The sequence below is a fragment of the Chrysochloris asiatica genome, unplaced genomic scaffold (genome assembly GCF_000296735.1).
Source record: "Chrysochloris asiatica unplaced genomic scaffold, ChrAsi1.0 scaffold00050, whole genome shotgun sequence".
NCBI classification, from domain to species: Eukaryota; Metazoa; Chordata; class Mammalia; order Afrosoricida; family Chrysochloridae; genus Chrysochloris; species Chrysochloris asiatica.
Genome location: NW_006408568.1, coordinates 3,270,699 through 3,342,787, shown reverse-complemented (window position 1 = coordinate 3,342,787; position 72,089 = coordinate 3,270,699). Strand labels below are relative to the sequence as shown.

Sequence of the window (72,089 nt, the reverse complement as noted above, 5' to 3'; positions counted from 1 at the left end):
GGCCAGCACCTGGCAGGTGTGTAGGGGGCCCAGGGGGCAGTTTGATGAAGTGGAAACAAAAATGGGCGCTGAGCCTGAATTCAGATCCTGATTTTTGGTAATCGGTTAGCCAAGCATCAACCTCTGTTTCCTTTGCTTTATGATGAGATAATGGTACCACTTTAGGGCTGCTGTGAGAAAGGGCCATGGGCAGCACATGATATGCCTCTTTGCATCTTTAACAGCCTGCCCTGCCCCGTATTGTCCCTGTCTTCTCTTCTATCCAAACCCAAACTAACCCAACCCAATGTCATCAAGCCAATTCTAACTCATAGCAGCCTTGTAAGGGTTTCTAGGTCTACACCTCTTTACAGGAGAAGACAGCCTCGTCTTTCTCCTGAGGAGCAGATGGTGGGTTTGAATGGCTGATTTTGCTGTTACAACAGCCCACATGCCACCTTCTATCCAGAGCCCCTGGAATATTGTGTCACATGTCCTGTGAGGTTTGGAAGAGCAATCCCTTCCTCTGTCACTCCCTTTGGTGAACAGAATGGCCCTGCATGCCAAGACCCCAGATGGATGGCGGGAGGAAGATATAGGGCTGTAGGACTTCGGGAGGGGCTGAGAGTGTGTCATTCCCAAGAATGTCAGGCTTCAGGTCCCAAACCATCTTCCACCCTTGGGCCCAAGCCCCTTGGAGAGGATGCTTCCGGACGCTCTTTGCCCTGTTGGGAGCTGTAGGGCCCACACTCGTGGACTTTTCCTCTCCTGCTGTCTGACCCAGTTTTAGCTAAGAAGAACTAAGAGTTCTCTTGGAAAAGAAAAACAACAAATTGACCTTCTGTCTCCCTCTTGTTGGTTTTTATTTTATTTTCCTTAATACTGAAACAATACCTTGGAGGGGGCTTCTGATTTTTCTAATGGTAAACTGAGACAAAGATAAACTTGTATTTATCCCCCAGTGAGTCAGAAGGAGTACTGGGATGCTGAGCCCAGTCCTGTTAAAAGCGCATTCTCTGGACCCCACTCAGAAGGAGTCAGATTTAGAAGGCCCGCCCGGAATCTTCATGATTCTCAAGCTCTCCTGATATGGTGGCCCACCCACACTTTTGAGTCCCGTATGCTCCTCCTTCCTCTCTCAGGACACAGAGCATCTCTCCTGTCCCAGGCACACCTGCTGCTCTTCTGTGACAACTCATATAGTTGTTACTCACTGCTAAGGCTAGCACTCTGCCTGTCTGCTCCACCCCAGTCCATGCACAGGCCATGGCTAGTGAGGCACCTCTGTGGCAGAGAGGGGTCCACTTGGAGAGCCCTGATGGGTGAGCCAGGCAGAGTCATGGGAGCCAGAGCATGGTGCTCTGGGCTTGGCCCTCCTCTTTCCCCAACCAGGCAGTTAGGTGCTTGGGGTAGCCTCCTGCCAGCCTGGGCCTGTCTCTTCTCTGCTGGGACGTCTGGCTGCCCTCCTTCTCTGGACCTTCTACTTCTGGGCCCACCTCTGCCTCCCCTTGGGTTAGCCACCCAGTCTCTCTTGTCTCTTGAGCTCTCTCATTGCTTCTCCCTGTCTCCTGTCTGATCTCAGCCCGCTGAGATCCCCAGCACCCAGCCTGCCAGCATGGAGCTGGGAAGCAGTGACTAATGTACTTGAAGGTGAGTCATCAGCTAAATATAAAAACCCACTCACATCCCTGGATGCAAAAGATTCCAAGAGGCCCGTGTCCTTCCCACCCAAATCCATCCTTCCTCAGAGGGCTGGGAGAAGTTTATTCGTGAACAAAAAACCAAACAGTGCCGAGAGCCGTGGCTGAACGAGAGCTGTGCCCTTGCGACTCTTTTCCAGGTGTCTGTGCAGTGAGTGCCCCTGGGCTCTGCAGCTACTCAGAAAGACCCCGTGACTCAGGCCCCCATGGAGTTACGAAGGAGGCAAAATGGATCTTCAAGACTTTTCCCTCTTTTCTCTGCCCCCTTTCCTGCCAGGAGACCCCAAACTGCCCATCTTCCTGCAAAAGGCACAATTAGCCTGGTAAATACATCTACAAGAATTGGGTAATGCTTCTTGACTGCATTGTTGATGAAGGGGTTTTAACTATGGGTCCTATTTCTGGACAGGTGTCCTTTCTTGGTAAGAAGCATGGGTGGCACTTGTCATTAAGCACTTGGCTACTAACCAAAAGGTTGCTGGTTCAAACCCATTCAACAGCTGCATGGGAGAAAAACCTGACAACCTGCTGCCATCAAGATTGTGGGGCAGTCCTACTCTGTTATGTGGGGTCAGTGTGTATTAAAATCACCTCAACGGCAGCTAATAACAACAGTCTCTCTGAGTAGCGCTCCATGCCCCTCCCAGGGCTGCCAACTGCTGGGCTTGACTACAATGTGGTCTTTGCTTCCCTTAGAATGTGAATCCTTCGTGGCACTGTAGGACAAGCACTGGACTGTTAACTGCAAGGTCAGTGGTTCAAACCCATCAGTTAATCTGTGAGTGAAAGATGAGGCTTTCTGCTCCCATAAAGATGTATAGTCTGAGAAACCCCATATAGGATTGCTATGAGCCAGAATTGACTCGATGACTGTGAGTTTGCGTTTTTGGGTGGTTATCATACATGTCCTGGTGTGGCATTGTGGGCTAATGCGCCAGAATGCAAAGCTGTTTGAACTGCAAGGTTTGTGGTTCAAGCTCACCAGCTGCTCCTTGAAAAACACATACAGAGTTGCTATGGGTTGGAATTGACTTGACAGCACTTAACAACAACTACAACAAAAGCAATCGTATGTGTAAGGACCCCCAGTAGCACTATGGGTTAGGCCACTAGCCACTCAGTAGGAGAAAGATGAGTCTGTTTGCGCCCAGGGTGATTGTAGCCTCAGAAGCCCCGTACAGGGTCTCTATGAGTCAGAATCAACTTGATGCCAGAGGGTTTGGTTTTTTGGGTGGTTATCGGAAACACGGTTACTATGAGTCGGAATCAACTCAATGGCACTTACAACAACAACAATCATATGTGTTAAGAGCGCTGGCGGCGCTGTGGGTTAGGCATTGGTCCACTTGCCACTCGAGGAGAAAAAGGTAAGGCTGTTTGCTCCTGTACTGATCTCCAGCCTCAGAAACCCTGGACAAAGTCGCTATGAGTTAGAATGGACTCTGTGGCAGTGGGGTTGGTTGGATTTTTAATGTCAGCTCCCATAAAGATTTGCAGTCTCGAAACTCCTAAAAAGCAGTTTGACTCAGTCCTCTAGGGTTACTGTGAGTCAGAATTGACTTGATAGCAGTGGATTATTAATCTTAAGGAGTCCCTGGGTGGAGCAAAAGGCTAAGTGCTAGGCTTGTTGTTGTTAGGTGCCATTGTGTTGGTACCGATCCACAGCGTCCTTATGCACAGCAGAACAAAACACTGTCTGATCCTGGGCCAACCTCATTACTGTTGCCATGCTTGAGTCCATCAATGCTGCCAGTGGGCCAATCCATCTTGTTGGGGGTCTTCTTCTTTTTCTCTGACCCTCCACCTTCCCAAACATGATATCCTTCTCCAGCAACTGGTCCCTCCTGACAATATGTTCAACATATGAGAGATGAAGTTCTGGCTGCACTTCTAACACGGATCTATTGGTTCTTTTGGCAGCCCATGGCACTTTCAATATTCTCCTCCAACACCATAACTCAAAAGCATCAATTCTTCTATGGTCTTCCTTATTCACTGTCCAGCTTTCACATGCATATGAGGTTATTGAAAACACCATGGCTTGGGTCAGGAGCACCTTAGTCCTCAAGCTGACATCTTTGCTCTTCAACACTTTAAAAAAGTCTTGTGGTACAGATTTGTCTAATGCAATACGTCATTTGATTTCTTGACTGCTGCTTCCATGAGTGCTGATAGTTGATCCAAGAAGAATGAAGTCTTTGATAACTTCAATCTTTTCTCCGTTGATACGAATGTTGTTTATTGGTCCAGTGGTGAGGATTTTTGTTTTCTTTACATTGAGATGTAATCCATACTGAAGGCTGTGGTCTTTGACCTTCATCAGTAAATGTTTTAAGTCCTCTTCACTTTCAGCAAGCAAGGTTGTATCATCTGCATATCGCAGGTTGTTAATGAGTCTTCCTCCAATCCTGATGCCACATTTTTCTTCACAGAACCCAGCTTCTCGGATTATTTGTTCAGCATGCAGGTTGAATAAGTATGGTGAAAGAACACAGCCCTGTCACACACCTTTCTTAATTTTAAACCATTCAGTGTTCCCATGCTCTGTTTGAACAACTGAACAGTTAGTGCTAGGGTACTAACTGAAAAATTGGCTGTTGGAATCCACCAGGGGGCATCTCAGAAATAAAGCCTGCTGATTGACTTCTGAAAGGTCACTGCCAATGAAATCCATATGGAACCCAGTTCTACTCCGGAACACATGAAGTCATACTGAGTCAAAATCAACTTGACAACTTGACAGCAACTCGTTTTGGTGTTTATTGTTCTTAAAACATTAGTCTCATTCGTATGTATGAATTATATACACATATTTGTAAGCGTGTGTGTGTTATACATGCAACAAGACCTAAAATGTTTCTCTTACTACGAATTGCCATCAAAACGTGTTTGAATGTTACTGGTTTAGCTTTGAGGTAAAAGTTTAAATTACTGTTTCACATCATGTTTTTAATGACTCGTACCATTGTGCATTTGGACAACTGTCTTCATCTCTCTGAACTTTACTTTTATCTGTCAATTGGAGGCAAGAACAAACCTTTATCTCTGAAGGTTGAGGGAATGAGTTGAAATCATCCCTATAAGATGTGGAACAAAGCGAGAAAAAGCAAGACAAGACCAGCAAGTCAGTTGCTCTGAAGTGTCACTTCAGGGTAGAACTGAGCTCCACAACGGTTTTCATAGCTGTGGTCATTTAGAAACAATTTGCCAGACCTTTCTTCAGTGGCAATTCTGGGTGGGTTTGAACTGTCAACCTTTCAGTTAGTAGCTCAATGCTTAAGCATTTACACTACCCAGAGGCTTACACTATGGTGCCAAACCCCAAACCAAATCTACTACCAATGAGTCAATTGCGAATCATCACGGCCCTGTAGGACAGAGTAGAGCTACTTCTTTGGGGTTCTAAGACTGTAAATCCTTAAGAGTTATAGTTAACCTGATTCCATTCTGTTCTAATTCTTTTGTCAATTATACAACCCACTAAACTGTTTTCATGATCCTGCATAGGTCAGTCTCTGTCCTTTGAAAAACACTGGGCTAACCCTAAACTTCAATTGTACTGTTACACAGGACAGAGTCTGGAAGCTGAGGTTGTATCTCAGGAGCTAACCTCCTCTGACTTTAGACAAGTGTCTTTACCTCTCTGGGTCCCATAATAGAGTTGCATGAGGTGATTGTGGTCATGATTTTAGTGAACACCACAAACCCTTTACTTATCTCTCTCTCTGTCTGGGAAAGAAGAGCTGACAGCCTCCCTTAGCCGTGCACTGTGGGTGTACCTACCTGGGGACACATGTGAAGTAGGGAGAGAAGGTGACCCAGGGACTGACAGGTCTTTTCTCTCATCACGCACAGTATGCTCAATCATTGTAGCATAGATCACAGGCAAAACGCAGTCAAATTTTGTGATTTCTGAAATGAAATGGCATGTTTTCTCATGCAAAATGTTAATTTGATTCCCTTCCCAGTCATTTCCTTTGTTTACTTTTATGTATCTTTTCTTCCTCGGACCTTTGGAAAGGCAGGAGGGGCACCATTTTAGTGGCAGTGTGTGACAGGAAGGATGGACAACAGTGGTGATGGACACTAGGTTTGCACGGGCAGGGCTGGGCTCCTGTCTCTGCTGACCTGGGACTTGCCACCTGCCTCCTTTGGGTGTATATGGGACATGAGGATTTAGACAAGGTCTTAACAAGGCCACATATCCTAGAGTTATGTGTTAATACAATTGAAGCAGGGAGCAGACAGCGTAGATCCTGGGTGATAGTAACTCCAAGAAGCGCGTGAGAATGAGAACCACTTCAATAACTGAAGTAAGCTGTCATTTGTCTCAGTCCTAGTCTCAGCCAAAGTATTCATTGAACTCCAATAAGTTTCAAGCTTTCAAAGAGGCTGCAAGTTATGGGTAAGGCCTTTGATTGACGGCTGCCTACCAGTGTGAAATTTCATAGTATTATGGGAGCAGGTTGGCACCACAGGCATTTCTTATCCTATAGGTAAGCCAATGGGTTTCCTCAGGTCCCACAGTTCATTGGTGACCTAACCCTGAGGGTGGCCATCTCTCCATCTATCATCCACAAGGTCAGACCTAATGCTGAAGACTGGCTGCATTTATTCCATTAGCCCTTTTACTCTCTGACTTGGGGTGAGGGGCATACACAGCAGGTATGCCCTCCCTCAGCTTCTATGGATCCCAGCAGACCCAAGGCCAGGCAAACTCTGTACCTGGCATCCCAGACCACAGCTCCCCAGTTAGGTAATGGCAAATGGAATCTGTAGCTCTTTGGGCTACCGCCCAAGACACTGCTTCAAATGGTGTCATTTGCAGCACTCCTTGAAGGCATAGTAAGTCCTCTTGGATGAGGATGCTTGGGTATTCTACACCCTCTGCACTTTGGCCCTTACCATACCTCTGGTATGAGGGCAGAGTCCCAACCATGGTCTAGAGATTGTGGACACATAGGATAAGAATTCCATTGACCTGTCTCTCAGGTTCTTCTCCCAGCTCCAGAAGCACTAGAACTTACTTGGTTGTCTAATCTGCTACAGAATTCATAGACTACAAGGGATTTGGGAGCATAATTTTGATCCCCTGTCTCAGGGAGAAGACCCAAACCCTCTCAGTGACCCAGGAATTCAAGGCACTGGTCTGACGTGGCCCAGCCTCCCTGCCTCCCTGCCTCCAAGTGGTTGAAGCTGCGCAGGCCCCTGCAGTCTTCTCCCCATTGGCATTTTCTTCCCCGCTGTACTCTGGAGGAGATGGGCCGCCTCACTACCACCGCCACACTTGACGCCATCAATGATGTCACCTGGCCGATCCATCTCATTGGGGGTCTTTCTCTTTTTCTCTGACCCTCCACCTTACCCAGCATGACATCCTTCTCCAGTGACTGTTCTCTCCGGACAATGTGTCCAAAGTATGAGAGACGAAGCTTAGCCATCTTGGCCTCCAAGGAGCACTCTGGCTACACTTCTTCCAAAACAGATCTATTGGTTCTTTTGGCAGTCCATGGCACTTTCAGTATTCTCCTCCAACACCACAACTCAAAGGCATCAATTCTTCTATGATCTTCCTTATTCACTGTCCAGCTTTCGCATCCATATGAGGTTATTGAAAACACCATGGCTTGGGTCAGGCGTACCTTAGTCCTCAAGTTATACTATGGGTGATACAAAATGGTTACTGCACTTGGCTGCTATAACCCCAAGATTGGTGGTTCTAGTACACCTAGAGGCATCTTGGAAGACTGGCATGACAATCTACTTCCTGCAGGTCGTAGGAAACCCTAGTTCTGTTCTGACATGCATCAGTCAGCTTAATGACAACTGCTGTTTTTGTTTTTGTTTTCAAGTTCTCCGCTAGTGTTTACTCATATCTACCCCTGTTTCCCAGAACCATCGCCATAGTGCCAGAGTCAGCTTGCTCTTCCAAGTCCCCGTACCCTCGTGATTAACGGTCCCATAGGGAATGGACAGGAACCCTAAAGCCAGCTCTGTTCAGTGTCAGCTATGTTTCTTGGGCCTAGTGAACCACTCCGACCCTCAGTTACCTCATCTGTAAACTTGGAACCATTATAATCGACGTTCCAGAAATGCCTTGAGGATCAACTGAGAGACCCATCAGGGTTTGTATGAGGGGGCTTCAAAATTTTCATGGAAAAATGGAATAATGATATATTTGAAGCCCCCTCATACAAACACCTAGAATAGTCTGTCCCTGATCGACCTTTGTCTCAAACTTGCACCGGCGTTCCTCTTCTATTGCTTCTACTCCTCAGACCAATTTCTATTCGTTGCCAGTTTTCTGGTCTGGAATGTTTACTGTCTTCACTTTTGAGAGCAGGTTCAGTAAGGAGGAATCTTAGCCTGTCTCCTGAAAAAGGGGGCACTGCCTGGGCTCAGAGCACAGAAAGGCAAAAAGCACTGGTTTGGTGATGCCCACAGCAGGAGTAGCCGCTTCACCCAGCGTCCCAGTTCAAGTTTCAGCCCATTCACCCAGGGAGAAGTGTGTTTTATGCTTGTCTGCATTTAGTGTCTCTGTAATGACCTCTGAATTAGACATATCTTAACAGAGATATTTAGTATTCTGTTCAGCCAAGAAGCCCAAGGTGCCTTTGGCGTCTGGACTGCAGAACTAAGTAGCCTTGGCTGAGTCCACAGGACACATCTGTCCTCTAGTGGCCATAGAGGGAAAAGCAGTCAAGGAGATCAGACCTCAGTTACTGAGGGTGGGAGGAGACAGGGGTGGCATGTGCTTGGTCTCCTGGATACTCAACAGTACCACACAGCACAAAACCCCAAATGCTCAGTAGGTAGGAGTTATCATCTAGACACACTTCATGTATTTATTCCATCAATATTCATCGCATGTCTATTAGGTACCTGGCCTGGTTCTAAGTTGTAGGGACACCGACAGGCAAGTCCATCCACTCATGTGGCTTCTTAACCCTCCCTTTGCTTCAGAGACACAAGAAGTAATTCGGCACTAACTAGACCCAAATTCATTTCAGGATCCTTCACATCTGTTCCATTTAAAAATTGTTCCGGAAATTAAATGAGAAGCAGTGATAAAATAATATAGTAGTAGCGTAGTGGTTACAAATCGGGCTGCTAATCTCATGGTAAGCAGTTCAAAACTACCAGCTGTTCCATGGGAGAAAGATGAGGCTTTCTGCTCCTGTGAAGATTTACAGCCTTGGAAACCCTGTACAGGGTCGCTATGGTCAGAACCGACTCCACGGCACATAACAACAACAACAACAATGGCACTGAACAGATAATTAGTCAGGGTTTGAATCCTGGGCCCTCCGCTTCCTAGTTGTGTGACCTTGGGGCTATCATTTAAACTCTGAACTAGGCCTGCTCCTTTCTCACAGTGTGCCCACATGGTCCCATACCAGAAAACCCTGGTACTATCTGTTCACTGTCATTCCACCTGACCACTTGCTCATTGTTGTTAAGTGCTGTCAAGTCGATTCCAACTCATAGTGACCTTGTGTAGGATCTCCGAAGCTGTAAATCTTTGTGGGAACAGAAAGCCTTATCTTTCTCCTGAGAAGTGGTTGGTGCCTACACCCCAGCAATTCTGCTTCTGCAAAGAGAGTCCAAAAAACTTCTCACAAAGTCTGTGGGGGACATATAGGAAGTTGCTCCCTGTACTGGCATATGTCATGTGGGGTGGTGAGGCCATCTGGGAGTTCACCGATGGAAGAACTGACGAGGGAAATAGGATGGATGTACACACTAAAAATTACAGAACAACAGGATGGTCCTAAAAATTGAGGACTAAGGTAAAAGGAAAGAAGCAAAATTAGATGTACAACATACCACTGTTTGTGTAAATTAAACACACATGTGTTCAAAAGAGGACTAAACAGTACAGAAGAATGCTTATAACAAATGAAAGGATGTAACGCCTTAGAATGTTCACCTGTGAGGATGAGGCATGAGAACAGAGATGAAAAAGAATAAGGAAAGTTATATTCAAGGGCAGTCTGAAGATTTGAGAGGTAATGATTAACCCAAACCTCTACACTGGAGATACAAATAGAAAGAAAAAAGAAAAGGGAGGAGCTGATGGCTGGAAATGGTTTCTGGAGTATGAGTGTCTTCAGGCCAGCGATCTTGCAATCTGATGTGCTCACCGTGCTAACACCAGAGTCCATGCGGCTTAGTTCAACAATGCCACCGCTTTCCTGTGACAGCATACTGTTGTGGTGTGCTGTCAACTCACTTGTGACTTATAAGTGACCCTGTATAGTTTTCAAGAAGTTTGAACTGCCAACCTTACGGTTAGCAGTCCAGTGCTTATCCTATAGCACCAGACCAGGGCTCTATAGCAGTATATGGTGGTAGTGGTTATGTGCCGTGGAGTCGGTTCCGACTCATAGCAACTCTGTACAGGGTTTCCGAGGTTGTAAATCTTTAGGGGAGCAGAAAGCCTCATCTTTCTCCCATGGAACCGCTGGTACTTTAGAACTGCTGATCCTGAGGTTAGCAGCCCAATTCGTAACCACTACGCTACTAGAGCTCCTTATGTTGTTGTTGTTAAGTGCTGTCGAGTCGGTTCTGACCCATAGTGACCCAGTATAGGGTTTCCGAGGAGCAGCTGGTGAGTTTGAACCACTGACCTTGCAGTTCAAACGGCTTTGTAGTCTGGCGCATTAACCCACAGCGCCACACCAGGACTCCTGGCAGTATATAGGGAAGGAGAAATAGAAGAAGACTTTGCCGGTGTTCCTTTTCTGTGCAAGCCACCACTCACATGTGGGAGGCGAGGTCAAGAGGAGTATTGGGTGCCGGTCTCAGACCCCAAGAAGGACCTCATTGATCTCTTGTTCATTCTCCCTTGCCTCACTGGATTACCATCAGCATGTGAATTTCCCAATTAAAAATCACCTCTGGGTAGGTGAGATGCACCCTGATATCCCCAGTTCCCCAGGAACACAGACATCTACACCCTGTTGGCTGTTGGAGACAGTTACATCGGTAGTCCCCAGTGAACACACCTCCCAGTATTCAGGTCCTTGTGTGGGGTCCTCCCTCATACTCACACATACACCGACGCTAGTCTGGGTCATCAGACTTCCCTTGACATATGGGACTTTGACAAGTGCAATGCAATCAGACCTTTGATAAGTGCTTACAAGTTGGGCTTAGACTTCTGGGCCCTTGTGGAATGCTTGTGGCTGACTCTTAGCCCCCATATAAGAGCACCTGTTGCCCTGCTGGAAAGACAACCAAGAAAGAAAGGATGTGCTCTCTGTCTCCAGCTACTGAGGTAATTCCATCAGATGTGTCAGACTCGAGAGTGAAGACGGCGTGATGGACAGTCCTATCTCAACAGAAGCAATGGAAACAGAAGATCTGTCCAGTCGCATCCAGTCTATTCAGAAATCAGGAGGAATAATAAAACATTGTTGCTTTAAGCCAGTAAATTTTGGGTGCTATGTCACACAGCCATGGATGCTGAAACACTGGTATGCGGTACATGCTGAATAAATTCTATCAAGTCAATTCCCTATGATGTACTCCCTTCTTTGGATTATACAAGCAAAAAGCATCTTTGTTCTTTCAAATGCCAGGTCAATGGCACTTTGAAGGCGGCAGCCATGGTTCAGGTGGGTAACTCTCCTCACCTTACACCTGGTGATGCTAAGGGACCATGTGGGCACCTTCCAACTGAGACAAGGCACACTGTAAGAAAGGAGCAGGCCAAGTTCGTAGTTTAAATGATAGCCCCAAGGTCACACAACTAGGAAGTGGAGGGCCCAGGATTCAAACCCTGACCAATTATCTGTACAGTGCCCTTACTAGTATATTATTTTATTACTGCTTCTCATTTCCTGACTAGAAGCCTAGTGGCAGTGTAAAATGGCAGGCCCTCTGTTTCTCTCTCAGCCCTATGCAAAGGACCCTGTGACAACATTCCTTCCTGCACCCCTCACTTGACTTAGGTTTTCAGACTTTTCCCCCGGCTGTCCCAGGCCACCTCTACTTGCTTTGGTATCCGTGTCCTTGTCTCCAGTGTCCTCACCAGAGCTGTAGAATGGCAAATGTACCAAAGCAACTAAGAATAGAATTTAATTCAAAGAGAGGAATTCAACGAAGATGAGCTATTTTACCTCCTCCACTGATTCTTAACAAAGTGTCTTGGTCTTTGTTGTTGTTTTTAGGTGCCATCGAGTTGGTACCGACTCGTAGGGACTTTGTGCACAACAAAACGAAATACTGCCTGATCCTGGGCCAACCTCACAATTGTTGCCACGCTTGAACCCATTGATGCTGCCACTTTACCAATCCATCCCTCTGGGGGTCTTCCTCTTTTTCTCCAGTGACTGGTCTCTCCTGACAATATGTCTGAAGTATGAGAGACAAAGTTTAGCCATCCTGGCCTCCAAGGAGCATTCTGGCTGCACTTCTTCCAACACAGATCTGTTGGTTCTTTTGGCAGCCATGGCACTTTCAATATTTTCCGCCAACACCATAACTCAAACACATCAATTCTTCTACAGTCTTCTTTATTCACTGCCCAGCTTTTGCATGCATATGAAGTTATTGAAAATACTATGGTCTTGGTCTTTTGTTGTTGTTGTTGTGAAGTCCCATTGAGTCGGTGCCGACCCATAGTGACCCTGTATAGGGTTTCCAAGGAGCAGCTAGTGAGTTTGAACTGCCGACCTTGCACTTCAAATGGCTTTGCAGTCTGGCGCACTAACCCACAGTGCCACACCAGGTCTTGGTCTTTAGATGGTGCTAAATAAACAGATAGGGGTGAGTGGGTGACACAATCAGTGCTCAGCTACTAACAAAATGGTTGCTAGTTCAAATCTACCCAGAAGCACCTCAGAAGAAAGGCCTAGTGATCTACTTCTGAAAAATCTCAAGCACTGAGAACCTATGTAGCACAGTTGTTCTCTGACACACATCGGGTCTCTGTGAGTTGGAACCAACTAAATAGATAGGAAAAGGTCAGGAAGCAAGTCATTGGATTTCTACTTGTTATCAGTAAGGACCCATTTATTACTGTACATGTTCAACTCTCATCGCCAGTGGAGTCCATTCTCTGAAAGAGTTAATCTACTGGGACACACTACTTAGTCACACACTCTTTACTTCCCCATTGACAGTAGTAGCTCTGCAAAGTCAGCCTCTTGGTGGACCAATATGAAGTTAACAGTGTTACTGTGATGTAATGGTCCAGTTTTAATCTGGAAACTCTGACACCTTCACAGCTTAGACAAGATCAATTATTCTAGCCACTTAATTCATTTCACAAGGAAAAACATTGAGTCTTAGAAAAATTATCTTCTGTAAGACTTGAGTTAGTGAGAGTCAAGACCGGGAGCAGGCATACAAGACCAGTCATACAGCTGGCCAGCCCTTCCTCCATAGCCCTGCATGAGTTTCCTCCCATCAACACCAGGGAACTTGAGAAAATCAAATCCACACACAGCCCCATATTGATCTTCGAACTTGAACTTCCTCCATCCCAACTAATCTTGGTCATGAGAAATGCTCAGAAACAGTAAACTGGCTGTATTAGTGATGTTCCTTCCAGTTTCAAATCCAAAACAGTAAACAGGACAAGAAAACAAGAATAAAAACATCACATTTCTCAAATAATATCAAAATTTGTCAAATCTAAAAAGCCATAGATTTTAAGATTTGCCATCACTTTAAGTCATATCAAGAATGAAAAATACTACAATCAAAAGTGTGAATCAGTCAATGTTTTTTAAACACAGTCACCAAAAATAATGCAGTACATTTTCAGAGAATTTAAATGTGAAAAAATTGCACAATGGAAAATGACGTGAATAAAAAGAATTAGTTGCCACTGCCAGTAAAAACAAAACAAAAAAAATGAGAGTAAATGAAATAAATAGGGAGATAAGATACGAACAGTCAGAAGCACTCTGATTTATTGATCGTGAAAAGTCAGTACGAGCTAGTTCTCCTTTAGGAATTTTATACAAGAGAATGCTTCCCCTGTTTTCTAGTTGGAGAAACAGAATGTTGTTTCTAGGTGTTATCAAGTCAGTACCAACTCATAGCAATCCTATACACAACAGAACCAAACACTGCTCGGTCCTGTGTCTACGAAGAAATAGGACCAACTATTTAACAGAAATATCTAACATTGTCCGTACAGATTCATGCTATCCCACTTACAAGAGTCACCAAATTAGATTTTGTAAATCATCTGTGGATCTTTCCTCTTTGTAACTCAAAATAACAATTCCTAATTGTTTTTCACGATGTCTTTATTCTTTTGTCCAACTGTCCTTGAGAATGATCATTGTAATAGTAGTAGTTCTGGAAATATTCATAGCAACATTTATATAACACTGTCAAATTTGTGGCAAGTATATGAATCCAAGCTTTCAGATAAGTGATTCATCAGGAGGGTGACAGAATTGGAAGATGAAGGAGTTCTGTCAGTAAATAATACCTGTCTTCAGTTGGGAGGAGCCCTAAGGCACTGTGGGTTAGGTCTTAGGCTGCTGACCAAAAAGCTGGTGTCCCATGGGAGAAAGACGAGGCTGTCTACTCCCATAAAGATTTAAAGTCTCAGAAATCTAATTAGGGGTTGCTACGAGTTGAAATAGGTTGAACAGCAATGGGTTTGTTTTGGAGTATCTCCGCTGGGCATGTTTGAGGTTGTGCTTCTGAAAGAAGCCTGTTTTGCTCCAAGTTGCAATCCCTTGGAATGTCCCAGAAAACTTCCTTTGTGAATTGGAGCAGATCAGGAGAAGAAAGACCTTTCAGAATTCTGAGCTAATTTGATTATCCCCTAATTAGAGAAATGCTAGAAGAATGAATGCATTCTCTTATGAACTGGTTTTGTGAACTACGTGTCTCATGTAACCCCTTGAAGGGCAGACGAAAGAAAACAGGACCCTCAATGTTTAGTTCTGTTCCCAGGACTGGGTGGGTGAACAGGCATGCCTCTGGTCCCCTAAATCCAGCACTTGGCAGCCCCTTCTCACTACACTCCACAACCTGAGTTCAGGGAAGTTTTTGGGTTTTTTTTTTTCCCCCTGTAGATCATTTTTTGTGTTTTTTTTTCAGGTATCATTCATACACCATAACATTTACCCTTTTAAAGTATACAATTCAATGGTTTTTAGTCTATGACCACTTGTGCTATCATTGTTACTATCTACTTCTAGAACATTTGCATCATCCCAAGGAGAAATCCTGTCCCCATTGCCCAATTCCTAGGCAACCACTAATCTATTGTTTGTATAGATTCCATCTAAATGGAATTTGTCCTTTGGTAACTGACTTCTTTCATAATGCTTCCAGGGCTCATACATATTACAGCAGATATCTGAACTTCTTTTCTTTCTTATGGTTGACTACGGTCTCTTGGTTTGGAGGCCAGATTTTATTTATTCATTCATCAGGTGATACACTGGGGAAGGATTTTAGTATGAATCCGAGCTGAATCTGAAACTTATATAGACAATGAGCAACTTTTTTTTTGTTTTTCTTATCAAGAGGCTAAGTGACAAATTAGTGTTTCAGGGCGATATCTGAGGCAGGCTGGGAAAATCAGATGTCTATATGAGGAGATGGAATCTGGACCTTGTGCTACTACAGGGGAGAATCAATGTCACTTAGGAAATTGTGGTGGCAAGAAGCAAGCCTGGATCCTCTATCTTCATCTCTGACCGTGAAGCCATAAAGTCCCAGCTTAAAAGAGCAACTCATCACATGAGTGAGAGCCCTTGGTGGTTTCAACCTTGTTTCATATTTCTTGTGGCAGCTCTGCTGAAAGTCAGCCAAACACACTGCTTCCTGGAACGTGCATAACTGATAATTGGCTCATCTGACAAACCCTGCCATTAATGAAATGAATGATTTAGTTAGCCTTGTTAGTAATGGCTCTCATTGTACAAAGACCTGTTATTGCCTTCCCGAGGCTGGCAGGAATGCTCTGGTGAGGCACCTGTGAGCTATTCGGACAAGGAGCTTTCTCACCCCTGCTTGATTGATGCAGGCTCCCTGGCCCCTGCACACCTTCCAGATACGTCCAGAGCTGGGGGCAGGCAGGGGCAGAGCAAGCACTGAGGCCAGGGCTGAGCTGCAAACTTGGACCTTGCTCTTAGGAGGCGAGGAGTGCTGCAGGACTGTGGTGTAGCATCACTTAGGTACAGGGAGAAGCTCTGCTGATGGACAAATAGCCACGTCTTTGACTGCCTGTGCTGATGCACCCCCACCTCCTCCACCATACACTCCACCTCAGGAGCCCTACCCAAGGCATGCCTGCAGCTTCTTCTCCTCCCAGCACCCCACAGTCAAAGAGCACCTCTTGCGTTGGCTATAATTCCAGGCTTTCCTCAGCACCCCTGGTCTCTACTCCCCACGGCAACCTTGGATACTGCCTCTTTGGTCCTGAAGGTCCAAAAGTACCACTACTGCTTTTCAAAGAAAATAACCTGGGTGGAGACTTGGTCTGCCAGCAGCAGGGCAAGACCCTGGGACTCACGGGCTCAGAGTCAGAGACACAGCCACAGAGGACTAGAGTGGGGAGCAAAGCGATCAGCTGATAAGAAGACAGTGGACAGACGCAAGAACACCCACACTTGCAGATGATACCCACTTGACCTGGCTTCAAGGACTGGATGAGCAGAACTCAACCCGAAGAAGAAAGAATAGGGGAAAAAAAATAGTGTCATCTGATACAACTTGATAAACTTGACCTGCACCTATGAATGCAGTAGCTCAAAAGAGGAAACAAATCCCTACTCCAAGAATTACTCCCACCCCCTCCGCACAAAGAGTAGATAGGGATGGGCAACTTGAACATTGGCTACCCAAAATGGGGGAAGGGATACAAAGGTAAGAAGTGACTGGCTTACAAGCTTTCAAGAGGGAACCTAGATCGACAGGGCGGGGAGGATAGTAGAGTCTCCAGTGAGTAGTATTCAACCTGTCTAGGAAAGGCTGATGAAAAGAAATGCAGATGGGTCTCTTGTGATGCAAGGGTGAATAATTGTTATCAGGACTGATTGTGAGGACTGAAAATGTAAAGGTGGATATTTTATAGCAAGGAGGGGAGAGATTAACCTTTCAGTCTAGGAATGGAGGGCCCTGGGACCATCAATGGAGAAGAGCGGAGACCGGGACCCCACCCAGAGAAGCAGTGAGGCCTGGGATGGAGGCAGAGAGGATGACATGAAGAGATGGAGTGGCTGAGGAGGAAGGAAAGGGGGCTGTGTGCTGAGAACCGAGGGGGGGGGGAGCTGCGGGGTATATCCTTTGGTTGGGTGATGATGCATGGACGGGATGCTAACTATGGCAATGAAACGATGTATGATAGAATGAATGTAAAACTAATGTTCCCCCATGTAAACTATCACACAATAATAATAATAATAATAAAAAATCCTCACCACTGGACCAATAAACAGCATGCTTATCAATGTTGTTCACTGAAGTTGTCAAGGACTTCATTCTTCTTGGATCAACTATCAACACTCACGGAAGCAGCAGTTAAGAGATCTAAAGGATGTATTGCATTAGGCAAATCTGGTGCACAAGAACTTTTTAAAGTGTTAAAGAGCAAAGATATCAGTTTGAGGACTAAAGTGAGGCTGACCCAAGCCCTGGTATTTTCAATAACCTCATATGCATGTGAAAGCTGGACAGTGAATAAGGAATACCATAGAATAATTGACTCATTTGAGTTATGGTGTTGGAGGAGAATATTGAAAGTGCCATGGCTGCCAAAAAGAACAAACAGATCCATGTTAGAAGTGCAGCCAGAGTGCTCCTTGGAGGCCAGGATGGCCAAACTTCATCTCTCATATTTCGAACATATTATCAGGAGGGACCAGTCACTGGAGAAGTATATCATGTTTGGTAGGGTGGAGGGTCAGAGAAAAAGAGGAAGACCCCCAATGAGATGGAATGGCCATGTGGCAGCATCGAAGGACTCAAGCATGGCAACAATAGTGAGTTTGGCCCAGGATTGGGCAGTGTTTCATTTAGATGTTCATAGGGTCACTATGAGTTTGTACCGACTCAATGGCACCTAACAACAAGAACAACAACAATGTTCATGAGAGATATTGGTCTGTAATTTTCTTTCTTAATGATGTCATTCCCTGGTTTTGGTATGAGGGTTATGCTTGCTTCATAAAATGTATTAAGTTTTCTATCCTCCTCTATATTCTGGAATAATTTGAGTAGAATTGGTGACAACTCTTCCCTGAATATCTGGTAGAACTCAGCAGTGAAGCCATCTGGACCTGGACTTCTTTTGGTTGGGAGTTTTTTGATGAGCTGATCAATTTCTTCTATTGTTATGAGTCTGTTTAAGTCTTCAACTTCGCTCTGTGTGAGTTTAGGCAGGTAATGTTTTTCAAAAAAATGTATCCATCTCTTCTAAGTTATCAAATTTGTTGGAGTACAACTCTCATAGTATTCTGTTATTGTCCTGTTGATTTCCTTTTGTTCCATTGTGACATCGCCCATATGGTTTCTAATGCATGTTATTTGTGTCTTCTCCCTCTTTTCTTTTGTTAGGTTTGCCAATGGTTTGTCAATTTTATTAATCCTTTCAAAGAACCAGCTTCTTATTCTGTTAATTCTGTCTATAGTTTTACTCTTTTCTATCTCACTTAATTCTGCTCTGATCTTTGTTATTTCTTTTCTCTTGGTAGTTTCCCTCTGTTGGTCTGTTTCTAGTTGCTGGAGATGTTGTGTTAATATGTTAATTTTGAGTCTTTCTTCTTATTGGATGTGAGCATTTATTGCAATAAATTGTCCTCTCAGCATGGCTTTCACTCTATCCCAAATTTTTTGGTTTGTTGTGTTTTTGTTCTCGTTTGTTTCTTTCTAGGAACTTTCTGAATTCACGTTTAATTTCTTCTGTTATCCAGTCGCTCTTCAGCAAGGTGTCATTCAGTCTCCATGTATTAAACTTTATTTCCTTGGTCTTCTTATTGCTGATTTATAATTTTATGGCACTGTGGTCTGCAAAGATGCTTTGTAGTATTTTGATGTTTGTAAATTTATGGAGGCTTGCTTTGTGACCTAACACATGGTCAATTCTGGAGAATGTTCCATGTGCACTGGAAAAGAATGTGTATTGTGCAGTTGTTGGGTTGAATGCTCTGTACACATCTATGAGGTCCAGTTGGTTGATTGTGCTGTTTAGTTCCTTTGTAGCTTTGCCGAGTTTCTTTCTGGTTGTTCTATTCCTTTTCAAAAGTAGCATATTAAAATTTCCCACTGTAATTGTAGATTTGTCTATTTTTTTCTTCACTTCTAGCAGGGTTTGCTTTATATATCTTGGTGCTCTTTCATTTGGAGCATAGATGTTAATTATGGTTATGCCATCTTGCTCAATTAACCCTTTAATCATGAGATAGTATCTTTCCTTATCTTTTGTGGTGGTTTTTGCCTTAAAGTTTATTTTATCAGAGATTAGTATTGCCACTCCTACTTGTTTTTATTGCTGTTAGCTTGGTGTATTTTTTTCCATCTTTTAACTTTTAGTCTGTTTTTTTGCTTGTGTGTAAGGTGTGTCTCTTGCAGGAAGCTGGACCCTTTTGGGGTGTGCTCCCACCCACCTGAAGGAATCTGGGTTGTGCAGTGAGAGTGCAATTGGGATGAAGAGTAGAGATACATGGAAAATTAAAAGTGAAAGATGTAAAATAAATCACACCTCTTCCTTCAGATGCACTGCTCTGCAGCCCATTTGCTAGTTTTTAAAGTCTAATCTTCTGGGCCCAGAGCACAGATAATGCAGGGCTTACATAGGCACAATGTGTCATCTTGTCAGAGGAAGAGTCTGAGGAGCAGTATTCTAAAGAGGCTGCTTCTAGAAGCTGCCCTAAATCACAGTGGAGTGAGATTTATTATATAGACTACTGGACACTTGCAATCAACAATATGGCTTCCAAAATTTTCTCCCCTCTCTCACCATATCTTATAAAAGCATCCCTGGTGGCACAGTGGCTAAGCATTCAACTTCAACCCCAAAGTCAGTGGCTCCAACCCTCCAGACACTCCAAAGGAGAAAGATGTGGCAGTGTGCTTCTGTAAAGATTGTTGTTGCTGTTTTTAAGTGCCATCAATCTGAAATCTGTACAGTGTTTTTGAGGAGTGACTGGTGGGTTTGAATCACTGACCTAGCAGTTAGCAGTCCAGTGATTATCCTACAGTGCCACACTAGAATTGTCTGTAAAGATTACAGCCTTGGAAATTCCCTGGGCAGTTTTTCTGACTTGATAACAATGGGTTATATTTTATGAATAGGAAAAATCACCTAAGAGAGGTTATTTGGACAAATAACTCTTGTACACATGTCTAATTAGATGCAGGCTGACAGAATAAGGTGGGAAGAATAGGGTTGCTTAGGGCTGGGATTTACAGTGTGCCCAATACCCCTGTAGACTTGTTGGTGAGCAGAGAGCTAGAAGGAGTGTGAGGATTTAGCAGGTTAAGAATCTTGAATTCCCACCCTGTGGGAAAGAGTGGAAGAGGAAGGAGGAAGATGTAAACCTGAGAGAGGAGGGAGTGGCTGGGATGCAGGAAGACCTGAGTGGTGTGGTATGACCCTACACATACCTGCTTCTCTGATGGGGTCACCTCTGAGGGGCCAAGGGGTCAGGGGATGCTGAGGGCTGTGGGCTCTGCCTTCCCAGGGAACTGACCATCTCGGAGTCTCTCCATATTCCTTTTTCAAGGTCTGACATTGCCGTCTGCTCTCTGAGTTCCCTCCTCCCACTCCAGACAACTAGTATTCTCTTTCTCCTCAGGCTGAGAGAATGGCAGGGTGCCCAGCTGGGCGGGATAGCAGCCCCAGTTCCGGTGGGTGTATGTGTGTGTGTAAGAGCTGAGGGTGGGAACCAACAGTTCAGACCACAAAGCGATGAGATTCCATGAGGGCAGTTGACCTGGGAGTCACTTCCAACATTCTGAGCCCTGTGGACCTTCAGCTCAGACCCACTCCCGGCCTGCAGCACCTGAATGAACAATTGAAGAGCACCTCACTGACCACAGGAGTCCAGGACCAAGCACAGGGGTAAGTTGAATTCTGGAGGGACTGGGTGCAGCTGAATTCAATGAGAATCCAGGAATGCTCAGACAAACCCGGGTCCTGCAGAACCAGAGAGAAGAGGCAAAGGGGAAGTTCATTGTGCCGTGGGGAAATGAATCTCATCTCTCTGTCCCCCTTGCTTGCTGCACCATATCCAAATCTCTCCCTTGAGCCCAGCAATCTGGGTTCACTGCCAGGGACTGGAGATCCCACATGGAACAACCAAATGTGAGAGGACTGGAAAAATGTTTTGGTGAATGATGTATCCTCAAAGGTGCATGTTGGGTGGTCCTCCAAGGTCATGTGGTGGAGACTGAGGAAGTCAGGTTTCATAGACCCTCAGGGGTCACCTTGTGACGAAGAGAGAGAATCAGCAGGGTGGACATGGGGTATAGGCAAGATGCAAATCCTGCTTTTACTTACAGGTCCTCACATGGCCAGCACCCTGGGAATACTCTGGGATAAATACACCTGGGCCTTAGAAAATGGAGGTAGGAGATGGTGTCTTCTAATAGGAGCATCCCTCTGTAGATTCAGTCATGCCTTAATGTCAGGCATCGTGGAGGATGGGGATGGTGCTGAACAAAATTTTGAGAGCAGGTGGGCATGGTGGCTAGCTTGGTTGTCATCCCTTCTTCCTTTGCTTTCATAGACCCCAGGACAGACTCGTGGTTCCTGGTACATTCACCACTCCCTGTCACCATCCTCATTATCTTCTACCTTCTCCTGGTGGTGGCAGGCCCTCGCTTCATGTCCCGACGGGAGCCTCTGAGGCTGGGAGGACCTCTCACCGCCTACAACCTAGGGCTGGTGGTTCTCTCACTGTACATATTTTATGAGGTAAGTCTGATGAGAGAAACCTGGAAGTTGTAGGGTGTCTTCCTTTTTGATGTACCCGGTGTGGTGCTCTAGGATAAGAACTTGACTTCTAACCACAATGTAGACAGTTCAAACCCAGCAGCTACTCTTCAGAAACCTTATTACAGGTCCACTAGAAGACTGAACTGACTTGATGGTACTTAACAACAACAAATGAATAACTAACTCCATGATTTTCTTACATAGAAAGCTGAAAAAGTTGATGGGGCATATACAGGAGTTGAGTCTGTTGCATCTTTGACTACTTCTGACTTCCCCTGTTAGACATAACTCTTCATTCAAATAGTAATATAATAATAATCAAACAAGTAGCTTATTTGATTATTCAAACAATAATGATTCTCACTCACGGCGACCCTAAGTGTGTCATAGTAGAATTGTACTCTATAGTTCAATGCTAATTTTTCTGTAGTAAATTGCCGGGTCTTTTTCTTGAGAAACCTCTGCGTGAGATTGAACTGCCAACTTTTTGGTTAATAGTTATGCACTTTACCTGTTTGTATCATTCAGATACTCCCAATTTTCCATCAGCAGGTGTCTTTTTCCAGTTCCTTACATAAAAAAGTAGAGGTCATGGACAAATGAGAATGGAATTCATTATCTCTCTCACCTTAAAGAAACACCACACCTCCCATTTCAGGTTTTGGTAAGATCACATCCCCTCTGGCCAATTTTTCAATTCCCAAACCTGCTGGTCTGTCCAGACTCCTTGCTGTCAGCATATCATCATTCAGCAAGTATACACTGAGCACATACCAATGTACTTAGTGCCAGGCTGTGTTAGGCTCTGCAGGACCACTGCTGGAAAAGTCACACCTACCCTCCAGGAGAGAGAGATTTGGAAATGGGTGATTACAATGCATTATTCCCAAGGCAACTGACAGCATGCTCCAGCAACATGCAGGAGGGACAGTAACCCAGCTTCCGAACCATCTTTTCAGATAAGTGATAATAGTAATCACTGACCTTTTCATGTACTTTTTATGGCTTGTCCTTGGGTGGCACAAATAATTAAGTACTCAACTAGTAGCTGTAAGTATACAGCTTGAACCCACCCACAAGGGCTTTGGAAGAAAGGCCTGGCAATCTGCTTCTGAAAGGTTATGGTTTTGAAAACCCTAGTGTAGTGGTTATGAGTTGGGTTGCCAACCTCAAGGTCACCAGTTCGAAACTACCAGCAATTCCATGGGAGAAAGATGAGTCTTTCTGCTCCCGTGAAGATTTACAGCCTCAGAAACCCTGTGCAGGATCACTATGGGTCGGAACCGACTCCACGGTACTTAAGGAGCTCTGGTAGCGTAGTGGTTACGAATCGGGTTGCTAATCTCATGGTCAGCAGTTTGAAACTACCAGCTGTTCCACAGGAGAGAGATGAGGCTCTCTGCTCCCGTAAAGATTTATAGCCTCGGAAACCCTATGCAGGGTTGCTATGAGTCAGAACCAACTCCACGGCACATAACAACAATAACAATAAAGCATACAAGATCAAAAGAGGAGGATTTGCCCATACATAAAGCTCAGAAGGCAGTATTGGATAGGTGAGAAGGATGAATGGAAAATGTAAGCACAGGGAGGAAGTGGGAAGAGGGCTGTTATGTTGTGGAGATGGTGATCAATGTCATGGAAAAAATGTGTATGTGTCATTGAATGGAAAACCAATCTGCTGTATAAACTCATTCAAGTTATAGTACTAAGTTTAACAAGAAAACTATGGAGCACAATTCTACTCTATACTCATGGGGCTGTGTACACTGGAATGGTGACTGTTTCATTGATTGTCATTAGGCATTACACTGCTCTGAGCACTCTATGAAAATAGGGCCTCTGGTCCTCATGACCACAATGTGATGAGGTGTTTGAAGCACAGAAAAGTCAAGTAACTTCACAGGTGATAAGGAGTAGATGCTGAACTTGAATCCAGTTCGCTTAGCCACAGAGCCTTCCTGTCTCACTGTGGGATGTCAGGGCAGGAGAAAAGTGGTACAGTCTGAAGTGGGTCCTGACAGCTCTAAATCCACAGCCATCATCTCTCACTTTATTTTAACACTTTTTTTTTCTCTCACTGACTGGAGTCCTTGGATGGTCAACTGCTAACAGAAAAGTTAGTGGTTCAAGTTTACCTACAGGTGCCTCAGAAGAAAATCCTGGAAGTCTTCTTACAAACAATCAGCCACTGAAAGCCCTACAGAGCATAGCTCTCCTCTGGTACATGTGGGATCGCCATGAGTCAGAATTGACTCCATGGCAATTGGTTGGTTCTCTACCAACTAGTCTCCTGCCTTTCTTTATGGTTCAGCTTTAGCGCAACATCCTCACTGCTGACCGAATGATCCAGAATATAAGAAGGGTACCACTGTCCATGCAGGTACTCTGATGGTTTCCCACCCAGCTGAGGCCTCTTTTGATGAGCACACACTGGCCTCTACTTTCCTTGCCAACCTCATCTCCCAAGCTGCCCCTCAGCAGCCCTGCCTGCCTCCCTCATCAAGCACTGGCTTGCTAACTAGACTCTGTATAGCCCTGCTCAGGCACATCCCAGGCCTTGGCACAAAACTGTTATTTTGTTAGAAATGCCCTTCTCTCTTGTCCCTGGACAAATTCCTGCTTATCCTTTTGACTTGGGTCAGCTGTCACCTTACATGAACCCTTTCTTGATCTCCTGAAGGCAAGGTTATACATCTGTTTCCTCAGACTTTTACCACCTTGGGGCAGACTTCTATCTTAGTGGGGACACATGTATGGAGGCAGCATCTGACTACACAAGGGGAGATGGAGAATCAAACACCACATCAGCCCAAGACCAGTTCCTATGAAGCTGAGGTCAGACATGCCTCTACCCTTCAACCATCTTTATCAGTCCGACACCAATCATCCATCCCACATATTTTACTTCTCAGCTGGGTATGATCATTCACTGCATTAGCTATGATCATTCACTGGGTATGATCATTCACACACTCACAGTGGTGAGTTTATTAGGGAAGTTAACAGTTACAATTCAAGATCAGAAATACTCAGGAAAGTTCTTTGCTCATTCCAGCCATTCTCACAGTTTCACCTTTCTTTCTGTATCTCGACTCTGCCACGCTTGGACAGTGTTATAATGCTCTTGTAGGACTGCCGATAAATGTCTAAAGGGCCATCCATTCTGCTGTGATTCTCAGCCCACAGGTGCTCAGCCCTGGCCCTGTGAGTCAGCAAGCCTATCTCCCCAGTTAAGTGTCTGGAGGTACCCCACTCTGCAGATGGCCAGATACCTGAAAGCACTTAGCTTTATTCTCCCTGTGGGTTGGAAAGCCCCCATCTCTGTCTCATGTTCTGGCTTTTGCTTTTGCAGCTGCTGCTTCTCTGGTATCACAACACTGTCTTCTGGATTAAGGACATTTAATACTCAGAGATCTCAGGGTCTAAAGGACACACTCCATTCCTGACTCTTTTTTCATGTGGGTGTGACATTGGAGCTGGAGCCAGCTTCAAAGCTGGTAGCATTCACGGTGCATGTCTCTTCTCAACTCCGTGTTCAGTGACTTCATGTTGTTGTTGCTGTTAAGTGCTATTGAGTTGGTTCTGGCTCATAGTGACCCTGTATAGGGTTTCCAAAGAGCAACTGGTAGGTTTGAACTGCCAACTTTGAGCCATACCATGACTCAATACGAGTAGGTTGAAATCAATCGTGTTGGTAATATTTACAAACATGACAAATCAGCCCAGTGTACCTCATCCCATTTAGCATTTGCCAGCACACCACTGCCTCTGGTCCTTCTCCTCATGTTGCATGGTTTGCATATTTGTTTGTGTCCCCTCCAAACAGAGGACCTGTACCTTACTTAGCATTTTATTTTAAAACACTTAATTTTAGCTTGGATGAAAGTTTACAGTGTACCTATGTTTCCCATACAGTAAATTATTTATGCTTTGTTTCATGATATAGCTGCAATCTGTTCAATGTAATGCACTCTTCCTTCCTGATTTCTCTTACCTTTTTAAAAATAGGAACAGCATCATGTTAGCCATATAGCTAACTTGTAAGACATGAGACATGCCCTGGAGCATGCCATTTGACCTTACAGACAAGTTACTGTGCTCCACCCTAATCTTTTGAAAACTTACCTTGCCCGTGACAGCTTCCTGCTCAGAAACTCTCAGCAGCTCCCTTTGTCTCATGACCAGAATGTAAAGTCCCACAAGACAGGCATTTCTAGCTGTTTTGTTTTATGGATGTGATTCAGTGCTCAGAACAGTGCGTAGAAGTACTTAGTATATTCGACCCATCATCGATGAATGAATGAGTTACAAAATCTAAGCTTCTTCAGACAGGCTTTATTGTTGTTATGTTCATCAGCCATTGAGTTGATTCTGATGCATGATGACCACCCTTTCTCTCTGTGTCTTCTGTGCCGGCTTCTCCCATAGGTGGAGGCTCCATATAGTCTTACAGATCTCCGCCCACTCCAGTGAGTTAGGAGGGTTGCCCACACTGGGCATTCTTCTCATGGCATGGACTTGTCTCTCCTGTTCTACTGTTAGCCCAAGACTTCCTCATTCTTCAGTCCCCTACCAACTTCTGGAACATCTCTTTTCTACTGTTCATCTGGCACCAGCCATAAAGCTTATGATTCTTTCCGATATCTTCAGTGAGATTTGAACTCCTTCAAGCGAATGTGTGCCCCTCTCAAAGGGTTTTCAGCAACTTAGGGTCACACACATAGTAGGTACCCAGGTGGGCTATGGTAAATAAACTAGAGACCAGCATGATGTATGCAAGGGGCAGTGATGGATCAATGGTAGGGCTCTCTCCTTCTACACAGGAGATCCAGGTTCAGTTTCCGGCCACTGTACCTTACGCACATCTACCACCTGTCTGTCAGCGGAGGCTTGCCTGCTGCTAGGATGCTAAACAGGCCTTGATGGTGAGTCTACGCTAAGATGAACTAGGACAAAGGCCTGGTGAATCACACAGAGAAAACCCATTGGTCTGTCTGATCTGCAACTGGTCATGGGACAAGGTAGCATTTTGCTCCATTTTGCATGAGGTCCCCAAGAGTTAAAGAGTTTAAGTAAGCCCAAGTAAGCCCATACACACCTTGCTCACTGGATACTCTGTCTCTTTCAGGGGTTGTAAATTTCAAGAGGTTTTGATTTTGTCTATAGGTGCTGTGGAGTTGGAGAGAGACTGATGTTATTCATATTTAGAAGCAGAATCTATGATGTGTTGAAAAAAAATGTGAAACTGTTCATTGTAGATTAGTAACTAAGCACAAGTAAACCTGTGCTTATTTTACATATTGGGTAATCTGTCCCTGATCATGGTGTTCAGAACATGACTGGATTAGGGCCTTGCTGCCCCAAAGTTAAAGGCACCCTGGTAGCATAGTGGTTAAGTGCTTGGTTGTGAACCCAAAGTGGGTGGTTAGAACCTACCAGCTGCTCTGAAGAAGAAAGATGTGGCAGTCTGCTTCCAGAAAGATTTATAATCGAGGGAATCCTGTAAAGAAGTTTTACTCCGTCCTGGTGTATTGTTGTTGAATAATCGTTGGACTGGTAACTGCAAGGTTGGTGATTCAAGCCCACTAGTCACTCATTGGAAACCCTATGTGGTGTTGCTATGAGTCTGAACCAACTTGACAGCACTTGTCGACAACTGGTGTGTTTGTTTTTTTTGTTTTGTTGTTTACCTTGTACAAGAGGAGGAGGGGTCTAACCATGATGAAAACACACTTATAATTAGTTTTATTTCCTTATTTTTCCTGTCCTCCCAGTTCCTGACCACCTCACTTCAGTCTAACTACAGCTACTTCTGCCAACCTGTGGACTACAGCCGGAGTGAGCTCGCGATGAGGGTATGGCAAGCAGTGGGGGGGTTACACATAGAGAGAAGGTTGATAGAAGCACTCCCTCACACCTGGAGCTTGAGGCTCCTGATGGACACAGTGAGCACATTATTTGTGCTGAGAGTGTAGTCACATAACCTCAGATTGAATCCCAACTCTGACAGCTACTTGCTGTGTGATTCTGGACTGGTTGCTTAACTTTTCAGGGCCTCGGTTTTCTTACCTATAACATGAGGAGAAGAACAGCTATTTTTTAAAAAAGGAAATGGCTGAAAAAGGATTGATGTGATAATATAAGAAAGTGTTCACGGTGGGCTTGAGTGGGAGCTACTGCATTCGTGTTGGCTGTACTCGGTTTCAACTAGACAGCGTGGAGGGTTTCTTTGCAGCAGAGAGCTACAGCTGAAGTTCCACAAGGCACCAGGTATCGTGTTGCCAGGATGTTGAGTGATGGAGGGACGGGCTGAGGGCTCACCACTCCAAGTACGGTCTAAGGACCACCAGCAGCAACAGCATCACTTGGGAGGTTGCTTGAACTGTAATATCTTATGCCTCATCCCAGATTCTCTGAATTAGAACCTGCTTTTCTACAAACAGTCTCCAGGTGAATGATGTATGCATGAGATTGCATGCTCTGGACCGTGGCCGGGGCACTTTGTAGAGTCTTTCTGTGGTCACGGGAAGAGCCATGGTGGCACAACGCTTAAGTACTTCGCTGCTGACTGAAATATTGGCGCCTTGAACCCATAATCCACTCTGTCTGCTTCCATAAAGCTTTCAGCCTTGTGAACCCTATGGAGCAGTTCTATTTTGCCCTGTAGGATTATTATGAGTTACAGTCTACTCAGTGGCAGTGCGTTTGGTTTGCTTTTTGTTTTGATAACACTCAGTAGCTTCTCCTCTTTACTGTGCTAACAGGCATCTGACTGTTGACAGGTGACTAATGTGGGAGCAGGAGCTCAGGGTTATAGAAGAATAGTGCAGACATGAGGCTCTGCCATAATGAACTGAGTTTAGGCAGGACAGCAGTCTGAGTGAACTTCCCTTTCCTAACCAGCAGATGGCGAGAGTGTGCTGGTGGTGCTTCTTCTCAAAGGCGGTTGAATTACTTGACACGGTAAGTGCCCTGAGACGCTTGTCCAGAGTTAGAAAGATCTGTCAGTGGGATCTGACTGAAGTGGTTGGTATCAGCAGCACCCTGTGAGAACATCTCTCCAGAATCGAACTCAGTCCCTGTCGGAGGTTCTCAAGGTTTGCCCTGGCCTTTGTACAGTTGTTAAAAGTGTCGTCGTCCCAACTCATAGCGACCCTGTATAGCGTTTCCAGGAGCGCCTGGTGAGTTTGAACCACCGATGACCATGCGATCCCACACCAGCTGACTGGCAGAATAGGATGCTAACGCATTGACCTGAAATAGCTTCTCACCACCACAGGCTCCTATAAGCCTCACTCTTCATCCTTTCTTGTACCTGCATAACACTAGGTATTTATCCCATTAGTAACCAGGTTCTAGGTTGAGCTAAAATAGAGAGCTAACAGAAGAACAAACCTGATACTATGTGGCCTAGGTCATCAGACAGCAAAAGCTATTCAAGTATTGAGGGGGGCAGTTATGATCCATGGGACTTGGATTCAGTGCACGTGGGGCAAGGTTATACTTTTGGAATAATAGTGAAAGCGAGGAAACTTTCACTAACCCCTCTACCAGAATGGTGTCTGAACAAAGAGAATTAGTAAGTTATTTTGTAGTTGTGTGGGTCTTAAGCAGGGTGTTTAATAACTGAATTCTCTTCCCAGAGCTCTGAGAGGTAGGCTGTTTTTAGGTGCCATCGAGTCAGTTCTGACTCAGAGTGACCCTGTGCACAACAGAACAAAACACTGTCTGGTCCTGCCTCACAATTATTGAGAGTTAGGATAGGATCGGAAAGAGCTCAGCTCTGAAAACAGACTGTGTTTAAATCCCAGTTTGGCTACTTATTAGTTGTGTGACCTTTGTCAAGTTACCTAACCTTCTGTGCCTCTATTTCCCCATCTGTAAAATGAGAGTAATAATAGTTGTTGTTAAGTGATGTAGAGTCGGTCCAGACTCATGGCAACCCCACATAGGGTTTCTGAGGAGCTACTGGTGACTTTAAACTGCCGACCTTGCAATTTAAACTGACCTTGAGGTTGAGTGCTTACCTCATACTATTATGATCCCAGGAGTCCTGGTGTGGGACTGTAGGATAAGCACTGGACTGCAAGGTCAGTTTGAACTACAAGGTCGGCAGTTCGAAATCACCAGCTGCTCCTTGTAAACCCTATACAGGGTCACTGTGAGTCAGAACTGACTCAATGACACTTGACAACAATAACATTATGATTTCCTGCATAGAAAGTACCTGTATGGAGTAGGTGCTACACAGGTATCTATTACTAGTGCCTTTTAGTTCCAGACGCTGACTCAGTAAAAGAGGCAGAATCACCCTGCCCTCATCTAAGTGGTAGATGATACCCCAGGAGAAGAACCCCCAGAATTGACCCCATCTTTCCTGCCTCTCCAGATCTTCTTTATCTTGCGGAAGAAGCCACAACAGATCACCTTCCTGCATGTCTACCACCACGGCACCATGCTTTTCAACTGGTGGGCTGGAGTCAAATATGTCCCAGGTGGACAGGGTAGGTGACTTAGCCCATGGGTAACCCTGTCCCCAGGCCCTTGTGTGGCTATTGTCTGCTGGGGCTAAGTCCCCAGCTTGGGGTATGTGCATGCTCTGTGAAATCATGGCTTGTCCCTAAGGTTCCCCTTTCCTGTGGCCGTGACTCCAGGCTTCTTCACATACTATCTTTGTTGCTGTGCCTAGCTTCCCAGCTACCTTTCCCTGGTCTAGCAGATGCTCATAACCATCAGTCCAGAAAGCATAGAGGGAGTTATAAAGAGTCTCATTCAACATTCTGTTAATCCCAACCCATCATCATGAGCTCACATGGCTTATGCCAGACCACCTTCATGATAGGGCCTTCTCAAGGTATGTCTCTGTAGGATTTATCAAAGTGCTCTCTGGAGATTAGAGGATTGAATCATGAAACAGACACCATAAAAATCAACTAGGATCAATTCCACTTATTATATCTTCCCACTCTGCAGCTTTCTTTATTGGGATGCTTAATTCTTTGGTCCACATCTTCATGTACCTGTACTATGGACTGGCCAGTCTGGGGCCCCAGATGCAACCCTACCTGTGGTGGAAGCGGTATCTTACCATTCTACAGCTGGTGAGAATCCATCCCCGTTAGTTCCAGGGGCATAGGAGGAATGAACCCTAAGTTCTATTCTTGGGCATACCAATGACTTGGTATCTGACCATGAACAGGCTTTGCTCAACCCTGGGTCTTCCTTAGTTTCCTTACTTGCAATTGTTTTATAGCCAACTGTTACTCACTGACGTAATGTGAGATCCTGAGCAAGTCACATCCATACTCAGGTCCCAATCTCATTATCTGTGAAGTGAGGGTGATGGGCTAATGGTCTTAAGCACTAATATTCTGTGAGGCTGTGGTCACTGGTAACACTAGCCAGAGGACTGGGGCTTTGTAGTGTGGGAGCACTATTTCCAGATGGTGCTGATACCCTGAGGAATCTCCCATGGAACTCAGGATGCATAGAGTTCATGATCCGTGTCTACATAACATGGTTGGAGTTGGTCAAGAAAGACCCAACCCTTGGGCGGGGTCAGGAAGATTCTTAGGTGGGTGTGGCTGCAGAAGAAATGGGACCTATGTTTCAGTAGGCTTCCTTGTTTCTTCACTTCCTGAGCTGTGTGAAGCCCCCTCTCTGCTGCTCAGTGGTGCTCCTCCCTCTTAATCCTTACTACTGCTTCTGACTGATTATCTCTTTCCTCCTGTGTTTCTTCCATCCAGTGTCAGTTTGTGGCCATCACTGCCCACTCCGCGTACAATCTCATTGCCAATTGCCCTTTCCCTGATGGATTCAACGTGGCTGTCCTCCTGTACACTCTCAGCCTCATCAGCCTTTTCCTCAACTTCTACCACCATGCATATCTGAGAGGCAAGCGCGAGAAGCTGATTTAAATGGCCGGACTCAAGGATTGAAGTCAGTGAATTGTTCCCACACAGTCGATGGGAGATAGCATGGCTCCCAGTCCACCAGTGCTGAGCAGACACTTCTGGGTCCATATTTCATCCTGTGAAGGAAGGAGAGTTGCCTCCTTTCTAGACTTCAAAGGGAAAAACATGGTCTCAACTTCTTGAACTCACTTTTGTTAGCACACTTGTGGATTTGTAACTCTCACATGAATTTATAAGTTTGCTTGTACATCCGCTTCCACTACTAGATGTGACTCCCTCAGGGATTGCATTTTTTGATGCTCCCCACCTTGCTCTGTGTCTGGTACAGAACAGACCCTCAATAAACATGTGCTGTTGAAGGTTGTGTATCCTTGTCTGCTTTGATGGGTAAGTATGGTCTCTGGTAAAGAACAAGGCTGAATGTGTGGAAGAAGTCAAGGCTGGTTTGATATCTAATCTTGCCAGGCTTCTGACTTCCATTGTGTTAGCTTAGTTATCCTCTGCATAGCTTTGTGTCTCTTCCTTTGCAGCCTACATGTGTGTTTATAGAGCTGATAATTTTGTGTGTGTGAATGGTGTTGGGAAGGGGGCCACGTGTTCATGTTTAGAACCTGTTTATCAAATACATTTGCCTGTGTGTTTCCATTGATATTTCTCTGTCTGTGTGGTTTGCTATGTCTTCTGTGAATCTCTGAAAGTTGCACACTCAAAAACAAAAGCCACCAGGACCAGTAACTCTTGTTTCAAATGGAAGACGTGAGTGTCCATGCGAAATCTCTAAGTACACGCTCCATTGAGAGGCTCCAAAATGGGTTGGGGAAAAAAGAGAAACAGAGAAAAACTCATAACAGCCATCCACATAGCCCAGAGGGAAACTTAGGACCAGCAAAGGGGAGTATGTGACTGAGATCACATAGTTTGGAAGAAGCAAGCATCTGCTGAGATATTTAAAACCTCAATGGGACAATTTCCTGGAAACAATTTGCCTGGCTCAGTGTGTAAGCTATCAGTATGCATATTCTTTTAAATCTTTTCTCTTAGGTTATTTCTCCTTCAGTAAGTTTTTATCTTGAGATGTCTCATAGGTCAAGAAAATTGAAGAAAGAGTTGAAGGCTATGAAATGATATTTGGGGACTATATCAGGTACTCTAGTTCATTTAAGACCCAGAAAAAGTTTTCCTTAAATTGTGCAGGATATAAACACATCCCACACATTTTTTAATACACAGGTTGAATGCCTTAGGAGATGGATGCCTATTTTAAGACAAGCATTTTGTTTATTTTTTAATGCATAGGAGTAAGGTCTGTTCATTTGTTTAGCAGTCAGGATAAGGGAAAAATTAGTCATACTCAAAGATAATATTTGTGTAGTCCTTTGGGACTGCTCTTTGCTCAGTTAAACAATACCAAAAAAAAAAGGTAGTGATGTGTTTTTGGTCACGTCTGAATGAAATATGATTTTAGCTAGAGAGAGCCTGGCATGAGGTAGTATGGGAGAGAGGGGATGGGAAATTTTTCTATCATATATGATAACTCTACTTCTGGTTCAGGGATGCTGTGTAAATAATGTTTATCAGTGTGGAGTGATTATGTGAACATTCTAAAATATTTTTGTATTTGTCAAAACGTAGCCAAACTCTTCATTTGTGTTGCAGAAGTTCATATCTATGGACTGGCTAAGGTGATGATCAAGAAGGATTATTGGACAGATTCTTAAACAGAAAGGAAATCTGAGTTACTGCCCAGAGAGTGCCCAGTTCTAAGACAAGGAGGCTCAGAGGATGGGATGGCAGAGTACCACAGATGGAGGTGAGGGATTAGCCTACTCTTAAGTTCCTCTACTGGAGTTCATCTAATCAAGGGCCTGACAGTTTAAGAAGACCACACAAAATGGAGAAGTTCCCTGCACTTCTACAACCTCAGAATTCTGTGAGGGTTCTACCTATCCCCTACACACACACACACATCTTGTCCAGTCAGCTGACCATAGATCCCAAATAGCTGCTCCAGGAATCACAAAGTGTCTTTGCTGCTTTCTTCACTCTCCCTAGTTTTCTTCCTTACAGGTCTTTATCATTAGCAGAGTAAACTGAGAAAGCAAACTCACCGCCATCAAATGGATTCCAACTGCATAGGGTTGCTGAGCCTGCAAACCCATGGGAGCAGAAGGCATCATCTTTGTATGGTAGACGGTCTAGTGGGTTTGAATGATAACTTTGTGGTTAGCAGTACAGTCCTTATTCTAAACATTTTGTCTTTGATTTCTAGGTGATTTTAGGACAAAAGATGACTATTACAAGGAACTGTTGTTGTTGTTGTTGTTAGGTGCCGTGGAGTCAGTTCCAACTCATAGCAACCCTGTACAGGGTTTCCGAGGGTGTAAATCTTTATGGGAGTAGAAAGCCTCATCTTTCTCCCGTGGAACAGCTGGTAGTTTCGAACTGCTGACCTTGCGGTTTGCAGCCCAATTCGTAACCACTACGCTTAGGTGCCATTATGTTGGCTCCGACTCATAGTGGCCCCATGTACAACAGAATGAAACACTTCCTGACATTGTTCAGCTCCTTGTTGAAGCCACTGTGTCAATCCATCTCACTGAGGTTCTTCCTCTTTTTTGTTGACTCTCTATCAAGCATGATATCCTTCTCCAGAGAATGGTCCCTCCTCACAATATGTCAGAAGTACATGATAGGAAGTCTTGCCTTCCTGACTTCTAAGGAGCATTCTGGCTGTACTAATAGGTGCCGTTGAGTCAGCTCCAACTCATAGCGATCCTGTGCACAACAGTATGAAGCCCCACCCAGTCCTGTTCTGTCCTCACAATTGTTATGCTTGAGCCCATCGCTGCTGCCACAGTGTCAATTCCTCTTTTTCAAAGACCCTCCACTTTACCTAGCATATTGTCCTTCTCCAGGGACTGGTCCCTCCTGATAATATGTCTGAAGTATGGGAGATGAAGCCTTGTCATCCTTGCCTCCAAGGAGCATTGTAGCTACAGAACTGTTTATTCTTCTAGCAGTCCATGGTACTTTGAATATTTTCCTCCAATACCATCACCCAAATGCATCAATTCTTCTACAATTTTCCTTATGCATTGTCCAACTTTCACATGCATATGAGGCTATTAAAAATATAATGACTTGAGACAGACACACCTTAGTCCTCAAATTAACATCTTTGCTCTTCAACACTTTAAAGAAGTATTATGTAGCAGATTTGCCTAATGCAATACGTTGTTTGATTTTTTACTTCTGCATCAATGAGTGTTGATAGTGGATTCAAGCAAAATGAAGTCTTTGACAACTTCAATCTTTTCTCCATTTATCATGATTTTATTTACTGGTCCAGTTGTGAACATTTTTGTTTTCCTTCAATGAGGTGCAGCCCATACAGATGGTTGTGGCCTTTGATCTTCTGCAGTAAGTATTTGAAATGTTCTTCACTTTCAGAAAGCAATATTGTACCATCTACATATAATGGGTTGTTACTGAGTCTTCCTCCAATCCTGATGCCTTGTTATTCTTCAAATAATCTAGATTCTCAGATTATTTGCTCAGCATACAAACTGAATAAATATAGTGAAATAATACAACCCTGGTACACACCTTTTCTGATTTTAAACCATTCAGTGTCCCTTGTTTTATTCAAACAACTGCCTCTTGGTCTATGTGCAGATTCCTCATGAGTACAATTAAGTGTTCTGGAATGCCCATGCTTCACAATATTATCCATAGCTTGTCATGATCCACATAGTCAAAATCCTTTGCATAGTCAATAAAGCACATATAAAACACCTTTCTAGTAGTCTCTGCTTTCAACCAAGACGTCAGCAATAACATTTCTTTTTGCAAATCTCAGTCAACATACTGTTGCAGCCATTTTTGAATTGTCTTTAGCAAAATTTTACCTGCATGTGGTATTAATGACACTGTCTGATGATTTCTGTATTCTGATAGATCACTTCTTTTTGGAATGGGCACAAATCAGTTCGCCATGTAGCTATTTTTCAAATTTCTTGGCATAGATGAGTGAGTGCCTCCAGTATTGCATCAGTTTGTTGAAAGATCTCAATTTTTTCCCATAAATTCCAGGATGCTTGTTCTTTGCCAATGCTTTCAGTGCCCTTGGATGTCTTCCTTCAGCACCGTTGGATCTTGATCATATGCTAACTCTTGAAAAAGAGGCTAAGGAATCATTTAAAATCAGGAAATGTGCATGTCAGCATTATATTCTTTTCACGAAACGTATTCAATTTGTATGCTGAGCAAATGATCCAAGAAACTGGACGACATGAAGAACATGGCATCAGGATTGAAGGAAGACTCATTAACAACCTATGATATGCAGATGACACAACCTTTTTTTCTGGAAGCAAAAAGAACTTGAACTATTTGCTGAAGAAGGTCAAAGGCCACAGCCTTCAGTATGATTGCTCCTCAATGTAAAGGAAACAAAAATCCTGCCACTGGATCAATAAATAACAACATGATAAATGGAAAAAAGACAGAAGTTGTCAAAGACTCCAATTTGCTGGGATCAACAATCAATGCTCATAGAAGCAACAGTCAAGAAATCAAAGTATGCATTGCATTAGGCAAATCTGCTGCACAAGGCCTCTTTAAAGTATTAAAGAACAAAAATGTCAGTTTGAGAACTCAAGTGTGCCTGACCCAAGTCATGGTATTTTCCATGCATGTGAAAGTTGGACAGTGAATAAGGAAGACTGTAGAAGAATTGTTGCATTTGAGTTATAGTGCTGGTGAACAATACTGAAAATGACAAACACTGTGAGAACAATCAAGGATGCTGAAACTCTGTCTCTCATACTTTGGGCATGCTGTTAGGAGGGACTTGTCCCTGAAGAAGGACATCATGCTTGGATAATGGAGGGTGAATGCAAAAGAGAAAGACCCTCTCCCTCCAATGAGATGTATTGACAAGTTGGCAACATCAATGGGCTCAATTATAACAATAATTCTGAGCATGGTGCAAACCCAGGCAGGGTTTTGTTCTGCTGTGCAGAACAAGGCCACAGCCTTCGAACCTGCTGTGCCGGTCACTGTAAGTTGGAACCAAATTGATGGCCCTTAACAACAACAACAGCAACACTTTTGGAAGAAGAATCTAAGAGGGAAAAAGGAATCTTGGGTGCATCTAGAGTCTTAGTTTCTTCAACTTCTCATAAGGATAAAAATGACATGTATGACTTCCTCTTCCACTTGTCATTGTTGTTGTTAAGTGCTGTCGAGTCAGTTCCAACCCATAGCAACCTTGTATAGGGTTTTCGAGGAGCAGCTGTTGAGCTTGAACTGCCAACCTTACAGTTCAAACTGCTTTGCAGTCTGGCGCATTAACCCACAGTGCCACACCATAGCTCCACTTGTCATTAACCATCATCAGATTGGTCCCCGTCTCATGGAACACATGCATCTTATTGGAAGTTCCACTGAAGCCTGTTGAGCATCAATAAGCAAGCTCCCTCTGAGAGACAAAGGAGCTCTGGTAGCATAGTGGTTATGAATCAACCTGCGAACCTTAAAGTCAGCAGTTCGAAACTACCAGCTGTTCCGTGGGAGAAAGAAGAGGCTTTCTGTTCCGGTAAAGATTTATAGCCTCGGAAATCCTGTACAGGGTTCACTATGTCTCTATGAGTCAGAACTGACTCCATGGCACATAACCACCACCATCTGAGAGGCAGGTGGTGACTGTGCAGGGCAGAGCTTCCTACAGGGAAGGAAAGAATCCTACCTCTGAACTGCCACTGCTCCTTCTTCGAACTGCAAATTCCTGTTTCTTATTATCATGCCTAAGCAAGGATTCTTAGTCCAGTAGAAAAATCCATGTCCTACCCATTTTACCTATTCTATGGAGTCCTGGCATGGTGCCGTAGGATAAGCACGTGACCTCAAGGTTGGTTTGAACTGCAAGGGTGGCTGTTCAAACTCACCAGCCGCTCCTCATAAACCTTATACAGGGTCAGTATGAGTCAGGAACCGACTTGCTGTCACGTAACAACAACCCATTCTATAAAAAAGAATTGCTGCTACACCTTTACTGAACATCTAAATAAATATGTGTGAGGAGTATTATAGTAAATAAATACTGTACTGATACTGTCTCCCAGAAGCCATTGCACAGTTCCAATGTGATATAAAATAGAAGGAACATTTAGTTATAAAGCAGTGATTATATTTTGATATGGAGTTCTGGTGTGGCGCACTGGACTGCAACGTTGGTTTGAACCGCAAGGTTGGCAGTTCAAGCCCACCAGCTGCTCTTTGGAAACCCTATACAGGGTCACTATAGGTCAGAACTGAATGCCCGGCACTTAACAACCACAAATCTATTGCTATATTTCAGTTTGTGAGCACTGTGGTTTGTAAAACTATGAATGCTTTGTGTGTAGTTTATCTAGGGTTTCCAGAAGTTGTGAGACAATTTAGTGACGTGTCAACTGGACTCAGCTCATACAGTTTGCAGCATTTCCCACTCTGCCTACTTCTGATTAGGTGGAAAAAAAGAAACTTTTTTTCTGCACAAGATTTTCAGGGCTGACATGAATCAGCAACTGTATTCTTTGTTTACACTCAGAAGATTGGGGAAGGTGCTTTAATAAGTCATGCACATTCTTTCTTATTCACCTGCTGGTGAATAACAATGTCTTTGATGTGGGCAGCAGGCAAGTCAGCAACTGCTCTACCTTCTGTATTTTCTTCATCTGTTTTGACTCCTGGACCAGGTATGTGTTTAGTTCTGGGACAAAGAGTGCCAGTGTCCCATGTAGGCTGTCTATATCACGGAGGTTAGAGGCAGTGAGAATGGTTGTAGATTCTAGTATGTCCTCATGGGTTACAGTTAAGGCTATGGGTTCCAGTTTGTCTATGCTCTCCCCTACCTAACAACCATCTTCTCTTTCAACTTTAAGTTCCAGTATTAGATACAAAGAAAACAGTTTTATAAAGACCGTTTAACCAACTCCGAATTACCTCTATCTATAGTCAATTCCTTATTGCCTATACCACCTGGGGACCAAGCTCCTCTAATGGAAACCAGACTAATGCAATCTCTTTGCAGTATATACCAGTTCTACAAACTAAATACCCTAGATGAAAAACAGAGAGCAGTATCTGCAAACTTGTTTGAGAATTGGGACTTGAGAAAGTTGGTCCATGGTAGAGAAGTTTGGATATCTGAGAGTGCAGAGACCTCCGGAAGTCCAGAGAGATGACTAGTCTTATAGAAAAGTCTCCATTGCTACTCCATGTGAATGATGGTTAATCTTCCTGAACTGCAGTGGGAAAGCGGGCTGGAGACACCTCTCTGAGTTTCCTATCGTTTTGTAGTAGTCTAAGAGGTATGTTGCCAAATAAAATACAAACTGTTCAGGTAAATTAGAATTTAAGGTGAATCATGAAAATTTTTTACTATAACTATTTTTCAGATCCAGGAGAAAGATGAGACTTTCTGCCCCCGGTAATGATTTACACCATGGGAAACTTTATGTAGTGTTGTTATGAGTTGGAACCGACTTAACAGCTCACAACAATGGCAATGTTCCAAATATTGTATAGGACATACTTACACTGAAAAATTACTCATTGTTATTTGAAAATCAAACTTAATTGGGTGGTGTGCATTTGTTTTTTGTTTTTGTTTTTTCTTAATCTGGCAACCCTACTAAAGAGGACAACTAAAAACTTTCATGCCTGGAAAGAGTAAAAGAATGTGAGAGTGAGTGGGTTGGTGGGACAATAAATTTTAGAGCTAGAGGATGTAGAAAGGACATCAGAGCTGCTGCATCCTCTCAGAGATGGAATGAAGATATAGCTGTATCTCAGTGGTTTTCCAAGTAGAGGAGGGATGCCCAAGTATCTCAAGAAAAATATTCATTCTGGTGCAGGAGTCTAAGACCAAGACCTATCTAAGTATGGTGTGGATGCCTATTTTGTAGCAATGCTGCAGCTATATTTGTGTGAACACCATCCCCCCCAACTCCCCTCCCTACCTTCTCTACACCTACTTCAAGGTTAACCACAACCCCAGGGAGAAGGAAAGGGAATGGAGGAAATATTCCAAATTTTATGGACTTACCTGGAAATGAGTAGAGTCTCAATTTAAAAAAATAAATTCATACTTACCTGGCAGGGGAGATACCATGATCATGAAGGTGGTTTTCCCAGGGCGAGGCTTATCCATTGCACTCCGGATGTGCTGACCCCTGAGATTTCCCCAAATATGGGAAACTCGGCTGCATAATTTGTGGTAGTGGGGGACTGGGTTTGCGCAACCCCCCCCCCAAAAAAAAAATAAAAATAAATTCAGCTACCAGAAAATTTCCAGAAATTAACTTTTGCACCTCTAATGCCATTGTGAGGCCTTCAAAAATTCATGAGCTCCTGATCTTTTTAACACCAGCTGAAGAGATGCGGTGCTGTAGGATGAGCACTGGACATCAAGGTTGGCTTGAATTGCAAGGTCAGTGGTTTAAACTCACCAGTCGCTCATCAGAAACCCTATACAGGGTCGCTATGAGTCAAAACTAACTCGACGACACTTAACAACCGCAACAAGAGACATGGCTGGAGTGTGGTGGCTCTGTAGAGTCAGCACTGAACTGTGAACCACAAAGTGGGCAGTTTGAGTCCACTAGTCGCTCTGTGGGGGAAAGATAAGGCTTTCTGCTCCTGGAAAATATTTAATGCCTCTGAAAACAAGGTTGCTATGAGTCAGAACTGACTTGATGGCACTCAACAACAGCAGAGACATGACATGACACCTTTTGAGAAACAACAATCTCTCCATTTCCTCCCTGTTTTGTTGCTAAGTGCTGTTCAGTTAATCAACTCATAACAACCCTACGTCGGATATCTGAGGAGTAGTTGGTGGGTTTGAACAGCTGAACTTTCAGTTCAAACTGACCTTCCTGTTTAGTGCTTATTTGACAGCACCGGACCAGGACTCCCTCAATTTGGCAATTCCTCAAGTAAACCATTTTTTTTTCTCACCTTCTTTGGTCTATATTATAAAAACAATAGTGTTAGTTTTCATTTTCCAAAAATCAAATTGTATTACTGAATTTTTAACCTTAATATTTGCCTTCTTCCCATTAATGTTGACTTTCTTCCCTAAAAGTTCTAATCTTGCTTATTGCTGTTGTTGTTAAGTGCTGTCAAGTTGATTCCGACCCATAGTGATCCTGTATAGGGTTTACAAGGAGCAGCTGGTGAGCTTGAACCATCGACGTTGCAGTTCAAATGACTTTGCAGTCTGACACATTAGCCCACAACACCACACCAGGACTCTACTCTTGCTTAGGATGGTTAATTTAAAGACTGCTGTGTTTTCCTGATTCATCTTCCTATTGGACAGATTGACAATGATGGCAAAAAACGAGGGAAACATTGAAGCAGAAGACAGTGATGATAATAGTTGTTGTTATGTGCTGTTGACTTGGTTCCGACTCATAGTGACCCTGGACAAGGTTTCTGAGGAGTGGCCAGTGAGTTTGAAGTGCTGCCTTGCAGTCCCAATGCTTATCCTACAGCGCCACACCAGGACACCCTGATAATCATAGAAGCCACTCCTGATTGAGAGCTAGTGGGATGCCTTTCCATGCATCATTGATCCAGGAGAACATTCTGCAAGTTAGGCATCCTCCCCCTATTACAAATGAGAAAAGTGAAATTCAGGGAGGTTTCTATTCTTACTCTAGGTAACCCAGAGAGCAAGTGTTGGAGTGAAATTTAAACCCAGAGTAACTGAATTCCAAGCCTGTGATTTTTTTTCCACTCTGTCTTGCACCTGAGCCACCACAGTTCCTTAATCCACAGACAATTCCTCCATCTTTTGGCTGGCTCTAATTATAGTCTTACCAAAGAAGAATGTGCTGGACTCTCTTCCTGGCCCTGACTATACCTTACTGGGAATGCTGGGCATCCTTAATATTTCATTTATCTGTAAACACTTCTATAGTGCCTGCAGAGTGCCAGATACTGCTCTAAGCAGTTTACAATCATTAGCTTATTTAATCTTTATAGCAACCCTGAGTTTAAGTATTATTATTATTATTATTTTACGGATATGAAAACTAAGGAACAGAGAAATTAAGTGACTTGTACAAGGTCACACAGCCATTAAATTTTGCAGAGGTTGGTTTCATACCTATTATCATGCAGCACAGACTCTCTTACTTCAGAGATTTGGCCTTCTTATCTTAGCCTATCCTTTAATGATTTCCTGTGAGTTTTGAGAGGATGATGGGGTCAAAAGCTTGGAGTTCTCCAAAAGAAAGGTCCCAAATAGGCCAGAGTCTTTAAAAATATCTTTCATGAGGTGAATGCTGGTGAGGCCCAGCTGTAGTTCCTGGCAACTCTCAGTTCTGTCTCAAAGAATAGGCCTTTTTCTTTTTCTAGTGTTTGCAAAGTGTGGACAGCTTCTAAGAAGTCCTCTTTTCTTGTGATTGAAACCAAATATCTGAAGTTACACTCATCAACATCTTGTGGGTCAATGTGGAAAAACTTCAACTTTAACCTTCCTCTTAGTAGCTTCTTTTCCCCCCTCACTTCCTCCTGCCTTAGCCAAGCTGCCCACTTCTGACCAGTGCAGAAGGAGAAAGAGGGAAGAGCCCAGCAACACGTGAGGCTGTCCTATCTGATGAAGCCACAGGTTGTTCCCAGCATGGATGGTCATATGGTCTAAAGTCTCTGCCTCTGGGGCTCACTTGACTTTGGCAAGATGGTGGGCATCGTCCCTTTGAGATATTCTTGTGTGCTAACAAGGGAGCCAGGAAATCTTGGAAGCCTTTGGCACTCACGCCTTGAGGCGACATTTATTTTGTTCATCTTTCAACCAACAGGCCTTCACAGGGACTTGAAGTAACAGAGGGTAGAATGACGGTCTGATTCCTGTAGTTCAGGAGGGATGGGAGAAGAGTATAGAATCCAATGGGAACACTGCTTTATGGCTTTTAGGGGGTTGCTCTAATAGCTTAACAGTAACCAGCAGATACCAGGGGCTTTACTCTTCACTACTCAAGAAACTGTGGGCAATTTGCTTCATTGCATAGAGACTCAGTTTTCGTAGTCCTGGTGTTGCACTGTTGGATAAGCACTGTACTGCTAACCACCAGGTTGACGGTTCAAATTAGCCCTGTAAGGTTGCTATAAGCTGGAATCAACTTGATGACACTTAACAACAACAACAAAGCTAGGATTCATGATAACATCTACCTCTTAGAGCTGTTTTTGCAAATTCTGTGAGACAGTGTTTGGAAACTGCATGTTTAAAATCAGGCTCCATAAATGGTCATGATTGTGATTACACAATGTTGTTGTTTTTGTTAAGTGCCACCGAAACGGTTTCGACTCATGGCGACCCTGTACAGCGTTTTCCATGAGCAGCTGGTGGGTTTAAACTGCTAACCTTGTGGTTCAAAATTCAGTGCCACCATTTACTCTGGAGTTTGCTATTCTGTATGTGCCCCATTATAACCAATGAACTAATTCCCATTAGCTCATTCCCATAATTGTGTCTTTCCCATCTTATAGAATTAAAAACAAAACAAGCTTCCTACTGCTATTAAATCAATTGAGTCAATTCCAACTCAGTAGTGGTGGTGTTAAGCATTGGACTGCCAACTGCAAGGTTGGCAGTTCAAACCCACCAGCTGCCTCATGGGAGAAAGATGAAGCTATCTTCTCCCATAAAAATTTACAGTCTCAAAAATCCTAAGAAGTAGTTTTATCCTGCCCTATAGGGTCGTAGAAGAATTGATGCCTTTGAGTTGTGGTGTTGGAGAATACTGAAAGTGCCATGGACTGCCAAAAGAACCAATAGATCTGTTTTGGAAGAAGTGCAGCCAGAGTGCTCCTTGGAGGCCAAGATGGCTAAGCTTCGTCTCTCATACTTTGGACATATTGTCTGGAGGGAACAGTCACTGGAGAAGGATGTCATGCTGGGTAAGATGGAGGGTCAGAGAAAAAGAGGAAGACCCCCAATGAGATGGATCAGCCAGGTGGCATCATTGATGGCATCAAGTGTAGCAGCGGTAGTGAAGTTGGCCCAGGATTGGACATTGTTTCATTCTGCTGTGCATGGGGTCACTATGAGTTGGTTCTGATGGCACCTGACAACAACAACAACATAGGGTCACTAGTGTGGTGCTGTGTGTTAATGCACTGGACTGCAAAGTCATTTGAATTGCAAGGTCGGCAGTTCAAGCTCACCAGCCACTCCTCAGAAATCCTATACAGGGTCGCTATGAGTTGGAATCGACTCAATGGCACTTAACAACAACAATAACGGGTCACTATAAGTCAGAAAGAAACCGGCTCCCATTTATGTTGTTGTTATTGTTAAGTGCTGTTGAGTCAGTTCTGACTCATAACGATTCAGTACTGGGTTTCTGAGGAGTGGCTGGTGAGTTCAAACCTCCAACCTTGTAGTTCAAACCAACCTTGTGGTTCTGAGCTCCTTCTATAGCACCACATCAGGACTCCAACTATTAAATGTCAAGGGCTGAAGAGTGGAACTCAAACCTCAATTTTCTGCCCCCAATTTCATCGAAGCATTGAAAGTGCGCTTGTTTTTTGTTTTCAAATCTCCTACTAGGTTGTTCAATGTTTATCATGCTCTGCTGCTAGCTGAAAGGTTGCACAATTTGAACCCACCAGCTAGTCTTTGGGAGAAAAGACCTGCTCTTGTCATCTAGAAAACACTATGGGACAGCTCTGCTCTGTCCTGTGGGATTGTTCTGAGTTGGGAGGATGACAGGGCACACAATAGCAATCCAATACTCATCATATTGCCCAGAGACAATGCTAACAGTCATCTTTCCTAGTCTCAGCCCAAGATACACACACACACACACACACACACACACACACACACACACACACACACTTTCAGTCAGTCATTGCAACATTGCCTTGTTCTTAGGCTACAGAAAAGCATCTTTCACTACTTGATAATTGGTTTTCTATTTTATCCAGTCTAGTAGAAAAAATACGAGGAAGCTGAGAGTAGCCAAGCAGTTGACAAAATCAGCTGTGAATGCTTTTGCCAGACTTTTCTTTGTCAGCAAAGACAAAAGCTGTGAAGCTTAGTTGAAAACTCCAGTGGGTAGGGGCTGAGCCCCAGCTGAAAGTGTGAGAGTTGCTATTGTGATCCTCAATATCATATTCCCAGTTGCAGCATCAGCTTGCTAAAAATAAGGAAGTTATTTCCCAAGATTAATAAAAAGAAAAGAAGAGGCTGGAAGGGTGGGGTTTCAGCATCAGGCTGAGGAAGAGGGGGAATGAGAAGCCGACAGACATTAAAATAGCAGCAAATGAATACCGTGTAATTTCCAACAGTCGATAATGTCACACTGCAAGGTTGGTAATTCTGCAGAGATAATTGTCCCCTTCCCCAGATTACTGTCTTTACCAGAGAAAGAAATGATTGTTGTGTATGAGAAATCATGCTGTCTCTCGCTTCATGAGAAGTGGCAGCATTGATGAGAGCCCAGGCCTTAGATTCATGAGAATTTCATCCATGTATGGGGAGCTTCAGGGGCAGAGAGAGACAGCTCTTGTTGTTCTTGTTAGGTTCTGTCGAGTCAGTTCCAGCTCACAGTGACCACACAGGACAGAGCAGATCTGCCTGCCCCTACAGGGTTTTCTAAGCTGTGAGCAATATGGGAGCAGATTGCCACATCTGTCTCTCAAGGAGCTGCCGGGTAGGTTCAAACTGCTATCCTTTTAGTTCACAGCTGAGTGATTAACCATAGTGGCACGAGGACTCCTTAGTTATACAGCTCTTAAGGCAAGAAAAAAATATGATAACATTTTATTCCATAATAAGACAGATCTTGGTGCCTTGTGTCTGTGCCTGCAAGTGTCACACTTCATTTTGGAAGAAGTCCTTCTCTGAATTATTGTGACTTAATACTATTGACTACTTGTGGACTTTCCCCTGCTTTACAGAGACTAATTATTGATAAGACCATGAAACCTAGATTCTAAAAGAAACTCTGGTTTGAAACCAGAGTCTTAGGTTGCCCAGCTTCTGCTCCTTGTGTAGGACAAACCTCCAAATGTTTGTTGACGGCAAACTGAGAGGATTTTACTAAATAACTGCTTAGGTCCCTTTCAGCTCTCAAAGTCTCATGCTTGGAGTCTCCCTGTAAGACAGAGAGAAGCAGGAACAGTATGGTCGGCAGAATCATAGTCTCCAAAGATGGCCGGCCATATCTGAATCTCCAGAATCTGTGATCACAGATATTATCTTACATAGCAAGAGGGACTTTGTAGATGTGATTAAATTAGGAATTAACCTGGATTATCTAGGTAGGGTCAGTACAATCACAGGGTTTCTTAAAAGATAAAAGAAGGAAGTATACGAATAGGATAAGGAAATATGATGATGACAGCAGATATGGGGTGATGGTATTGCTGGCTTTGTGGATGAAGGAACGCACCACATGTCAAGGAATTCAGTGGCCTCAAGGGAAACAATTCTCCCCGAGAACTCCCAAAAGGAATCAGGCCTGCCCGCACCTTGATCATTATCCAGTTTTGGACTTCTGATTTCCAGAACTGTATGATAATAAATTTGTATTGTTTTTAGCCACTGAATTTGTGGTAGTTTATTACAGCAGCAATAGGAAACCAATACAAATCGGAAGGGCAGGGGCCAGGTGTTGAGGATTGCCAACCCCACTTCTACCACTTACAGTAATTGTGTTGATGAAGCCAACACCCAGTGGATTCACTTTCTACTAAACAGGAAATCATGGGGAGGCTACTGGACAACCTAGAGAAACACGACTTACTGCCCTCATGGATCACTAGAGACAGCTAATGCAGATAATTTAGGGTCTGCAAAGCAGTTGCTATTGGGAAACTAAAAAAACAATTCAAACATCTAGCTCTAACAACATTTGAAGCTATTGGTCAGTAATGTCAAAGTCAGAAGGTTTTCATGTTATGTTAGTTAATCACTAAGATGAATTAAAAAACAAAACAAAACAAACTTTTTATTGTGAATTGAATCCAGGCTTACAGAGCAGCACATCAGTTTTACATTCAACAAATCATACACTTTGTTTTATCTCCCTTCAATGTAACATCGCGTGTTCACTGTCTCTGGGTTTCTTGTGTTCATCCCTTCTTCTTTCCTCACCCTTCTGAACATTGTTCTTAGGTAAATGCTGCCCTTTGTGATGTGTTTTGCAAAAAAAAAAGATGAACTGGAGAAAGAGATTGAGAAGCAGTCTTACTATTGCTGTAATCCACCATCTTGTTTTCAGAGGAGGGAAGGGAAGGAACAAAGGAGGACCATTTCTCACCAGGGCAAATCACACCACAAGTCTTCAGTGCCTGGGCATCTAGATTGTTTTCCTTTCTATGTTTGGGCTTTGAAAATGCATTGGGCCAACTAATGAATTTATTCCTGGATTATATCTGGTAAGGGAGGAAGGGAAGGAGAGAAAAAGCTGAGCTCCAGATGTGAACCTTAATTTGTGGATGGCCTCTCATGCTAATCCCTCTAAATCAGGAATTATAGCAGTCCGCCTAAGACATTGCTCAGGATCTGGGTCAATGAGCACATAATCTCTCAGTCTCCTTCTTTAACCTGAGGCCCCTCCCCCAGCTCTGCCTTCACCTCTGCATCTAGCTGTTAACACAGTGAATCAGTGATATCCCTCACTCCCACACCCACACACATGTTTTGTTTTGCATCACCTCTGCTACTTCCATCAAACAGGAAAGAAAAGTCATTTCCACAGCTTCCTTCCCAAGGTGTTAAATTAAGGGGCAAGTGAGAAGGGAAAGGGTGGGAAGGAAGAACAGTTGCTATCTTCATTAAGCTGTTTTTGTTGTTGTTTTTTAGCTACAGATCTAGAAGGAGAATGCATGTAAAATAGAGGATTTGGTAAGACAGTTACATTCTTTTGCTGGTTAATATTCTACTACCAATTATTGCTTGACAATACATTATTGATATATGAAGGTAAATAAAGTATTACTATAAACATATTGTTATTAAGTGCTGTTGAGTTGGTTCTGACTCATAGTGATCCTATATAGGGTTTCTGAGGAATGGTTGGTGTGCTTGTACCACCAACCTTGTGGTTAGCAGTCCAGTGTTTATCCTACAGTGCCACACCTGGCATAAATTAATAGAAATCTTTTATTTAAATAAAAATAGCAAAATGTAAAAGCTCTTGTTTATTGACATGTAGGTCTATGGCTCTGAAAGTGGTGTTCCCATTTCTCTAACCCTCCCCTGAAGAGTTTCAAGTTTTTTGATTTATACCATGTCAAAACAGACATCCTCAGAGGATTCAAAATCATGCTGTTTTTAAATGCTCATTGAGGTTGTGAAGTAAAAAACTGTCCGAGGGGGCAAGATCAGGGTTGTATGTTGGATAGAATAAAGTTCCCCAACAATATTCTTGTAGGACAGCCCTGGCTACCCTCAAAGAAGGAGCAGGTATAGTGTCTTGATCGGGGGTGGGGAGAACCTGCCTTTTTCTCACCAATGTAACTTTCAGTTTTCTTAAAACTTCTTCATAATAAATTCCTGTGACTGTTCTGTATCCTTTGAGCAAATCTATTAAGATGCTCTCTTTGAGATTCCAAATGACATTCACCATAACCTTCTGAGTGGTCGCTTTGCCTTGAGTTGAACTGACCAAGCAAATTCTCTTGAAAGTCACTGTTTTGATTGGGCCTTTGTTTTGAAAACACCCTTATGAGATCAAGACAGATGTACTACTGAGAAAACATGTCTGAAGCCATCCACGGATCTGAGACATGTTTAAATACATTTTGCTTGGAATAAACCTGTGCATGTGTAAACCGGAACCACAGTAACAATGATTTTTACTTATCCTCATATGCTTCTATATTAATATACCAAAGAGTTATATGGTGGTGGTTGGTGGTCATGTGCCATGGAGTCAGTTCCGACTCAAGCGACCCTGTACAGGGTTTCTGAGGCTATAGATCTTTACAGGAGCAGAAAGCCTCATCTTGCTTCTGTGGAACAGCTGGTAGTTTCAAACTGCTGGCCTTAAGGTTCGCAGCCCGATTCGTAACCATACGCTACCAGAACTCCTTAAAGAGTTATATATTTTTATAGTAGATGTTTGATAAGCTGGATGTTACTATAAAATATTATATAAAAAGATTTATTTATTTTATAATATTTAGTTGTAACATTCAGCTTACCAAACATCTACTAGTCAAATTTTTGTCTCTCTTACTTTTAAAAGAAAGTTATTTGTCTTATGTTAACTAAGTTGTCTTCTATTTGATCTCCCTGGTCCTGCCTAAAGGTTTCTGGGTGACACAAACACAGCTGGCTACTAACTGAAAAATTGGCAGTTTGAACCCCTCAAAAGATACCATGGAAGAGAAGCCTGGAAGTCTAATTCTGTAGAAATTACAGCCAATAAAACTGTATGCAACTCAGTTCTACTCTGTAACAACACACAGGGGTCACCAAGAGTTGGAATCAACTCCAGGGAAGTAGGGTTTTGCTTTTTTAAGTTCAGCCTGAGAGGTCCTGAGCCCTTTTTCAGCACTCTCAATATCTCCATGTTTCCTTTGAAAGATGCTGCACCAAGGAATTCAGGGGAAGCTGAAGAAAACACGTTTTCCCCAGTCTGGGGGTGACATCATCTCATGTAATGGAGACAGAGATGGAGAAGTAAGATAGAAATGTTGTAAATTACGGTTCAGTGGATTTGAACTCATGGCAACCTACGTGTGTGGAGTAGAATTACACCATTGAGCTTTCAGGGCTGTGATCATTCAGAAGTAGATCTTAGATCTGTCTCCCAAGGTACCTCTGGGTGAGTTTGAACTGCCAATCTTTCGGTTACTTGTCAAACGCTAAAACATTTGTACCATTCAGGAACTCTGAGATATCAAGATGGAGGTAGAATTCTCTTGAAATCAGGGCTCATGCTTTCCTTATCTCTGATTTTCCCTACAAGACTAGACAGGATGCATGTTCATTCTAACCATTTCAGTAAATACATGGTGAATGAAATTGAATGAAGAGAAAGCTATAAATCTTTGCAGGAGCAGAAAGCCTCATCTTTCTCCCGTGGAATGGCTGGTAGTTTTGAACTGCTGACCTTGAGGTTAGCAGCCCGATTTGTAACCACTATACTACTACTAAAATGTGATTCCTGATAGTAACTAAAAACCCAAAGTGGTGGTGGAGAACTGATGTTGTTGTTAAGTGCCATCAAGTTGGTACCGACTCATAGCAACACTTTGCACGACAGAGCAAAACACTGCCCAATCCTGGGCCAACCTCACAATTGTTGCCATGCTTAAGCCCATTGATGCTACCACTTTGCCAATCCATCTCACGGGGGTTCTTCCTCTTTTTCTCTGACCCTCCACCTTACCGAACATGATATCCTTCTCTAGCGACTGGTCCCTCCTGGCAATATGTCTGAAGTATGAGAGACGTTTGGCCATCTTGGCCTCCGAGGAGCACTCTGGCTGCACTTCTTCCAAAATGGATAGTAGGAGGATAAAATAAAATTCTGTTGTTCTGTCATTTCTTTATCTAGATCTATCATTGCATTCATCAGCAGCTCCTCAGAAACCATATATAGGGTCTCTATGAATTGGAACCCATTTGACAGTACTTAACAAAAACAGCAACAACATCATCATCATCTATCTGGAGCTTTGGTAGCATAGTGGGTTATGAGTTGAGCTGCTAACTGTAAGGTCAGCACTTTGCACTTACCAGTTGCTCCACAGGAGAAAGATGAGTCTCCTATAAAGATTTGCAGCCTCTGAAATCCTTGCTATGAGTTGGAACTGACTCAAGTACACATAACCACCACCAAGCCCTTCTTAATCTGGCTTCTGTGTACTGTCCAGCCCAATCTCACTATGCTCTTCTCCTCAGTCTTCTGTGCCAACTACATTAACTTCTGTCTGATCTTCAAATCAGCCCTGCTTCTTCCCATTCTAAGGTTTTGGAATCCACTCTTCCATGTATGGGAATAGTTTACTTTCCCTCGTACAATATCAGGAGAAATCTTCCCTAGACTTTAGGTGGCGTCAGACTGCCCATTACACTCTTGGAATTCTTTATTCTACATAACCCCCAAAATCAAATGCCACTGTCATCAAGTTGATTCTGACTCATAGACAGCCTTATCTTTCTCCTGCAATGTGGCTGGTGAGTTTGAACAGTCAACCTTACAGTTAGCAACCCAATGCTTATTTCACAGCATTGTCTGGCCTCCTTATATTCTACATCGTACCTCTTAAAATTATAATTAAGAGTCAATTGTAAAATGAGAAGTTCTGAGTCTTTTGTCTTCCCAATGATATAACTGAGAAGTTAGAAAATGTGTTTATATTGGTCATCATTCTGTTGTCTGCACTTGGAACAATGCTTTGAACATGTTTTTTGTCAAGTTGGTTCTGGCTCCTAGCAACCTTGTGCAGGGTTTCTAAGAAGCAGCTGGTGGTACTCAAAAAAATACTTGTTAAATGCATTCATAAAGGTGGTATTCAGGGCTGTTTTTCCTTCTTTTTCATGTCTTATTCCTTGCCATTCTCTTCCTGTCTGCTTCTCTTTCCCTTCACTTATCAATACAGAGTACCAAAGAGAAATGGTTGATGTTTAACCATTTCAAGAGATGCATATGATCAAGAGCCCCTGAAGAAAGAAGTCCAAGAGACACTGAAGGCATTGATAAAGAACAAGGTTCTGGGAACTGAGAGAATACAAATTGAAATCTTTCGGAAAACTGGTGCAGCACAGGAGGCACTCACTCATCTATGACAAGAAATTTGGCAGATTGCTACCTGGCCAACTGATTAGAAGAGATCCCCATTCCAAAGAGAGGTGACCCAATAAATGTGAAAATTATCTGACTATTAAAATCACATGCAAATAAAATTTTGTTAATATATTTCAAAAATGGCTGCTACAGTATGTTGACAGGGAACTGCCAGAGGTTCAAGCCCCTTGAAGTTCTTTCTTCAAGATCATTGGCTGTTGATCATATTCATCCTTTGAAATGGTTAAACATCAACCATTTCTTTTTGGTACAGTGACTCTGTATTTCTTCCATCTTCTTTTGATGTTTCCTGCATCATCAATATTTTACCCATTTGTTGTTGTTGTTATTAAGTACCATCAAGTCAGTTGAGACCCATAGTGACACCGCACAGAGTTTCCAAGGAGCAGATGGTGACTTTTGTGGTTCAGACCAGCTTTGGCAGTCCAGTGTATTAACCCACACTGTCATACCAGGACTCCTCAGTTTGCCCATAGAATCCTTCTTTATTGCAAATCAAGGCTTGAATTTTTTTTTTCCCCATTTCTTTCAGCTTGTGAAATGCTGAGCATATTCTTTTTCTAACTCCAGTTCTTCGCACATTTTATTATAATACTTGACTTTGTCTTCTCGAGCTACCCTTTGGAATTTTCTGTACATCTCTTTTACATCATCATTTTACCATGTGCTTTAGCATCTCCAAGCTGGAGAATAAGTTTCTGACATCCATTTTGGTCTTTTCCTTCTTTCTTGTCTTCTTAATGACCACTTTCGGTCTTCCTATATGAAGTTCTTGATGTCATCCCACAACTTTCCTGGTCTTTGATCATTCACATCTAATGCATCAAATCTGTACTTGAGATGATCTCTAAATTCAGGTGGAATACATTCAGTCTCATATTGTGAATCTCGTGGACTTCTTCAGCTTCAATCTGAACTTGCATATGAGCAGTTGATGGTCTGTTCCATTGTTGGCCCTTGGCCTCATTTTGATGGATGATATGGAGCTTTTCCATTCTCGCTTCCTATAGATACAGTCAATTTGATTTCTGTGTATTCCATCTGGTGAAGTCCATGTGTATAGTTGTCTTTTATGTTGTTTAAAAAAGGTGTATACAAGGAACAAGTCATTGGTTTAGCAAAATTCTAACATGTGATCTCCAGCATCGTTTCTATCACTAATAGCATATTTTCTAACTACTGATCCTCCCTCTTTGTTTCCAACCTCTGCATTTCAATCACCAGTAATTATCAATACTGGGACCTGAAAAAGTTGGTTGTTGTTGCTAAGTGCCATAGAGTCATTTCCGACTCATAGGGAGTGACCCTATATAGGGTTTCTGAGGAGCAGTTGGTGAATTTTAACAGACAACCTTGCTGTTGAAATGGACGTTGCAGTCTAATACATTAACCCACCACCACCACCGCAGTTTTGTTGTTATTGTTAAGTGGCATCAAGTCAGTACCGACTCATAGCGACCTTGTGCACAACAGAATGAAACACTGCCTGGTCCTGGGCCAACCTCACAATTGTTGCCATGCTTGAGCCCATTGATGCTGGCACTGTGCCAATCTATCATTTTTTACAATTTCCAATTTTCCTAGGTTCATACTGCATAAATTCCATGTTCTGATTTTCGATGTATGTTTCTGCTGTTTCTCTTCATTTTGAATTGTGCCCCATCAGCAAATGAAGGTCCCGCAGGCTTTTCTCCCACAGGCTTTACTCCATTCGCTGGTCATCACGGTCAACTCTGCTTTGAGGAGGCAGCTCTTCCCCAGTAGCATTTTGAGTGCCTTCCAACCTTAGGGGCTCATTTTCCATCTCTGTATCTGTCAGTGTTTCTCTGCTATTTATAAGGTTTTCAGTGACTAAATATTCAGAAGTATGTCAGTCCTTCTTCCTAGTGTGTCTTCATCTGGAGGTTCATCTGAAACCTGTCCACCATGGGTGATCCTGCTGGTATTTGAAATACCCATGGCATAGCTTCCAGAATCACGGTAACTCACAAGCCACCACTGTATGACAAACTGACAGATGAGTGATGGTCACCACAGCATACAGGGGACACATTTATGATAACGTCTTAGCTATAACCAAATTCCTAGAGGGAATGAGTCTCTGAGCCTGGGGGCTAGGACTATAGTCTCAGAGGACACCAAGGTCAGTTAGCATAAAATGGTCCACAAAGACTGTGGTCTACATTGTACTTTGGTGAATAGCAATTGGGATCTTAAAAGCTTGTGAACTGCCATCTAAGGTGAAACTATTGGTCTCTCCCCATCCAGAGCAAAGAAGAGTGAAGAAAATCAAGGACACAAAGAAACAATTAGTCAAAGGACAAATGAACCAGGTGAATCCCAGCCTTTATGACCCTGAGACCAGAAGAACTAGATGGTGCCCAGCTACCATTGCTGGCCATTTAGGAAGGATCATTATAGAAGGTCCTGGAAAGAGTGGAAGAAAAATGTGAAATACAGTTCAAAATCATATAAAAGACCAGGCTTATTGGTCTGATAAGACTGGTGGAATCACCGAAACTACAGCCTTTAGTCACCTTTCAGGCTTGGAACTAAACTCATCCTCTGTGACTGAACTTGTAACCAAACAACAAGCAAGCTTATAAGGTGAACAATAATACCAGAGAGGCACACACTCATTAGAACAATTACCCATACAAGATCAAAAGGGCAGCATTTGCCCAGGGACAAAGTTCAGAAGTTAGGAAGTCACAGGAAGAAGGACTGAGGAAGGGAAATGGTAAACACAGGTAGGAAATGGGAAGATGGTGGGGATCACAATTAATATCACAAAGCAAAATATGTATGACTGTTGAATGGAAACCCAATTTGTTCTGTAAACCTTCACACTTATCACAAAAACAAGTTAAAATTCAAGAACAACAACAAGAAAAAAACATAAAACAAACAAAACAGGGCCTTTGTGTGAAAGTTTCTGTGGAGTCAGGAAGTGCAAACAGCTGGAGGTTGTCAGTTTATTACATTCTCTGCTTCTGAAAAGCAAGATTTTTTGTTGTTGTTGGGAACAGATCTGAGCAAGACACCTTTGTGACTGCCACATGTGACATCTGAAGGTAATTTTACAAGAGAAGTATGAGAGTTAGTAATATATGGGTTTGTATGGAAAGTAAATTTAAGAAAATACCACATGAAAGGAGGCCTGGCTTATGTGTTTTTCCAGAAGTCTGTTTATATTGTACTAGTTCTTGGGGAGACCATCTCCCCAAGGGCCTTTGGAAGATGAGGTACAGAGACCTCTCCCCAGGGATTCCAAGGAAAGCCATATAAACCAATATGCATCCCTGGATTTAAGTGAGAAGGAATCATCAAGATACAGTGGCCATGAGTGTGAGCTCACCCTCTACAAGCACAGTAAGCCCTGGACTCCCCAGGGGCAGGCATGATCCTAACTGGCAAGCTCAGAGTTAGAGGAGGAGAAAGGCCAGTGGAGATGGAGCAGGGTGGCAGAAGTCTGGAGAGGGAACTGTTTTGCACCTGGGAAAGGCATACAAGTCCCTGTGGTTAACCAGAGATGCTCCACCTGTTTATTGTTCACTTTTATGCCCTCCCTATCCATGAACATCTGAAATGACAGCCAAACAAATGCACAAAGTCATATGCAATAAAAATATTTGTCATTAAGTGCCATCAAGTTAGTTCAGAATCATAGTGACTCTATACAGTGTTTCCAAGGAGCAGCTGGTAGGTTTGAATAACCAACATTTCAGACTTATCTATAACCAAGACTTCACAAAACTATTACACACACCAAATTTAGGTCCATTCACACCCTTTAAAAAACCATATACACATGTTCTTCTCAAACCCAGACACAAGCTTGTATGTCTACACCTTGCTATTCAAATAAACATATGTGTACCTAGAACCAAATTTCCAAAACATTCTTAATGGATATATATGAGGAGGCTTCAAAAAGTTTGTGGGAAAGTTTCATTTATTTTAATTATACAAATATTCAATTATATATTGAGTCCTGGTGTGGCTCTGTGGGATAAAGTGCTGGACCACAAGATCAGTTTTAACTGTAAGGCTGGCAGTTCAGACTCACCAGCTGTTCCTCGGAAATGCTATACAGGGTCACTATGAGTTGGAACCAACTCAATGACACTTAACAACATCAACAAAACGGACATTACAGGAACAAAATGGACAAGAAAAATAGACGTTTAATATATACTGTTTTTCTAGTCATTTAAAAGCTAGTAAGTTTCCAGAGGTTGAGTCTGGAATTGTTAGCAGAGTTTCACATGAATATGCTTTGGCAGGTATTTCCCTTGGCTAAAACCCTGCAGGTGCAAGGGCAGGGAATAGGAGCTCTGGTAACATAGTGGTTACAAATAGGGCTGCTAACCTCAAAGTCAGCAGTTCGAGATTACCAACTGTCTGCAGGAGAAAGATGAGGCTGTAAAGATTTACAGCCTTGGAAATCCTATACAGGGTGTCTATGAGCTGGAACTGCCCGTCTCCACGGCACACCACTACCACCACCCACCTAAACTAGTTGCCACGGAGTTGATTTGGACTTGTGGTCATCCCATGCATGTGAGAACAGAATTGCAGTCCATGGTGTTTTCAATGACTGCTTTTTGCAAGTGGATCTCCAGGCCTTTCTTCCAAGGTGGATTCAAATCTTCAACCTTTCAGTATTAATAGATTGTAGTACTCAGTGGATTCCTAAAGGAGAAGGGATTATGTGTCCTCTCAGCTATCCTTCCTGCTTCCTGCACAAAGCTCTTGGGAGCAGGGAGTGCTTGTGTGTGGAAAGGGGATTGTGTTGTTCTATAGAGGCAATAGAATCTAAGGAACAAGGGCCCAGATTCTAACTGCCTGGGTTTGAATCCCAGTTTTGCCATTTCCTATCTGCGTGATGGTATGTGAGTTAGTTTATCACGCTGTGCCTCAGTTTCATCCTCTAGAAAATGGGAGTGATAATAAAACAAAAGCCAAATCCATTGCCCTGTCTAGGGTTTCTGAGGATGTAGAACTTTATAGGATTTTAAAGAAAGCTTTCCTATAGAGCTTCCTAGCTGCTGGTGGGTTTGAACCACCAGTCTTATTGTTAGCAGTCCAGTACTTATCCTACAGCACCCCACCAGAACTGCTACTCACAGCGACCCTAGATAGGGTTTCTGAGACTGCAAACCTGTATGGGAGCAGATCGCCTCATCATTCTCCCTGGAAACCGCTTGTGAATTTGAGTTTAGACCTGGTGATTAGCAGTCTGGTGCTTATCCTATAAATATCACAACCTAGGAAACCCTATGTTGTTGTTGTTGTTAAGTGCCGTTGAGTCGGTTCTGACCCATGGCCACCCTGTGCAGTGTTTCTGAGGAGCTGCTGGTGAGCTAGAACCACCCTATAGGGCCATGACTTTACAGCCAACAACAACATAAGATAGCTTGCTGTGGGGGATACAGGACTCAATATTTGTAAAGTGCTGAGAATGAGCTTGGTAAATAATAAGAACACGTGCTGGTTTTTATTATTCTGCCCCTTGGGATTCTCCAGCATGGATTCTACAACCTCTCTGCTCCTCCATCATAAACTCTGATTTATTCCAGTTGCTAGCTCCACGTTCCGCCAGGCAGAAAATAGTCCTCGTGGGGATCTCTTCATCGCTATTATCCTTTGCTGTTAGGTTTTTCCAAATAACATTTGGTGGAAAGAGCAGATGGGCAGTATGTCCACCAGGTTATGGGACCAGGCAGTCAGTCTTCTGATTGCTCCTCTTGCTCAGAATTGCCTGCCTGGGTCTGTCCAGGTCCAGCACCTCAGTCCAGACTGAGAATCCAGGCTACACACTTGGCCTAGCAGAGAGACACTGCAAGGTTTCAGCGGGTCTTTTTTGTGGATTTAGCTTCTCCACTCATCTGGAGAGAGATAATATTATTATTTTATTATTCCCAGCCCAAAGCTCTAGATGCACACCCACCCCCTTCACCCAATTATTTCTAAAAAGATGACAGGCTTTCACCCTAAAGGAACAGTTTGAAACTGTTGTAGCCTGCCTTTCTTGAGCTCACCCAGCCAAAACAACCCAAGGCAATTCATTTCCCCCTGGAGTCCACTCCTGCCATCAGGGAGTTCCCAGGTGAACTGAAATCCTGAGCTATTCTCATCTGGTTGCCCTGGGAGTTTCAGTGCTCACAGTACAACCTGTTCCTCCATCTTCCCCTCTCCCTCCCTCTGTTCACCCAACAGCGCCCTTCTCGGCCTCCTCCCCACTCCCCCCTTCCCTAGCCTGGGGCCCCAGCTGCGCCCTCCCAAGAGACACCCACTGCCACGAGACCCAGGAGGGGAGGCGGGAAGAGGAGGGGGGGGGCCGCGGAGGGTGGAGGCCAAGCGCTGCGCAGCCTGAGAGGGGCGGCTGGAGGTTGCATCTGCTGGAAAAGAGGCTTTTCCGCTGCTTGGTAACCGACTGCCAGAACTGAAAGAGAAGCCGAGAGCTGGGTAGCGGCTTCTTGACGTCAGGGCCAAGCGAAGGGATCGCGCCAGCAACCCCAGCCCGCCCCAAAGTGGGGCCGGCCGACAGACCGCTGGAGAGGAGCCAGAAGCCAGACACCCAGCGGAGAGTGAACTAGGGTACCAGAGCCGCTAGGTAGGGGTTCAGCATGCCCCCTGCCCATGGAGATCGCCCTGGTGCCCCTGGAGAACGGCAGTGCCATGACCATCAGAGGAGGAGGTAAGACCAGGTCAGGCTGTGACCAGGTCACAGGGGAACAGCTTCAGTGTCCCCCGACGGCTGGACTCAGCGAGGGCTGCAAAGAGCCGGCACCAAAGGGGCGTAGCGAGCGAAAGGGTGCGGACCCGAGAGCGCGACCTTTATCACCGCTGTCTTGGGAGTTGTCGCAGCCTAGATCACCGCCTGAGGAGGACGAGGAGAAAGAAGGCGACCCCGCCCTGGACATGGCAGGGGACCAAGTTCTGGGCGCGGGGTCCCTTCACCACCAGCGCGTCCTCATAAACATCTCGGGGCTACGCTTCGAGACGCATCTGGGCACCCTGGCGCAGTTCCCCAACACCCTCCTGGGGGATCCCGCCAAGCGCCTGCGCTACTTCGATCCGCTGAGGAACGAGTACTTCTTCGACCGCAACCGGCCCAGCTTCGATGGTATCCTGTATTACTACCAGTCGGGGGGCCGGCTGCGGAGGCCAGTCAACGTCTCCCTGGACGTGTTCGCAGATGAGATCCGCTTCTACCAGCTGGGGGATGAAGCCATGGAACGTTTCCGAGAAGACGAGGGCTTCATTAAAGAGGAGGAGAAACCTCTGCCCCGCAATGAATTCCAACGACAAGTGTGGCTGATCTTCGAATACCCGGAAAGCTCGGGGTCTGCGCGGGCCATCGCCATCGTCTCGGTTTTAGTCATTCTCATTTCCATCATCACATTCTGCTTGGAGACCTTGCCTGAATTCAGGGATGAACGAGAGCTGCTTCGCCATCCCCAGGTTTCCCACCAGCTTCCTGCTCCTGCCCCGGGTACCAATGGCAGCCGGGCCATGGCGCCTCCCTCTGGCCCAACAGTGGCACCACTTCTGCCTAGGACCCTAGCGGACCCCTTCTTTATTGTGGAGACCACATGTGTCATCTGGTTCACCTTTGAGCTGCTGGTGCGCTTCTTTGCCTGTCCTAGTAAGACAGAGTTCTCTCGAAATATCATGAACATCATCGACGTGGTCGCCATCTTCCCTTACTTCATCACCTTGGGCACCGAGTTAGCTGAGCAGCAGCCAGGGGGTGGAGGCGGGAGTGGCCAGAATGGGCAGCAGGCCATGTCTCTGGCCATCCTCAGAGTGATCCGCCTGGTCCGGGTGTTCCGCATCTTCAAGCTCTCCCGCCACTCTAAAGGACTCCAGATCCTGGGCAAGACCTTGCAGGCTTCCATGCGGGAGCTGGGGCTGCTCATCTTCTTCCTCTTCATCGGGGTCATCCTCTTCTCCAGCGCTGTCTATTTCGCAGAGGCAGACAACCACGAGACCCACTTCTCCAGCATCCCAGATGCTTTCTGGTGGGCAGTTGTCACCATGACTACTGTGGGATACGGGGACATGAGGCCTGTCACTGTTGGGGGCAAGATCGTAGGTTCACTGTGCGCCATTGCTGGGGTCCTCACCATTGCCCTGCCTGTGCCGGTCATCGTCTCCAACTTCAACTACTTCTACCACCGGGAGACAGATCACGAGGAGCAGGCAGCTCTTAAGGAAGAGCAGGGCAGCCAGATCCAAGCGACCAGGCCTGATGGTGGAGGCCCGCGAAAGGCCAGCTGGAGCAAAGTTTCCCTTGGCAAGGCTGGTGGGTCCCTGGAGAATGCAGAGGGAGCCCGAAGGGGCAGCTGCCCCCTTGAGAAGTGCAACCTCAAGGCCAAGAGCAATGTGGATTTACGGAGGTCCCTGTATGCTCTCTGCCTGGACACCAGCCGGGAAACCGATCTATAAATGTAGATCAAGGCAGACTGGGCCTGTAGGGAGTGGGCTAGCATGGGTGGTGTCCTGAACTTGGGTATCTACTTTATACCATAGAGTATTTCATACCCACCTTCTAGTCTAAGCTCCCTCCCTCTTTTCTCCTCTCCTTCCCTTGATCCCCCAATTTTTCCTCTTCTTTCCATGACACCAAGGGTCGCCTATTTTTAAAAAAGTACCACATTCCATGACGCAGGAGCTGGTGAAATGGTGAGCACTGTGGATGGATATATTTGTAGCCAGTTTCCTATACCCAGTAGAGGGAAACCCAAACAAAAATGACTTTAAATAACGCAGATCCCAAGAGATTTTATAAGACACCCCCCACCCCCAAATCCATGTGTTCCAAGTTTGCTTTACACATGAATATATTTGTGTATAAGGGAAAATATTTTTATGAACATTGAGTGGATTTTTTTTTTTTTTTTTGTAGTTCATCTGGAGATATTTTGGATATATTTTCATGATATATGTTGTATTTATGGAGGAGAGAGTTGTTGCAATGCTTTTCTGTGATTCTTCTATTAGAGCCAGAGATGCTGGTTCCTGTGGCCCCAAGCTTCTCTCTTTTCTGGGATGTAGTATCAGTGCTTTGTATCTGGGGCAGGAAATGTTCTGGGGGAAAAAAAAAAAAAGGAAAATCTGACTTTTCTGTGCACCTTAAACAATTCTCATGAGTTTCTTCAAGAAGCATTTGAACGATGTTAGAGGAAGACTTCTGGTAATTCATTCTCTTTATTTTTATCCCAGGAAATAAAACGTTACTTGGTTGAGGCAAATGTTAGTTTTCTACAGTTGACATATATATAAATTTCTTAGTCTGCCACTTGCAGTTTCTGGTTTGGGTTGTTTTTGTTGTTAAGTGCCATTGAGTCAGTTCCGACTCATAGCAATCCAGTATAGGGTTTCTGAGGAGCAGCTGGTGGGTTTGAATTGCTGATCCTGTCATTCAAAATACAGTGCTAATCCTACAGTGCCGCACTGAGAGCAAAATGCCTATCTTGGGGTAGGAAATTTAGAAAACTATGGATTTGATCAGCGACATCCTTTGGGTAGTCTCCGTTGGTGCCTCACAGAAAGTGGTGAATTCTGTTTATCTCAAGCTGTTTGTGATTTAGGCACCATTGCAACATTCTGTCCAATGTGGCATCAGACACAACTGTCTGTCAGCACCCAATGTGGATAGAACTGGAAGGAAAAGGGTGGGCAGACCTCCCACAGTTCTACCAAGTCTCCTGGGCCTGGAGCTCCTAACTCTGCTTTGTCTGCCGATTTAAGCTCTGCTTACCATGACTTTTAACAGCTCTGAGAACCAAGCCTGGTCTCCACAGACACTAAGACTGTGTGGATAAGTGCAGCCCGGTTGGGCAAGTCACAGAAGGCACAGTGCTTTCTGGCTCACACCCCCTGTGGCATGGCAGAGGACAGTGTGGTCTGTTTATGGTGGATGGCAGCAACTAGAAGTCAAATGGAAGGATGTGCTTGTTCACATTAAAGGTAGGTTTTTCTACAAACTGTAGCCTTGCCCTAAACTCAGAATGAATGCCTTTTCACTGATGGTTTTGGCAAAACATCACACTAGCTACTCTTACAACACTAGTTACCATTTCTCCCTGGGATTAATTGTCAGCTGTGGGGCTCCAGATTCCAGCTGTTGCTTTTTCTGTAGAATAGTGAAAAGAATGGTAATTTCACTTCCTCACCAGGCTGGACTGAGGCCCCACAGTGGTGCCTTTATCACACCCACAGGGGGGTTGCTAGGTAGTCCTGATGATGGATTCAGGTCTCCACGAGGGTGAGGGAGGAGCAGCTATATTGATGTCTGGGAATTGTGGATTTAAAGTAGATGTTGACACAGTATTAAGAGCCCATGTCTGTGAATGCAGAGTCATTTCCAGTCAGAAACTGTTAGCAGAAAATCTGAGGAGGAAACAGAAGGGTTGTGCCAGCAGAGCTCTGTTGTTTTTCATTACGCTCTAAAACAAAGGAATAAGAACAGAGACACTTTATTTATTTATAATTTACAATCTGCCTAAACGCAGGGCGTCTTGCCAAAGCTCCATGCCACATAGTCTCACCTCTAAGCCCTCCTCTGCCTTTAAAGTTAATGTTTGTCATTTAGCAAACTCTAATGATTGAATCTCCCTATGTAACCCCTAGGGCTTCATCTTCCCTAAAACCTCTGTAAAACACTACTGGTCCTTTAGGCTTGAGCAATGAGAAGAAGAGAGGGCAGCATCCAGGGCTTAGATGTGTGCAGGTACCTGACAGATATTTGTCTAATTAAGGATAGATGCAGCTTTAAAAGGCTCGGTAAGTGGGTACAATCTTATCATCTTGCTCCTGCCCTTGTGCATAGTATAGTGTAGAGGAAATGCGAGTGTGAATCTCCATATTTTCTAGGACTTGGGGGCACTGTAGGTCAACTTACAAAGGGAATCAAGATCTAAGAGGAAGGAAACCTAAGAGGACGGAAACCCTGTTGTAGACTCTGGCCTGAGATCAATGACTCGGTATCTGTCTTGGGGCAATGGGTGGGGAACCCACCAGTCAGCTTAATGTATTTTTCATTTCCCTGTATTCTCAGTAGGATCCTTAGTAGTACTGTGGGCTGCTAACAGTAAGGTGGATGGTTCAAGCCCACCAGCCTGTTAAGATGAGGCTGTGTGCTCCCATAAAGATGAATAGTCTTGAACCCTCTACAGGGTCTCTATGAGCTGGAACCAACTCCATGGCAGTGGGGTTTGGTTACATTCTCAGGACAGACACCTGTTGCTCTGATTTTTAGAGTGATTTCTAATATCTTACACCAACCACCTGCTTTGTCTTTTTATATGATTCACATGAAAGACTTGGAATGCCAATGGTCTTACCCAGGCTACCTAAGGTAACGAGTCCCTTTCTGTCCCCCTTTCACTCCCACTCTCCCATTCTTTGTTGTCATTGATTTCCATATGTTTTATCTCCCTTAGGAGATTAAATTGGATGCACTGAGCCAAACCTTTTATCCACATGTTGTTTCCTGGATCTTAGGACAAAAAACCATCCCTGGGTTTATCAGCTACCAGCTTTGGCAAGTACAGCAGAGGGACTAAAGTTGTCCTTGGGTATAGTACTTTTGGACAAGGCCAGTCTCTTGGCTGAAAATCACCTGGCCTTCACGTCTCAATACTTAGGGGGTTTTGTTGTTGTTATGCCCACATGCTTGTTGAACCCTAGACAATTCCAGGTTCAGAAAATTCTTTTCAAATGCTTTAAAAATCCACATCCTGATTCTCTGCCTGGGACACTCCCTGGATGGGAAAATGAAATCAGTACCAGTAGCTTGAGGAACTTTCCCATACAATAGGGATTTGAGCTATTCTAGAAGTCCTAATGTGGCACCATAGGAGAGCAACCGGACTGCAAGCTCAGTTCGAACTGCAGAACAAGTGGTTCAAATCCATGAGCAGCTCCTCAGAAACAGGGTCGCTATGAGTCAGAACTGATTTGACGACACTAAACAATAATAAGTGTTAATGATGGAGTCCTGCGTGGTGTTTAGGATAAGCACTGTACAGAAAGGTCAAGTTTGAACTGCAAGGTCGGCAGTTCAAACCCACCAGCTGCTCCTTGGAAACCGTATACAGAGTAGTTATGAGTTGGAATTGAGTCAATGATACTTAACAACAACAACAGGGTTAATAATAAGAGTGCTTCTGGGATAGGGTGGAGCAAAGCATTTCTCTTGGTGCAGGATACATTATTCCAAGTCCCTTCCAGAAATGGCAGACATGTGCACACTGGAGTTTGACATTGGGTGATGTTCAAGTGTTCTCTGTGTTTGACCCCAGGCAGCACACGTCTATCCAAGAACAACACCCCTGGCCCAGCATTTTCCTAGTATGGTGGGGGGTACTGTAGAACCCACCAGGCCTCGGACCTTACTGTAATATAACTTAGGCTCTCAGTGGAGGAAATGATGGGAGTGAAGCAAAAGTAAACCGTGCAACACAGTATGTGATCAAGTACCTTAGTTGTTGTTGTTAAGTGCCGTTGAGTTGATGCTGATCCATAGCAACCCTGTATAGGGTTTCCGAGGAGCAGCTGGTGAGCTTAAACTGCCACCTTGCAGTTCAAATGGCTTTGCAGTTGGGCACATTAACCCACAGCACCACACCAGGACTCTTAGAGGTGACTCCAAAATCAAGTGTTGTGCATCAGGAGACAGAGGGTTAATGAGGAACGCAGTGGACATGAAAGCCTTCTGGAAGTGTTGAGTGGTGTGGCTAGGAGGAAAGAGGACATTCCAGATGAGGGAAACAAGTGGAATAGCCAAGAGAAAAGTCACTGCTCTGTCACTTCTCCACCTTTAGCTCAGGACCCCGTTACTCCTGCTAACAACAATAAGGATTCCCATTTGATTGATAATAGTGGTGAACTCTGTAGTTGTGGACTCCTGATGTGATGCTGTAGGATCAACACTGGACTGCAAACCACAAGGCCTGCAGTTCAAACCCACCAGCTGCTCCTTGGAAACCCTATACAGGGTTGCCTTGAGTCGGAAACAACTCTAGTACACTTAATAACAACAGTAGTTATTTAAGACAGGAGTTGACAAACTTTTTTGTGAAGGATCAGGAAGTAAATAATGTAGGCTTTGTAGTCAAAGAGGAAGAATTGAGGCTATTACGTAGGTATTTAGACAATCATTTAGAATGTAAACCCAGTTTTAGCTCAAGGGCTGTACATCCTTGCCATATCAACTTGTCTGTCACTCAGAGGGTGCCTCCTGCGGAGCCAGTCATGCCTGTCAGGCACTTATCTGCTTCCCAGATTTGATTTTACTCAATTTAATTTATATTTACTGCAAATAAAAATCTGATGCTGGTATTAACTAGCCCACGCAAGGCCTCATAAGGAAGATGTGTCTTACTTCTGCTTCCCAATGGAAATTAGATTTTTTCTAGTTGATTATCGGAGCCTAGAGAGCATGGTGACTATGCAGGATAAGCACTGGATTTTGAACGACAAGGTCAAAGGTTCAAGGCCACCAGCAGCTCCACTGGAGAAAGATGAAGCTTTCTGCTTCCTCAAAGACTTACAGCCTCAGAAACTCTACACAGAGTCACTATGAGTCAGAACCAACTCAACAGCACTTAATAACAGCAAAAATTAAAGTCTTAATGGTACTGTAGGGCAAACAATGGACTGCTAACCACAAGGTCAGAAGTTCAAACCCACCAGTCACTCTGAGGGACAAAGATGGGACTTTCTGTTTCCATAAAGATTTAGAGTCTCAGAAACCCTATTTAGGGTTGCTATGAATTGGAATCAACTTGATGACAATGGGTTTGGCTTTTGGTTTATGGGACAGCAGGGAAAAAATGCCCAAATGGAAATTCTGCCTAGGATGCTGGGCAGTTTGTTTTCCCTGAAGTGAAGTAGGTCCCAACTGCTAGAAGATAAGCCTCCTTCTTCTTCTGGCCCTTAGTTCTTCCTGGAAAGGGAGTTGTAAGGATGTGCTTCACCTGCCCTCTTTCCCCTGGTTCTTCCTTTGCTATGGAGTTGGGCCCTGGACTGGTAGAGTTTCCATATGCACATAGTGTGTACATGTATGGAAATATATGTGTGTGTGTGTACATAAAAGTGTGTGCGTGAATGCAGGTGTGCACATGGTGTGTACATGTGTAGGTGGGTATGAATGGTTCGGAGTATGTGTGCATGGTATGCACATGTATAGTTGGGTACACAGGTGAAGGTTGTGCACTTGTACCATAGCATAGGCATAGGTGGGGATGTTGTATATGTATAGGTGTGTGCATGGGTAGGAGTGTGCCTGGGTGTGCCTATATATAGAAATGGGTGCACGGGGGAGGTGCCTTGCATGCCTCCAGGGAGACAGACCACATACCTCCAGGAAGGTCAAAATGCTTATTACCTTCTCCCCCACCCCCCTTTTTTCCTTCCCTTTTAATTGATACTGATTTTTTTATTATTAAATGTGGCACATTTCAGCTAGAAAGAACTTCACTAATAATCTTTTTGTCCTGATGAGCAAACTGAGATGAGAGAGAAGAGGCAATTGATTTACACAAGCTCACATTCCCAATTCAAGTGAACCAGTAAAGTACATGGGAATTGTGTCTCCTGACATCTCAGTTGTAGTCCTCTCTGCTCTTCCACTCTGTACTTCTACCTGACATTGTCCAAGTGCTCATTCAGCAGAGTCTTCTCTGCTCCCAGGGCACAGGCCTGCCACATCATGTGTGGATCTAGTCTGCCTATGAGGGCTATCTGCTGGGTGTCCAGTCAGACTGGGAAGCTTTTTACTGATCCCCTAATTGGATTTTTTTGTGTGAATTATGTGATAGTTTACATGGGAGAACATTAGCTTTATAGTCATCCTATTGTATATCGTTTCATTGCCATGGTTACAATCCCCTCCATGCATCATTAACCAACTAAAGGGTATACCCTGCAAACCCTCCCCCCAACCCCTGGTCGTCAGCACACAGCCTCTAATTAGATTTTACACAGTTCAGTTTATATTTGTTACAAATACCATGCCTATATAGTTAATGGCAATATAGCATTATCATAAACAGTGTCTTTTTATCACAAGCATCTCACTGAATCGTAGGAAAAATTGAGGAGTAAACATTTAGAAACCAGTCTGATAAGTTCTACCATTCATTCATCCCTACATTTATTCAACAAACATTTATCCAACATACTTAATGTAAGGCAGTCACTGTGCGAGATTCTGGGGATAATAGACAAGGGATCTTTGTTGGTTGGTTTTTGGGTCCAGTGGGGAGAAGCAACAATCAAGTAAACAAATGAATGAAGAGAAACATTTTAAGCTGGGATAAGAGCCAGGAAGAAACTGAAATTTAAAATTTACCTGGATCCCCACCCAGTAATGTAGTGATTATAAATTGAGCTGCCAGCTACAAGGCGAACATTTCTAATCAGTCAGCCGCTGTGCAGGAGAAAGATGAGACTTTCTGCTCCCATAAAGATTTACAGCCTTGGAACTGACTCAGCTGTATGATTGGGACTAACCGGGGGAAAGATGTCACAGTTTACGGAGCTGTTTGGCTAGGGCACATTCTGGGAGTTGCCATGTGAGTTGAACCATTAGAGGCATGGAATGGGGAGATGCATGGGGACAAGGGTGTGAGGACTAGGGGAGCACTAGATGGGAAGCTGGATTTTTCTGTAGATCTGAGACGTGGAGGATGCCAGAGGATAGACCTCAGGCAGAAGTATGGGGTGGGAAAGCCGAAGCTCACTGGAGTGTTCCAGGTGGTAGTGGTGGTGGTGGTGGTGGTGATGATGGTTGTGTCAGTTCCTAGGCTGTAAATATTTACAGAAGTAGAAAGCCTCATCTTTCTCCCGTGGAGTGGCTAGCAGATGCAAACTGCTGACCTTGTGGCAAGCAGCCCAACTCATAATTACTACGTTGCCAGGGCTCCAGGTAAACTTTTTAATTTCAGTGACGACGCTTGAACCACCCCTGGCCACTTAACACAGAGAAGCAGCCACTTGAATCCCACCATTTCAGGCCGCACACCAGAAAGATGCAATTGAACCAACTCACCAATGCACATTTCTGTTGCAAGGCAAGAAGTGTGTTTAAACCTGATTTTTAAATTGTATTTTGAGCATCAAAAACCCTCAGGTGCCTCTTAGTTGCTTGATTAACCAGTAGGAGACCGGGCAGATTGTGAATCTGCTTCAAAAAGCAGGGTAAAAACTGTGGGACTGGAGAGAGAGACCCAAGGTAAGACGTAGGGGCAGTGATTGTTTGGGAATTCACAATGAAATTGCCATTTACACTTAGATAGTAAATTCCACTTTGACCTTCTTGTTCCTAGTGGTGCTGTGGGCTAATGCGTCAAACTGCAAAGTTGTTTGAACTGCAAGTTTGGTGGTTCAAGCTCACCAGCTGCTCCTTGAAAACCCTATACAGGGTCACTATGGGTCGGAATTGACTTGACGGCACTTAACAACAACAACAATACAGTGGCTTAACAGAAATGTATTGTCTTACAATTCTGGAGGCTAGGACTCCAAATTCAGGATATCAGCCATGACACTTCCTTCTGAGAGCTCTGAGGGAAAATCTGCTCTATGCCTCTCTCCTAACTTCTTTAACTGCTGGTGTGCCTTGACTTGTACATAAGTCCAATCACCTCTATCTTCACAATCTTTGGATTGGGTCTATGTGCTTTGGACTCCTGGTGTGGCGCTGTAGTATCAGCTCAGGATTGTGAACCCCATGGTGGGCAGCTCAAACTCACCAGCTGCTTCTCAGAAACCCTATACACAGTTGCTATGAGTTGACACCAACTAGATGGCATTTAACAACAACAATAACATATGTGTCTTACCTCTTCGGTTGTGAACTAGCTGCTCAGAAAAGATGGTGCTTGTGGCTTTCCATATCTCCCTTGGTTCCTGGCACATGGCCTTTAACATGGATCAAGCTCATGTGTCCAAATAGTAAGGGGCCAACAGTGATCTTGATTTTTCATAGGGAAAATGAGTTTTGCCTTTCTTTATAAAGTATTTTATAATGATTAGTTTCCTGTAATATCTGAAGGCTACCGAGATTTTGGCTTCATTTTGGGCAATCCTACAAATCTTGTTCTAACAAGATCTTCAGGACTTTCTGAGTGCTTGTAATGTTATACTAGTGCAATGAAAAGTGTATTATAAAATTCTAAGTTATTGCTGTTATAAAACTGAAGATTTATATAACAGGCTTACCCCCAAAGAGTTCCAACAACTGTCTCTTTGGTATGTATTGTACAGAACTGCAACTACTAATGGGTAGCTAGCTCTCAGTCAAACAAGGCAATTATAGGAAAAGCAGGTAAGATGCCCAGGCATATTTGCTTGCTTTCCTACCCAGAAATAATTAGCATTTTTAAAGCATGTGGTCAATTGAGGCATCATGTCCCAATTGTACAAAAGTGGCCAAGGAATATAGAGAGTTGCATTGAACTATTTCTCATAAACCATCCACCTTGGCCAATTAACAGTTGATTATACTTGTGTTGCTCCATTGTACTGTCTGTAGTATACCTGTTTTCATTATGTAGTCATTATTGATCATTAGTTCTCCTTTTAATGTAGTGAAGGCACCTGTAAACCCCATTCCTTTGGATACCAATTTTGAATGGGAGTCTAGGATGACCATAGTAATCTTTTTATGATCTTCTGTTCCCTTCCCTTTTACTTTCTACTTCTGTCCATCCTGCAAATGACTTTCAAGTTAAATATCAAGGGAAAACTTGGACCAGTATGCCATTTCAGGGCTACTACATAGATTACACCCTCGGAAACCCTGTACAGGGTCGCTATGGGTCGGAACCGACTCGACGGCACTTAACAACAACAACAACAACATAGATTACCCAGTCCTTTAAACTTGAGTATTAAAGTTTTCCAAATTATAACTTTAAATCTTCCTTTCTAACCTTTTGTTTCTTCACATTAACTACCCTTGAGCATGGTCTGAGCTGATACCATCTGTGGGCCTTCTGATAAGTTACCCCTGTGTTAAAATAACTGACTTTCTTATTCTCATCTATTGAAATCTTACTCATCCTTCAAAGCACAGTTTAAACATCTCCTCAAAGAAGTCACTCTTAGTCCTTCTGGTCCAAAGTGATTTCCCCTTCCTTGGTGCTCTTATCACAAACACATCCCTCCTTGAGAGAAGCAAACAATTCATCACCTTCCTATTAATCTCAGTGCCTAGAATTTGGCATCAGTATAGCAAGCTCTCAGTGAATGCTTTCTGGAGTGAATTAACTCCTCTTCTGACTTACATCTGTACTATAGAAACAGGCCTCTGGCTTCCAAACCCATTGGTCATAAAGTAGCTTCATCAATGTCTTCACACACGATATATTGAAGAGACATCTGCTACAGGTAGAGAACTGGGTTAAATCCTTGACAAGCTATAGTACAATTAAATGCAATCATGCCTTGGTCTCCTAAATGGAATGTTGTCCTTGAGCAATTGTTGACACATACGGTCTTTGGGATGCAGATAGCTGGGGAAGAATGGTTCACAGTTGATGGTTACCTTTGCTCTGCCTTTCCTTTCCCTCACCAAATGTACAATCCAGATGAATGGAGAGCATTTACATGTGCTGGGCTTTCTGAAACTATAAAGATGGAGCATTCTCTGTGCAAGCATTCAGCAGTGAGTTTCAGAGACCAAGAAGAGCTAAAGATAGGGTGGGGAGAGAAAAGAAGATAGACAAGTTCAAAGTAAAAACAAATCAGATCATATGTTTAAGAAAGTCAAATCCAAAAGGGTTCTAATATGTTCCTTCATCCTTTTTTAAAAAAAATATCAATGATAAATTATAAAAAAAAAAAAAATTATCTTCCCTGTTTATCTGGTGGTCTCAATTCTTCTTATTGGATAATCCAGCACTGACCCTTCCCATCAGCAAGGGATCTCTCCCCACACTCCATTGACCACATCGCTGAGCTCTAGCATGGGTGAAATCTGCTCTCTCTGGGTGGCTTTTCAGAGTGGGATAATGGATTCCAGATGGTCACAGCTGACAGCCACCATGGCTGACCTGGATCTGCTCTGAGGAGAGCTTGGAATTTCCCAAACTAGACTCAGACTTAGGCTTTTGTTCTGCTCTGAGGCCACCACAACCCAGCCCTTCTGGGAAGAAGCTGAAAAAGCAAAGCTGAGGACTAAATCTGGGCTGTGACTTTATGATCACACCTCTCTGAAGCTGAGCTGGACACCCTCAGGCTTGTGGGCAGTAGAGAGGATTTAGTGTGAGATGCTGAATTTCAAAGATGGAAGAGAATTGCCTGAAACAAAGGAACAATGATTTGATCATAATAAAAAATATATATTAACCAGAAAATTGAATTGTGTATTGAATGAGGCTTGACCATGAACTCATTAGACACTTATAGATAAGTAAGTGTTCAAAGGGGTCATCTTGAAGAAAGCTATGCACATAATTAGGAAACACTGCATTGCACAAAACATTTTTGAAACTCTCATTTGGAAATGTATTCAAATTCCGTTATTTGAATTCCTTTCAAAGGGTAAGTTCCCTCAGAACATTAAGAGACTATCAGTCATTCAGACCTTAGTGTGAACTGGTAAAATCCAATGGAAACTATTTATAATCCAACACCCTAAGGAAATGAGAGTTTAGGCACAAGACTAGCTGGAGAGAGGCAGACCAGAGTAACAGAATGTTGGACAACAGAGTAGAGTAAATAATTTTGGGGAATGGAGAACTCAGGCCTGGAAGAGAGCAGACAGGGATCTATCTGTGCTTTGCGTCAGGAAGTAGAAGACAAAAGATGCAGGCCAAGGGTGAGACAGAAAATTGGGAAGGCTTAAAGAAGAACCTTCTGGTGTTGAATCAGCACTGGACTGCAAACCACAAGTCAGCAGTTCAAACCTACCACCTGCTCCTTGGAAACCCTATACACAGTCTCTATGAATTGGAATCAACTTGACGGCACTCAACAACAACAAAGAATAACCCTGCTGGTTTTGTTGATGATTGGAGGCATGTAGATCTGAATTTGAATCCTAATTTTATCACACAAGAGACTGCTTCAAACATTTCATGGAAAATTCCATTACGCTTCCATTTTTCCACAAACTTTTTGAAGTGTCCTTCATATTAGCTGTGACTAAATGCAAATGGTATGTTTTTAAATGCCCTACTCCTTTAAAACATTTTTTTTTTACATCCATGTTGTTGTTAGATATCACTGAATAGGTTTCCACTCACAGTGACCCTATGCAGCACACATGGCCTGGTCATGTGCCATGCTCACAACTGTTGTTAGGGTTGAGCATCATTGTTGCTGTCAGCTTGCCGATTCATATCATTGAGGGTCTTTCTGTAATTTGCTGACTCTTCATTTTTCCAAGCATGATGTTATTCTCCAGGCACTGGTCCTTCCTGACAACATGTCCAAAGTATAAGAGATGAAGTCTCACCATCCTTGCTTCTAAGGGACATTCTGTCTGTACTTCCAACACAGATTTATTTGTTCTTCTGGCAGTACCTTTAATAACACCATAACTCAAATGCATTGATTCTCCTATAGTCTTCCTATTAAATGCCCAGCTTTTGCATGCATATGACATGATTGGAAAGACCATGACTTGGGTCAGACATACGTTAGTCCTCAAACTGACATTTTTGTTATTTAACAATTTCAAGAGGGTTTTTTTTTTTGCAGATTTATCTAATGT

At 43.8% G+C, this 72,089-nt stretch overlaps 2 protein-coding genes across 2 annotated transcripts; both read left to right on the top strand.

Annotated features, from left to right (window-relative positions):
* The first annotated feature begins 21,345 nt into the window (after positions 1–21,345).
* LOC102816094 (elongation of very long chain fatty acids protein 4-like) lies at positions 21,346–31,520 on the top strand. The gene is made up of 6 exons (XM_006862765.1): positions 21,346–21,579; positions 27,378–27,458; positions 28,510–28,566; positions 29,993–30,107; positions 30,577–30,704; positions 31,350–31,520. Exons 1-6 carry the CDS (start codon positions 21,346–21,348, stop codon positions 31,518–31,520), a joined length of 786 nt encoding a protein of 261 aa, XP_006862827.1.
* Positions 31,521–57,994: 26,474 nt separating this feature from the next.
* Positions 57,995–59,806, top strand: KCNA5 (potassium voltage-gated channel, shaker-related subfamily, member 5). Its single transcript, XM_006862670.1, has one exon. The coding sequence runs from the start codon at positions 57,995–57,997 to the stop codon at positions 59,804–59,806; it is 1,812 nt and encodes a 603-aa protein (XP_006862732.1).
* Positions 59,807–72,089: the final 12,283 nt, after the last annotated feature.

What these genes read in the sequence shown, in the direction of transcription:
- KCNA5 (XM_006862670.1), top strand. Translation starts at nt 57,995, where the DNA reads ATGGAGATCGCCCTGGTGCCCCTGGAGAACGGCAGTGCCATGACCATC.
- LOC102816094 (XM_006862765.1), top strand. Translation starts at nt 21,346, where the DNA reads ATGGTGGCTAGCTTGGTTGTCATCCCTTCTTCCTTTGCTTTCATAGAC. An exon ending in CGGTTGAATTACTTGACACG is followed by an intron (nt 28,567 to 29,992) that starts GTAAGTGCCCTG and finishes CTGCCTCTCCAG; the next exon opens with ATCTTCTTTATCTTGCGGAA. An exon ending in ATCTTACCATTCTACAGCTG is followed by an intron (nt 30,705 to 31,349) that starts GTGAGAATCCAT and finishes TCTTCCATCCAG; the next exon opens with TGTCAGTTTGTGGCCATCAC.